At 39.9% G+C, this 72089-nt stretch overlaps 1 protein-coding gene across 1 annotated transcript; it reads right to left on the bottom strand.

Annotated features, from left to right (window-relative positions):
• Nucleotides 1-40366: 40366 nt before the first annotated feature.
• Nucleotides 40367-71356, bottom strand: LOC139454942 (A disintegrin and metalloproteinase with thrombospondin motifs adt-1-like). The gene is made up of 17 exons (XM_071236539.1): nt 71284-71356; nt 69117-69346; nt 67881-67974; nt 66413-66580; nt 60279-60443; nt 58528-58698; nt 57479-57649; nt 56430-56600; nt 55380-55550; nt 54331-54501; nt 53281-53451; nt 52231-52401; nt 51181-51351; nt 50112-50301; nt 49133-49355; nt 41731-41828; nt 40367-40451 (listed from the first exon to the last, which is right to left on the bottom strand). The coding sequence occupies exons 1-17, from the start codon at nt 71354-71356 to the stop codon at nt 40367-40369; spliced, it is 2694 nt and encodes an 897-aa protein (XP_071092640.1).
• Between the last annotated feature and the right edge of the window lie 733 nt (nt 71357-72089).

Raw genomic sequence — 72089 nt, 5'->3', positions numbered from 1 at the left:
ATTTAATTGTTTAAGAGAGAGCCACCGGGGAAAGGGGAGTTTACAATCAACATTGATAAACTAATACCAATATTTCCTGTTGTAAATCAATTGTATTGTTCTTTGTTTGTTATTTAACACTGCACTCAGCAAAATTCCAGGTATAAGACGGCGGTCTGTAAATAATCGAGTCTGGTTCACACAATCCAGTGATTGACATCATGAGCATTGATCTACGCTATTAGGATACGATGACATTTATCAAACAAGTCAGCGATCTTCTCGGATCGGATCTTCACGGATCTTGAGGGGTCGACAGGCACCCAACAAAGAAATATGTGCACAAGACGATATTAATACATAGTCCAAAGTGACAATGTTTTGTATGCTTATCCGAGGAAAATATGCATTTTGTAGCTAAATTTATGAGAGAATCGATCAGATGTCAACGTAATTTGTAGGCCACATTTTCGATCAATGATAATAGTTAGGTGTAGGAAGTATGGAAACCGTATATACACACTTTGGAAGTATTCTAAGTGGTAGTTTTAGAGATAGTGGGGGGAAGAGTTGGAACAATAATCGAGTTTTATCAGGACCTGCAGTTTGATTTAGAAGGAACTACGAAGTGAGAATCGTTTCAAACAGTCACCACTTTGGCGGAACCAACGACCGCGATTATGGTGCTGTCAAACCTAGAAACATAATCAGATCAAACCAGGATTCGAGCCCATGATCATAGGTTTCTAGCGTGCCCTAATAGGTACACAACTCGTAGTCTCAGCGAGCTTGACCACCTTATCCAATTAGTCGCCTCTTACGACAAGCAGAGTCGCTTTTTACAGCAAACATGGGTTGCTGAAGACCTATTCTACCCTGGATCTTCACTGGTACAAGATGAAGTGATAGTTTGTTTGTTTGTTGTTTAACACCGCACTCATCAATCTTCCAGCTGTATGACGCGTGTCGGTAAATAATCGAGTCGGGAGCAGGAAATCTAATGATTGACATCATGAGCATCGACCCAGGCAATTGGGATACGATGACATGCATCAACCAAGTCAGCGAGCCTGACCACCAGATCCCGTTAGTCGCCTCTTACGACAAGCATATGTGGCTGACGACCTATTCTACTCCAGATGTTCACGAGTCTCATGTCATATCTCGCAGCCATGTGGCTTGACACATCACACAACACCCGGCTAGACATAGACATAGACATATGCAGAAGGTATATCATCTTCAGTTCAAACTAGGGAGGAGTGTTCAATGATGTGATCAAGTCCAGGATAGAGCTGCAACTGAATGCCTTGAGTTGCCCGGCCCTGTGGTTTATAGCAATAACAAAACGGGTGTACTGCTTCGGTAAACAGTTCTAAGAATCGTCTTTCTTCCATGTTAGTGGCCACCATGTAGAGCGAAAACAATGACGATGATGAATGATGTCGCTGGTACCCCACTTCTTTATAAGAGAGTCAAACAGCAGCATGATGACGTCACTCTATGATGTGTCTCCACAGGGACACCTTGAGGGTCGTACTGAACTCGGTCTTTGGTGTAGACCAGGCAATAGACTTTGACAGTGTCCTTGCAAACGAGTACATTCATTGCTTTGGCGCAGAACCATGCCGTGAGGACAGGGAACAGGAATAGTGTGCTGGTCCTCCTGGTAGATGAGGTTCTTCACTGTGTCACAATTCACATGTTGATTGGTCTGGTACTTGGGGGTAAATCTACCGACTTTGCAAATGATCTTGGTGTCATCAGATTAAAGGTGAAATAGTTCTTGGGATCTGCAGAGACAAAGGTGCGGATGTCCTTCAGCACAAGTGAAACACAGTGGGAAAAACAACTTGTCCTGGACGCGGCAAGGCAGAACAGGGTGGCAGAGGTCAGTGGATGTCAATACCCAGCACCAGCATCAGGCCATGAAGTTCAAACAGCGCAGTCACTGGAGGATGATCTCTGATGACGGGATGTCCCATGGGGAAGGTACCGAACTTGCAAATGTAAGGATAGAGAGAACAGACATCTTCATATTGAATCTGGTTTGACTTTGGAGAACAACTTCGTGACACTCGTTCATTCTCAAAAGAAGGCCTCTCTGGGATCCAACGCCTCAGGCCTCTAAAAATGTAGGCCTTGCAGTGCAGTCAGGATTGCATGCTGTCAGGTCAGCCTGGTCCGTCTGTTCTTGCCGAAAATCACATGCCCACTGGATCACCACTTGGCTGATGTAAAAATGTTGCCGTAATACAGCCAGATGGTACAGGGTATGATGGCACTTTTCCCATGCGTTGTACCCAAGGTTTCGTGATTTTCACATTGGTCTTTCTTGTAACAGCGAGGACACCCATGCCAGAAGCAGCCAAGAATTCATATACACTGTGTGTCGTGGAGTCGTAGCCGTCTACCATGTACCGACTGCCATCAGCCCAGTTAAAGCCAACCTGCAGTATATGCAGGTCATGGAGTTGATGCATGATTCAGGTGAGCAAATACAGTGAGTGAGTGAGTTGGGTTTAACGCCGCTTTTAACATTGTTCCAGTTAAATAACGGCGTGTCAGCTTAATGCGGGAGGAAAGCTCGAAGTTATGCAGGTCTCAGACGTTTACCACTTCGGTGAAACCGACGAGCACGGGTATAGTGTTGACAAACCTAGAAACGTAATCGGGGCGAACCGGAATTCGAACCAACAATCATAGGTTTCTGTCGTGCCTAAGGGACGCAACTCTGCACAGCGAATCGCGGCGCCACCCGTGCCCCCGAGCCAAGACAGAAACTGAAGGGAGAAGCGAGACTGCAGTGGGTAGCCTTGAGTGGGTCTGATTGCAATGGTCTTTGCTTCCAAAAACTGTTTTCGAAAAGGCCTGCATGCAGGCAATGGGTATAGTAACTGCTTCATGAAAAGGGTCCACATTGTTCTCTTGGATGAAAACATTGCAAAATGCAGCACACCCTCGATGCAAAATGTCCACATCACGCTAACAGTAGGCCAACAATTCCTCATTCAGATCAAAGACAGTCCCTTCAGCAACATGTGCTTCATACCAGGTCAAGAAAGCTTTACGTTCAGCAGGAAAGATGCCATCTAGATCATAAGCAGATATCACCATAACCTTTGTGAGTTTCCGTGTTGAAGATGTGGGGTAAGTAGCCTTTCTTGAGTTTAGTCAGTTGATATTACAGATGCCAACAGAAACAAGCAGCAAAGAACAACGGCAAAAGGCATGATAACAGTCCCTGTTACAACTGTCAAAACAACGACTGCCAAGTCTCGCTAAATACAATGTTTATTCCCAAACATATATCATAATTGGCAATATAGCATCACACTACCCAAAATCTCATTGCTTTGGACCACGGGAGAGTTATGATAAGCCTGCTTTATGGATAACAACTTCTGGTTCATTGTTTTTAGTGACGTTTCAATGTAGATTCTTACACCATTATGAAGCGGGAGTGTGAACGGTGAATATGTATTATGAATTGACTTTCGAATGAAAGCGACAAATCTTTGGGGAATCTCATTAAAATCCTTAATTATTTAGTATTTAAACATAACAATATTCATAGTTTCTGTATTAATATGCCAGGATAGTTTTAAATCTTCTCAATGATATTATTGATGGGACCATAAACTATAGTCAATAATATTATTGAGTCAAATTAAAAACTATACATTTTTAAAAGTAATCCCATATATGATATACAACGGACAAATGTATCAGAGAAGGTAATTTTTAATCATAAATGTCCAAAGAAGGATTTTATTTAACAGTGGTAACCATAATTTGTTCCAAGCACCTACGGTATTCGGTAATAACATCAACAGTTTAAATCATAAGTCCCAAGCACGAGAATCTGATGGCACATAGGTTCAGTAGCGAGTAGGGCCACCATGTGCGTTGCCAACTGCCACACAACGCCTTTGAATGGACCTTGTGATACTTGTGAACACATGATTGGGAAGACGACGCCATTGTTGCTGCAAAACGGTGCCAAGATCTTGCAAATTCTGTGGTTGGTTCTGGAGAGTGCACAGACTTCTGCCAAGAGCATCCCAGACGTGTTCGATGGGATTGAGGTCGGGAGACCTTGACGGCCAGTCCATGACGTTGACTCCCGCATTCTGAAGGAAATTCCTTGTCAGAATTGCTGAGTGGGGTCAGGCATTGTCGTGTTGGTAGATCAAACCGGGTCCATGTGCTGCCATAAAAGGCAGAGGTTCTGGTGCTAGTACCTGGTCGCGGTAAGCAGCAGAATTGAGGTTGCCACGGATGACAAGAAGTCTGGAATGTGCATTGCCACAGAAAGCACCCCACACCATGACACTTCGGCCTCGAAATCTGTCAACTTCCTGTACACAACACTTGGCGTAACGTTCATGACGGCGCCTGGACACCCTCGCCCTACCATCAGCAAATCGAAGATTAAATCGGGATTCATCACTGAAGACGACTTGATTCCAATTCCTCTGAGTCCATCGTAAGTGTCGCTGTGCCCACAATTGACGTTGACGTCTGTGTAATTGAGTCAGAATCGGCCCGCAGTATGGCCGTCGTGCTTGAAGGTGAGCAGTTCTCAGACGGTTTCTAACAGTTTTGCGCACTCAGACTACCCCTAAACAGTTCATTTCTGGTTTATGTAGCCGTCAAAAATCGTTTACGGAGGTGACGTAAGACAATCTGACGATCCTCTGCATGTGACGTCACACGTGGTCGACCTGGCCGAGGGCGATCAGCGGTGGTACCCGTTTGCTGTAGACGCGTCTGTAAATCATAAACAGTCCGTCGACTACAACCCATCGTGCTTGCGACTTCAGCTACGGACGTTCCCGTCTGCAACATGCCGATGGCACGTTCACGTTGCACATTTGAAAGGCGTGACATGACAAATGACCGTAAAGACTTTTGTTTTCTTGTGGTTTTCATTTTTTGTTAATGACTGCTAACAAGTATGGCTGAAAACACATGCGGTATTATGGCCACGTGACCAGTTGCACGTTGAAAAAACACTTTTGCAACTATAGTGCTGTGCACATGATTTTGATCGATTCACCTGCACAAAAACGGGTGTTATCTGAAGACAATACGTGGCCATTACTGTTTAAATACACAATTAGGGTCCACAATGATAACTGGTCTAAATGTTAAAATGTTAGGATTGTGAAGTTTTTAATTTGGTTCCGTATATATATTCACAACCGGAAATGATTGCATGACCATTTCTTACCCAGTCTAAATAATCCAATACGTACTCTTAACGGCAACAGTAGCAGCATGCTATAGTTCATAATGCTAAACATATACGAACAATGCAAAGGCACTATGTTATCAATCCCTCTCAAATAAAAGCATGACAATCCCTAGTCCACTGTTTGGTGATCGAAAACTGAACTCACAATGTTGCGGAATGCAGTGAGGCTCTGCACATCATCTGTAGGAGTATGTATGCCACTGAGAAAACATGTACACGGATTGCTTAGAGTTTCAGAAAGCTTCGTTTTGAATTGTTCAGTTTTACTGCTATTTATTTCATGCTTTACCCTTCACAAGCTAAGTTGACCATTTTAGTTGAGTTTTTCATTCTTAGATGAATCGTTAGCCATCACCGTTCTGTATATCAAACGACATAAAAATCAATTCAAAGACCAAGGCAATTCTTCTACAAAAATGTGCATATAGTTAAACAAAAATATTATCCGTTTTGTAATATATTCAGTTTCAGTAAAATGAAACGGCTACTCATTAACCTGCTCATATGAAATTACAATATTGACTATTACACTCAAAAGAAATACGTACGTAGTTTCGCGTTAATGTCTCAAAAGTGGCGTTAGTGCCACAATAGTGGCGAGAACATTTCGCGAAAATAGGGGAAGTTACTTATGAAATGTAGTGTACAGAAGAAGATTGCGATTCCCTTCTTTGGATACGGCCTATGGCGGTGTTCCGATCGACAGCGCTGTCTCGGCATTTTCAAACTTGAAAAATGTTGACAATGGGCGTTCGTGTTTCCCAAAACATTCTAAACGATTCTAGGGTTACCGGCGACGTTTTGGAATGATCATTGGTGATTCGATAAAAGAAACCCGTTATCACTTATATATGCTATTTTTGAAATCATTTCTCCGAATATATATCCGAAATTATGATTTCAAAACATGCTGTAAATAACTACGTGAAAGGAGATTTAGTAACGTGAAAACATGGCGATACTTACGATGTTCCTAATTCAAGAGGTCATTTTGAGTAATTTTGCTTTACTAAAAATGACAGTGAATGATATCACAGAACAGGGAATTTCCCACTGAACTTTATTCGACTTCAAAGTAAGGATTGAAGAGGAGGGACATGTATGTCCCTCTTGCATCCGGGGGATTAAACACTATAGTGCTGTGTCGCGTCATCTCCAAAAAAACAGAGCACCCTTTGGTAGAAGCTGTCAATTATGAGTAGCGTCCCTTGAATAAATTTTCCGAAAAGTTACCCGACGTTGTAACAACGCTGGGCCAACGTAAGAAATCCGACCGCGACATTACCAGCCACTGCCAACGTCTGAATGCTAACTGGGTTTTCTATGTTAAGGACAATGTGTAAACGTGTGATGAAAACATAAACATTAATGGTGCCTGACGCAAACTAGTGATAAGTCTACTAGTAATGTTGACAACGATAATTACATTAATGAAAACAGTAGTACAAATTAAACGAAAGCAGCGATGATTAGACCCAGCTAAGTTGATACTGAAATGACTCGCACTCGAAATGCATCACTATTCCAACGATGACTTACAGTGTTTTATTTGACATTAGAAGCAAATATTTATTACAGCAATCTGTCATCGAATACATCGGATTTGGCTTTCGTTATTTCATGTGTTCTTTTAAAAAGTAAAGGAAAAGAAAAGATGCTTCATCATTAGATACAGTGGAAGATGTTGACAAATCAGACTTATTTTCAGCATGTTACAAAGTGCTCCTCACGAACAAACACATGAACTATATTTAATAAAGCCCATGCGTTATTTATGTTCTTTCTTGAGACATGTTTTTGGGATGAGGCCTTAAAGGTTCAAGACATTCATGTCAGTGTGTCCTGATAAGGGAAACATTAATAATATTACACATGACTTAAAGTTGGTTGATTGGTTGGTTTGTTGTTCAAACTAGAGAGGAGTGTTCAATGATGTGCTCAAGTCCAGGATAGAGCTGCAACTGAATGCCTTGACTGCCCGGACCTGTGTTTTATAGCAATAACAAAACGGGTGTACTGCTTTGGTAAACAGTTCTAAGAATCGTCTTTCTTCCATGTTAGTGGCCACCATGTATAGCGAAAACAATGACGATGATGAATGATGTCGCTGGTACCCCACTTCTTTATAGGAGTGTTAAACAGCAGCATGATGACGTCACTCTATGATGCCATAGTATGTGTTTCAACAGGGACACCCTGAGGGTCGTACTGAACTCGGTCTTTGGTGTAGATTTGGTTGGTTGGTTGGTTGGTTTGTTGTTTAACGCCGCACTCAGCAATATTCCAGCTATATATGACGGCGGTCTGTAAATAATCGAGTCTGGGCCAGACAATCCAGTGATTCATATCATGAACATCGATCCACGCAATTGGGATCGATGACATGTATCAACCAACAGTCGCCTTTTGCGACAAGCATAGTCGCCTTTTACGGCAAGCATGGGTTGCTGAAGACCTATTCTACCCAGGAATCTTCACGGGTCCTTGGCTTAAAGACCCATATGCAAGAAAATGACTCTAGTTCAAAACGTGATCTATTATCTGAACCATTAGTCGCAACTCACTCCCCTGCCAAACTGGCATTTTCATGACACTAACACATGTACATGACATCACAGTTAAGAAGATCATACATACACACCGTAGCTAAGGATACATGATCATACATTCTACAATGTGTGTGGGCGGTCGGGTAGCCTAGTGGTTAAAACGTTTGCTCGTCACGCCGAAGACCCGGGTTCGATTCCCGACATGGGTAATGTGTGAAGGCCATTTCTGGTGTCCCCCGCCGTCATATTGCTAAAAGCGGCGTAAAACCAAACTCACTCACTCACTCTACAATGTGTGAGACATAAGAAACTGTCTGTTCACAAAGGGGCATAACTCGTGCAGCCTTTCTTGCATAGCACCAATAATAGGGTAACCTCATAACATTACCTCCTGTAAAAATATGCCCTTAAATTTATTCATCATTTAAACATTAAGCTCATCACAAACTGAAAACATGTTACACATATATAGAATACTAAACTCGCTCGCGTGTAATACCACAACTATTCACGAGTCTCATAAAATTGGTTTTACACGGGAGCGAGTTTAATATTTTATTTATTACTTGCCATTTATAACGTTTTTAGAATTATACTGTTGAGTATGAATAGGCTGACACCTACACGATCCACGGCATAGTCCTATTGAGTTTAACAGAATAATACTTCAAACACGTCAAAAGTTGAAACGTATGAATATAATACCATACAACGGTCCACCTTTAGAATTCACAAAATTATCGTAGGGCTAAGACTATCGCAACTCACACACTTTAATTTAGACTAACGACTGTTGTTGCGCTAGATCCATCGGCGTCACCCTAGCAACAAGGTTGCTGGGGTCATCGAGTGAGCATAAGCTCCTCTCCACACGCAATGTCGCTGAATAAGCCAAGGGATGTTGAGAGCTTTTAATATTTGTTCGTGAAACGTGTTCCGAGAGTACATAAGCACGCGTTTTGGTATTACACAATGTGTGCAACAGCTGTATGTTTATTAAACGGGTGGATTCTTCACGGGCAAGTAATACATTCCATTACAACATAGTTCCATTCTTCACTACGATGAACACTTCAGATGTATCTATTTCCATTACACATTAGCACCGTTCAGGTCATAATGAAATCTTTTGTCCATGCCGCTTTCCCCTTACACGTTTTGGGGAAGATACTTGGACAACTTTCCCCTCTTCGGCTGGCGGATAAACGCACATCGTCTCAATATTATCATCATCTCAACAAAAAATATAACCTCCCATGTCAAACCCATCATTCGAATCATATTGAACTGTAACTGGTTTAGTCTGTTCTTTATTGATTAGGCTTTCCAGTCGAAGTTATTCTGCTTTGTTCGACCGAATTTCTAAATGTTAGTTTGACCCTGTACCTCCTTGTATGTATTTTTCTTTAAAGAAGTCTTCATCCCTCCTTCACCTAGGCACCGTTTTGGTCTGCTGTAGTGAACAACTTTATTGTTCTTAGAATAAGCTATATTAATCCTGTAGACACATTTAGTGAGTTCCTTCTTTACAATTTTTGGTCCATCCTATGGTAGATGTAACTTGTTCCTTTTTATGACTAGGCTGGTGCAACCAGACCCGATCACCTACATGTATCTTGTAAGGGCCACCAAGAACTGATTTGTCGTATCTGTCGTATTAGCAATATCCAGAATCTTTCTAGTCTTATCAAAGGCATCCTGTAATCTGGCCTTGACATTGTCTTCAAAGTGTTGTAGATCAAAGTTGTCATCAGTTGTTGGTTCCAGCAGGTTGATGTCATGGCTCTTTGTCAACATTGTAGGGGTTAACTTTGTTGCCTCGTTAACACTTGACCGATATGCCATCATCACTTTGGGCAACTGCACATCCCAGTCTTGTTTATCCTCTGCCACATACTTACTGAATGTATACTGAACAACAAAAGTTCCCGTGACATTGAATAAGATTTGATGCAAAGTTATGTTTTTTACCAAATCTGAAACAATTTCGGTTTGCAACAGATAAAAGACTCCTGTTCTAATGGTTTAATTTGCCATACTGACTTCAGAAAATGCTTGATTTCATAAAAACATGAACATGCCAAAATGTCAATTTACAAATCAATAGCGTGTGTGTCCACCTCTGGTTTCGATGCAAGCAACACATCTTTGTCTCATGGAATGGACCAGGCGTCGCACAAAGTCCTGTGGGATATCTGTCAATAATTGCTGGAGCATGTTTTAAAGTTCCTGGAGTGTCTGTGGAACACGTGGTTGACGTCGAAGGCGCCGATCCATCTCATCCCACATGTGCTCGATTGGTAAGAGATCAGGGGAGCGAGCCCACCAGGGGATGACATTCACGTAGTTTTGTTGAAGAGAATCCTGAACAAGTCGAGCAATAAGAGGCCGGGCGTTGTCATGTTGAAAGGTAATGCCTGGGCCATGACGACACAAAAACGGTAGTGGCTGAGGTGAAAACGAGACTCGTCAGTGAATACAACTTGTCCCCACTGCATGGCCGTCCAGCGTAGACGCTGTCTGCACCACTGCAGACGTGCTTGACGGTGGTTTCCTGTCAAAATGGGACGTCTGGTGGGTCTTCTGGGTTCAATCCCTGCACATCTTGGTCGACTACGTATGGTTTGTGAAGATATTCGTCGAAGGCCAGGGATGCTTCTTGCAGTCACTGTTCCTGGCGGGCATCGATTTCGTAGGTGAGTTGTTCGAATCCAGTTGTCTTGTCGATTAATGGTTACGCGTGGCCTGCCTCTCCGTGGATGGTCTCTGACTGGATCCGCCTGTTGCCAACGTTGCCTTAAACACCAAATGGGTTTTGTGGACGTTAAATTGTCTTGCAACATCATATTGACTCGAGCCTGCTTCAAGCATACCGATGGATCGCAGACGCTCATTTTCCGACAGGCGTGGCATTTCGTAATGTTGAATAATTGCGTAATTTTATTTGTTTTTTCTGAGTGGTTGTTATCAGCACGATGCTAAACAATGCATATGGAATTCCGTTAACACACATGTTTTTATACCCATTCTTGGGTAGTGAAATGCATGGGGCTTGCATCAAAGTCAACTTTTGCATGGTTTCTGTAGCAGTTGCGTTTTTGTGACTTGATTCCATACATGTACTACAATATTGAAACCCAAACTTAGAGTGATCTCCATTCAACGTGTTCAATATATTGAGTTCAGATGTCACGGAAAAGTCATCATCATTTTCTAATGTTCCTACAGTAGAATTCTTGACATTGAGTGGCGGTCTTGAGGTATTTACCAAACGCACTGGCATTTCATTACCGTTTGACGAAACTTAACTATGTTCAACAAGAATATCATTTTGGAAACTTTAAGTTTTGTTAAAAAATGCCTCTTCCCTTGAGAGCTAGTGACCCACATAAAGTAGATTTCAGTTGTCCTGCAATAATTATCTCAGCTAAAGACACCCTCAACACAGTCTTCTTTGTAGATTTTGTCTTAATGCCTTTCATCTTCTAGTCCTCAATCCCAAATTGTCTATATTAATGCCGATTTGTAATTGTGACAGTAGATCAGCAACAATCTTGAGCTAAGTTCTGAATCAATTCACAGGTTTGATCTGATGATATTTTCTTCCAAATGTCTTAAAGCAACAACATAAATGCTGATCCATTATCTATTATCCCCTTTATATCTGTCCAGTTTGTAGAAGAACAATCACCTGGACCAGCTTCACCATAAGATTCATTGCGGTCCTTAACCACGTAGACTATCGGGCCCGTTCCACCCACACATTCAGCTCAGGTATGACCCTTTACCTAGCCTCATCACCTTCTAGTTTAAATTTTACACAGTTGATCTTTCAAAACATGTATTGCTTATGTCCATATTTCCAACACTTAACGCGTTCTGGCAATTTTCTCTATGGGCACACCCACCTCGTTTGCCACTATATATACATATAGTAACGAAGGATAAATGATCATAGGTTCTACTGTGTGACATGTAACAAATTTTGTTTACATAACTCTTGTAGTCCTTTTTGCATGCCACAAATAACATAGTAACCTCATAAAAATAGATGTGTAAATAAATGGGATTGATTTTCCTGATTGGAGGAAAATAACAGATAATTAGATCTGCAATGTTTGGGACAATCTGAAATCCCATGTGGTAGGAGATTGCTCAATGAATGTTTTTTCGGGCTCGCATTATTGCAAAGAATGTTTGGCCTCTCTAACCGACAGATAACAGACTCCTCTTAGAGGCTTACAAAGGAACCCAGAAATACAATATACACATGTCGTGTCAGTTCAATCAATAAATCTTTACTCAATAACGCATAAAACCCTTTCCATATCCAATAGAAAGCAGGGTCGTTTGAACGATTCCGACTATATCATGAGCATGTGTTTATGAATAACAATCAAATAGTAATGTTACCAGGTGTTCGCGAAAAGGCGAGCGTATCCTGCCGCGCTCTGGTGGCACCCGTCACAAACACATGCAAAGACAAGTCAATTGTTCACAAGAAAAAACACGTGAACGTATCGTAAAAGTCAACATAGGAAATTGCATCGGACATCATTCATCAAGCACTTAAGAGGCCATGGGCCTAAAGTACATATGACAGAGGTGTTGGAAACAATTTTAACTATTATTTTCAAATTTGGTTCTGTATAACCGTGCGTGGAATATATACATGACTAAGTTTTGCATTATTAATTTATCTAGACTGTTTAACAACTGTTGGAATTTCACAATATTTTGATCATTATAATAGTATACAGGAATATTATATTTTTCTCACAGTGGAGTACAATGGACATACAAGTAAAAAGTGATGTTCATCCCCTATATGTTGACTATTAAACATTTTACATAATCGTTCCGAGCTTGGTTTTTTTGTATATCTCCCATTCTCGATGCATAGATCATGGGATGAACATCGAAATCTTGCCAGTGCATTACGGTATTACTTTATATTTACATAAAACAGATACTGGTCAGTGTATGAGAGCTTTCAACATTATATAATATCAAAATTTGTTCGAACATTCACCGAAAATGACCACGATTGCGGATAAATATCTTTTAGCCTCCGTAGAAAAGAATTGATAAATACTTTTTCAGATTTTACAGATTGTTCATACCAAACTTATTGAGAATGTCCTCTGTAATATCTTTCCTGAAATCATCATTGGTACAGTCATCTTGTCCGGCACAGCTGATGTTTGCTCCCCAGCAAATAAATGTACAATAAAGTCAGCAATCTTAATATTATTTTGAACCTAATGCTTACAATTCAAACTTTTAATCACAGACCAGGAATTCTTTGAGCTCTTAATGTTATACTCCATATATTGCTTTTTGTGCTGCAGATGCAATCATATAATCTATTACACTTGCCCCATTTGGCCCAGTGAATGTATAATCCCCAATTTCAAGGTAAGCCAGTGTAGATTCTTATGGTAAAATCTCAGCTAAAAGCAGAGTCGATGTGTACGCCGAAAATGGCAGAATCAGTGTTTTGTCAAGGCATGTGTTGGGCGTGAAGACAAAATCAGTGTTGAACAGTGACATGTGCTTCCCTCCTCTATGCTCAGGACACGATGCATTTCAGGATATTGTGGCATTTGATATAAAGCTCATGCACGCATCAAAAAGGGACAAGTTTTCACTTGATCAAATAAATAAAAGCATAGAAAATGCGAGCAGATTGGCGATCATACAGTACACAATTGGGTGTTTCAGCGACTGTTGCAAAGGTTTGTTGGTAAGGACATTACCTATGTCGATGATGAAATGTGTAATATCAACTTAAACCTGTGACTAATAGTTGAAATCATTTCTGGTAATTTGATGGAGCACAGATTGCATTATTGCATGTATGTATGCAGGATTATTTGTTAAAAAGGAAAACCTTGGTTTTCATTTTCGAAGCTATTTTGCCCTTAACGTCAAATCTGTATCTATTTCGGTGTGTAATCTGGACTGGTTCTTCTCTTTCAATGAAAATTTATATTTTCTGAATGCCAATGTGAGACCCAGGGAACACTTTTTGACACCTTACCCAGAATTTATATTAGCTTATGGTCCCTTATCAGACTTTGTGCCATGTGATGTGAAAGTACACTCTTCAAGCAGTGTAATCATGATCATATTGATATTGATATGCACAAAGGCATCAGATGTGCCAGTGCTACCCCTACACAGTCTCATTAATTTCAAACAGCACCGAACTTCACGATGAAGTTCCATTTGATCCTACTATTTGTAGGATATATGTAAGCTAATTGTTGTCCCTGCTGCGGGTGTTTGTTGTATACATCTCGTGCAGGTTGTGTCTTCACCTCTTCTCTTATCTGCTCGACAGTGTCGAGGGGTAGAACTCAGCAGTATATTCAGAGGTAAGCAATGTGAAAAATTAGACGGTATTCGAGATTCAATGGAGGAGGGGGTTGGCACCCTCATTAACGGCACTTTATCATAATTAATATAAAAACAAGAACCCGGACACTCCAACCAGATGTTCCCCGACGTTGCCCGGAAGCTCCCTGGTGTTGCCTACATGGACGCTATTACAGTGCATGTATTTTATTATATTTTTTAATATTTTTCACAAATTAAACTTAACCTTGGAAATTCTAAAATTCGCTGGACCAGTATTTCTCGTTTTTATCGCCAGTGGTCGGCCATGATGGCTGCTCCTAGACAACAGTAAATTACGTAATCATAGATAAAGTAGGCAGGTACGTCCGCATCAGCCTTGCTTTTCTTGATAATGATTTGTTACCAGCTGGCGCAGATTTGACCGTCATCTAAAACTATAATTAAAATCAATTCTTATTAGGCAATACTGATACTATTCTATTACCACCTGCTTTTGTGTAGTCAACTTTGACAGCCTATGGAAGATACCAAAGACCGAAAAGACTCCTTGGGTGTTGGTCCTCAGCACACTTGCTTGAATGAACCCTAAGGACCCCACAGCCCTCTTTTCTCTTGTTTCAAGGTAAGAAACATTTAGATATTCCCATTTTATGACTAAACTTCTCATTTTATTGTTAATATCATCTAAAACATGTTAGTGTTAAGTTGAATCAGTACTGCCGTATTGTAACGCTCAATCTACTATGGGGGCGGTTGGGTAGCCTAGTGGTTAAAGCATTCGCTGGTCATGCTGAAGACCCGGGTTCGATTCCCGACATGGGTACAATGTGTGAAGCCCATTTCTGGTGTTCCCCGCCATGATGTTGCTGGAATATTACTAAAAGCGGCGTAAAACCATACTCACTCAATCAATCAGGCAACTATGTACTCGTTCTAAATGAGTACTCATTATATAGTATTTATCGTTTAATACTCAGGCACTGTCCAGTAATGTTTTAAGTGTAATGCGTCGTGGGCTCCTCCAGTTTATGTGTCATTTATGTGCAAAACCAATATTTCGACATCCATGATTCTAGTCGCCTTCTATGTCTATCATTATCAGTTCAACATGCCAGATGCATATACAGTTTATTATGTTTTCATGCAGTAGCGTAGCGTACATGTAGCTTAGTCACAAAAAATGGTTCCTAGAGTTAACACAACCGTTTCAGGCAAGATTTATTTTATACGTAGGTCAGTTATTCTATTCTTTCCAACAGTCCACCGATCAAAGGTTATATGAGCAGCTTTACCTTCCATGCACTCTTACAGAATAGGTTAAAACGACGCATTCCATATTTCTTAGGTTTTATCCTCGTGAAGTAATTATTTGAATATATTGTAACTAGACCCGTTCCTGATACAGTTGTATACGGTACAACACAGCCTATACAACAATTTCATTACCGTAGTCATTTAAATATAGTTATAGCCATTCTTTATACTACATAATAACATGCATTCAAACGCGCTTCGTTTAAGTATCGTTTAAGTACACAATTACCGTATTCACTCAATTAGCTCTTACCTAGCTCCCTTATATATTTAGGAAATGCGCGTAGTCAATAGCAACATATCCGCAGTGATTCATTACCATAGTCACCAAAATATTCACTACTAAAACTAATAATTACACTTACTAAAACCGAGCTATATCTTCTACCGCGTACATTCGTAACTTTATATGGATCAAGTATTTACTTTCCGTATTTACCGAAATTATTATGGTGTGATAATTATTACTGAACCTACAAATATTAATGTTTACCGTCTTTTCATAAGGAAATGTCATGTTCCTCATCTAAACAGTTGGCGCAGTCTACCGTATAAGCTCTACGTAATTATCTTCATTTGATGTTAACAGCCATAAATGGTTTACCGTAGTTACCCACAACGCGCGACATACCACACATAGAATTGACATGTAGGTTTTACCGTACATGCTCTATTAAAATGTTACGACTACTCGATTTAGCTGTTAAGAAATGTTATTTGGCATTACCGTTATTACTCTACTAAATATTGCATCCGTTGTATAATGTTACCGTACATACTCCAATACAAAATCCATTGCTTTTTTCAGATTTAGATTGAAACTGTTAGGATATTATTATCATTATCATCATTGTACTTCACTATTATATATTAATTAATGCAACTTGAATGATATAACACCCTTGCTTGAATAAACCCTAAGGATTTCACAGCTCCCTTCACTCTTGTTTCAAGGCTAGTTCCCAATAGCTAATTCCCCAAATCGAGGCCTGACAGTTATTTGAATCACCCCTCAAAGCTGTCTTAGACGCTATAGTACCGGACGTTTTACACTCCATGAACCATCTGGGGCCATGCATGAACTTTTGAAAACGTCAGTGTAATTTTTTTTCTAACTATATGTTATCTTTTATAATTAATACAAAGAGACAGTTATATATTATACACTTTATTATTTAGTATCATTCTCCCTGGCGTTCCCACCATATGCTCCCCGACGTTACAGGCCGCTATAGTACCGGACGTTTTACACTCCGTGAACTATCTGGGGCCACGCATGAACTTTTGAAAACGTCTGTCTTTCAATATTACTTATGAAATAGTATACAGAATTTGACACTATAAATGTACATTATTTTTGGTCCATAAGCAAATTTACATTTACAAAGTTACGGCCCCCACGTCAGTCCGAATAAAATAAGATTGTATTTGCTTCGCCAATTTACCATTTAAAAAGAATAGTGGTGTATGTATTTTTTTTCTACTTGTATGTTGTTTTTTTTAATTAATAAAGAAACACAATTATAAAGAATATTTGTCTGGAACGATCCTCGTGATGTCAATCACACGGAAGCTGTGCCCATTTTCTTAAGAGTGCTTTTGACATTTCCTCTTTTTGTATCCCATGTGATTTTGGGATGATGCGGATACTTTATTAACACATTTTCAAGATGCAATCCTGATACAATACACATGGTATTTGTTAAATGGCATACTATTTTGGTAAAATGTAACCTTTGAGAAAGTACTTTGATACTTAGTTGTTGATTTACTTTGAGTGACTATGTGAGATTAATTTTATAGTCAAGACCAATCATATATATTGTCTTCATTCTAAACGATATCCGTTACTGCTGTGTCCTGTTTTGTGCTGACAAAGCTAATGTCAAACTGTCTCCATGGGAACGTTTATTGCACTATTTACGAAATGAGATGATAACATTCACACTCGAATTACTGAGAATAATGACTATCTTGTACTTGAGAGTTGCCAAAATACATATACAGCGAACAAAAACATTTCCTAAGCTATCAAAAGTCAGTCTACTGCCAGATGTCAAACAGCAACAAGGGTTTGCGAAAACCGAAATGTTTACTTTTATATTCATTGTTTTATCTGTGCCAAAGAAATTAATTTTGTTAAGGGGCATCGTTATCCTTTGCAATCCTCTGCTGTATTTAGTATGTTAGCAATATAATATTAGTCACTCTGACGTCACCTCACGAGACAGCAAGGCTCCATTTTTTAGCAGTCGTTCTCACGCCAAATAAAATGCGCGCCAAGTGTTTGACTGTAATATTGCTTAAGACACTTTGTGACAAAACAGCGACTAACAAAAAATGTGGAATTTTATCTTTCTCATGTAACATTTATTTTTATTAGACATTTAGTATGCATGTTACTTCGTAAATAGATCTCTATGTTTAAATAAAATAAAACTAAGAGATGGTAGATCTGCAAGTGGTTTCCTAAACATTACTTACAAAAACTTTCAGTGATGTCCAGTTAATTTGCAACGTTGTGACATTGTGGAATGTAACGTTATAATAACGTTATCATAGAGAGACGCAATTACGTTCTGGAGGTTTTAATATTAAGAGATGAAAAACAAAATGCCAAATATATAAGAAAGTACTGCGTTACTGCCTTGGTATTCTGATGAAATCAAGTTCATTTTGATGAAGCAGTTCTATTCCTAAATGACTATCAAGAAGCAAACCATATAACGTTTCACCTAAATTTCAGAAACGTAGTTCCAAAACGTTGTGTGATGTAACAGCGTTGCAACACGCCGTACCAATTGTCAACCTTACCACAACGTTCTGACAATGTAGTGTGTTAGCTGGGTATATCTTAGAATCGGCACTGTCACTCTTATGTCAGCTCTTTCTTAACATGATGACAGCATGGGAAATTTGATACTGTTTAACAGTCAAGAATTGGACAGGGTTTCAGAGTAGATAACTACCATCGAAAAACGTCTCAAGGGCGAGATCAACATGTTAAACCACAAACTCTTCAAAACTGGTGTACTCATGACGACGAAATCTAGTAAAATAGGGCATCACAAACGACAAGACTGATCTACTTGGCGAAATACGAACACTGTTCAAAACTACCTTAGGATTCGAGTCTACAGTGTCATTGATGAGATGCTAGAGCCCAAATGGCATCAGTTTGCATTGATAAAGTATATGTGCCATGCTCAGTCAGTAGAATCTGCCAATACCCCTTCAATAGGTCAAACTAGCTGACGTACATGTACTTTGCTTGACCAATTATTGATTCTTAATATTTGGTAAAAGTCTGTTTTAAAAATAGCGTTCACACGTTTCATGCCTGTACAGCATCTGTAACTACCATCAGGCCTCGGCACAAGAATGCAAGGTGAAGCCCCGTCACTATGACTTGGTTCAATAAAGTCATTGTCCAGCATTGTATTGCATTTCCTACTTCAGAAGTTCAAGCTTGATTTTGATTCAACACGTAGGGATGTTGGCTTACAAGCACATTGTCATCTACTTCTGCATCATGACACGCTAAATTTGTACGACCAGAGACATCCGTGAACAAGTGAGCAAACCCTTGAATAAACACTGACACTTAAACCCTTTTGCTCAGTTGACAAATGACTTAGCATCCAAGTTAGCTAAAACTTCATTATTTTTTTAGCTTCGGGCAAGCATAGTCAACAATGCTATCAATCTTGACAAAGTCACAATTCTCATCAGTATCATAATCTGATACAATATTCACAGGAGGAACAGTGGCAACACACTGAGTAGGTACATTGTCATTTCTTTCCTGATACTTTCTAATCATGTTGTCATGACATATTCACAGGAGGAACAGTGGCAACACACTGAGTAGGTACATTGTCATTTCTTTCCTGATACTTTCTAATCATGTTGTCATGACATACCTGTTTCTTTGTACGACAGCCTGGCGTTTGCGTAACATAGTTAGCATCACAGACTTTTCTTTCAATAACATGCGGATCGTGGCACATAATGGATGACCAGGGCCAAAACACTGATGCTTTAACGCCAGGAACGAAAGATCTCTCTTTTAGTCACAATGTACTTTCAGTTTGACATGGGAATCTTTCCAGTTATGCCTAGAAACTTCACACGCTTTTGAAAGCCTATTCCGAAATGATGAGCCATACTCAATCAAGCTCCTTTCTGGAAACCTAGTTCTATGGTAGCAGGAAAGTGCTGATTTCCATACTTAGTTTAAGGCAAAAAAATAGCACAATCAATGATGACCCTGCTGAAAGGTTCTACAAAATCTGGAATGTGTTTCAATGAGCAGCTGGGATTTTCTGATTAGGTTTGACAACCATTTGACACATATGGATGGAAGGAGGAATGGTTTGTTGTTTAACTCCGCACTCAGCAATATGACGGCGGTCTGTAAATAATCGAGTCTTGACCAGACAATCCAGTGATTAATATCATGAGCATCGATCCACGCAATTGTGATCGATGACATGCATCAACCTAGTGAGGGAGCCTGACCACCCGATCCCGTTAGTCGCCTTTTACTACAAGCATTGTCGCCTTTTACGGCAAGCATGTGTTGCTGAAAACCTATTCTACCCCGGAATCTTCACGGGTCGACACACATGGTATGTTTTGCAAAATTCAGCCACGTCATGCCTCAAAATAAAATAATCTATCAGTCAACATCATCAATATGTACTACCTTTTGTGTCTATCAGCCATCATGTTTTACCATTCGTCATTATCATTTTGTCAGTGGAAGTGAAATCTGATTTAGCAATAGGTTCAGTCAATTGTAGGGGCCTTATTGACTATTATAAACGGAAGCATATATTTGATTTTTAAGGACAAAAATATATTCAGCCTCATTATTGATTTATGAAATCAAAGAGAGCTTAGCATCCTAATTGAATAGGGAGGAGATTTTGTCTTCAATCAATCCATCAATCACTCAATTCATCATTTTGTTCAGTAGTTTGTTTGTTTGTTGTTTAACGCCGTACTCAGCAATATTGCATCAATATGACGGTGGTCTGTTGGTAATCGAGTCTGGACCAGACCAGTGTTTGAAAACATGAGCATCAATTCACGCAATTTGGATCGATGACATTCATCTATCAACTAAGTCAGCGAGGCTGACCACCCGACCATGTTAGTCGCGTCTTACGACAAGCATGGTCGCTTTTTTCATGGCAAGCATGGGTTGCTGAAGACCTATTCTGATCTGTTCAGTAGTAAGGCCTTAGACCCACGTACATAATATTTTTTTGAAAATACAAAAACAAGAGCTGCAGAAAAATAACAATGTTACTGTAGAAAGGAACTGCATATTAAGGCATTCATAATATAATCTGAGTAAGACAATAAACGAGACAGATAAATACATTGTAAGAAATGAATTAGGAAGTCATTGTTTATGTGCGAAGGAAGATTTTGAAAATGTTTTTGACGAAGATCATGATATAGTGGACATTAATAAAGAAAGTGAAATTCTTCGTCTGCGTTGTTTAAATTACATAATTGATAAAAACGACCATTATATGGAATACCATCACATCTACCGATATTTAAGTAAATGCGTAGTAGATGCGTAATGTTAACAAAGTAATTCAACGCCATGCATCTCTTGAATTTATGTTTAACAGATATGTTTCAGAACGATTGTTTAACTTAGTATCAGATATCACATTTGGTGCAAAAGGAATGTCTCTTATCAATCTATGTGGTCCAAAGAATGAGGATCCTGATTGTTATGTCTTGATCGAAGACAAGATTTGGTCTCATTTGGTAATGAACCTTATATCATTGCTTGTGATTTTAATCTCATTTTACATCTGATACACTTAACTATCAGCATTTTAATAATCCCACTGCCAGAAAACAGGTCAGATATAGTTATGATTGTGGAACTTGATTTTATCGATGTATCAAGTGATCAGAATCCAAACCGTAAAATTGTCTGGTCCAGACTTGATTATTTACAGACCGCCGTCAGAAAGCTGGAATATTGCTAAAAGCGGCGTTAAACAACAAACCAACCAACAAACCAAACCGTAAAAGTTTTACTTAGAGAAGGAGGTCTCCAATAAAGCAGACAAGACTGGACCTTTTCCATATATATAAATCTAAGTTTGGAGTTTATGCTCTTTCATCTGTAATCCTAGTATCCCTGGAGGTTATGAGAGTGACCACTCACACATTGATTTAAAGTTTAAATTCAACGTTAGAAAGCTTATTAGAAACTCAATTCTTTATTAAAAGAAAAAAATTATGTGTGAAAGAAGTTATAAAAACTTCTGTCTAGATTCTGTATACATGGCGTTGGTATTGCTAACTTCTGTCTAGATTCTGTATACCTGGCGTTGGTATTGCTAACTTCTGTCAAGACTCTGTATACATGGCGTTGGTATTGCTAACTTCTGTCTAGATTCTGTATACACGGCTATTCTACCCCGGAATCAAATAGTGATAACACCACGTGTTCATCAGTACGGGGGCCATATGGCACAAGTTAAAATAGGGCATTGCACCGGATATAATTCTTGTCAGTGATGCGTCAACTCTGTTCAGGAAATGTCCTCTGTATGTCTACCATAAAAAAACTTTGCTGAGTCCAATAAAGTTGCAACCCTGATCCAAAAATGTGCAGTGGTCGTATGACGACCCTGAAATTTTTTTAGAAAGAGAATGCTCGAAAGTACCTCAAAAGGTGCGCAGTGTAAACCCAAAAGGCTGAATCTGCTGGATACCTGATAGAAAATCCGTGGTGGATTTGGGATAGAACTGGTCCCACACAAACTATACTGGCCAAAACAGGAGACTACATGGCTCGGTGGTGAATTGATGGTTGATAGTGTGTCATCGTACCCCGACAGTGTAGATTGTTCCTCACAACATCAGTCACTGGATGTTCTGGTCCTGGCTTGGTTTCCTTCACAGGCTGCCGTCACATATCAGGAATATTTCGGAGTGCGGCGTTAAACAAGTAAGAAATGAACTAATACAACCTGAAGTTACCGTGGGGGATTGTAAAACGTTTACATGTACCTTGTGTGAAAAGTCGCCCTTGCTGTCTTCTGGATCTCTAAAAACAACAGGGCAAGACAATCTTTAATTTGCCATGCATTGTTATGATTTAGGGCGTTAGCAAATGCAACAAATATTGATTGTTAAATGTGTTTAAGCTTCGTTAGGGTGTGGCAAGTTATCTTAATCCAGAAGATTTGTTAACAGGTGTTAATTGATGCAACAAATTGCATGATCTGTCTGTATAAATGGAATAATCGTGTTGAAAAGAAATAAATATTTACTGAGCATTATCTATACTCAATAATGTTGATCTATAAACTAATTTATTGTCGAGGGTGGTTTTGATATGATCAAAACGATATTTAATGGCGTACATCTGTTTTCTTTCTTTGTACTTTAACGCCGCACTCCACGTAATTGGGATACGATGACATGCATCAACCAAGTCAGCGAGCCTGACCACCCGATCAAGTTAGTCGCCTTTTACGACAAGCATAGTCAACTTTTACGGCAAGCTTGGGTTGCTGAAGACCTATTCTACCCCGGAATCTTCACGAGTCTCGATCAACGCAATTGGGATGAATCAACGAAGTCAGAGAGCCTGACCACCCGATCCTATACGTTGCTGAAGACCCCTTCTAACCCGGACCATCACGGGTGAATAAAAAATGTACACAAAATGTCATAAAAAAACTGCAGACGTGCTGGATTCGATAGGACGTGTGTCGCCACTTGCATTCATGGACCCCTACTAACGTTTAATGTGCTGAATTTCTCATTAACGATGACATTAATATACTCATTGAAACAAACCAACTTGGTCCTGAATCCACTTTAAACACCATGTGGTCGAACAATGCCACTCATGTTGGGTTCCGCAGTGTCAAACCCCACACTGTCATGAAATGGGGGGATGTTTCACTTAAAATTGAGTCAGATGGTAGGGATTTGTTTTTAATTCAGAGAGAGGCAGTTGAACATATGTCAAGGAAATAATGTTTTGGGTATCCGTAACATACAATATGATGGACCCGTGGAGACACGGGGTACCGCCTGACTGGTCGCATGATTGATGGTTTGTTGTTTAACGCCGCACTCAGCAATATTTTCAGCTATATGACGGCGGTCTGTAAATAATCGAGTCTGGACCAGAGAACCTAGTGAATGACATCATGAGCATCGATGCACGCAATTTGGATCGATGACATGCATCAACCAAATCAGCGAGCCTAACCACCCGATCCCGTTAGTCGCATCTTACAAGAGTCGCCTTTTATGGCAAGCACGGGTTACCTTAACTATGACCTTGAACTTATAAGCATACTATTAGGTAACTTACGACCTTTTCAGATCTGGGCCCCTCATCAAGGATGGCAGATTCCATGTTTCATTTTCGGTCACTAAATCCTGCATGATTTTGGAATGAAGTTGTTTAAGTTGTGACATTGACCCATGACCCTATCAATGTCCTAAAATTATTTTCCAGGACAAAGGCGATACATATGTTATTGATATCCCTGAAATATCAAAGCACCATGCAGCTTCATAAAGGAAATCGCATTTGGCGCACATTGAAAGTACATTTCCTAGAGGCATTTAAAGGTGTCTCCTCAAATCAAGCACTTAAAAGTGTCTCATCAAATCATCCCATAATCCTTGACATTTTAAAACTTTTTAATGATCTTTCTACTGGCCCATGTGACATCGTCTGTTGCTGGTTACCAAGTCATGTATGCATAACAGGTAACTCAAAGGCCGAGTCTGCAGCTGAAGCAGCTCTTGACAAACCGTTATCTCCACTACTGATCCCGTACAGTGATTTCAAACCAACCATCAAGAGTTATACTCGGGATCTCATCAAAATAGCCGGGACACCCAGGAAGGAAGCAATAAACTTCACGAATTAAAACCAACAATCGGTCATACCTACTTGGGTTGTCAGTCAAGACAATGACGAGGTCGTTTTACGATGATGTGACTTGGTTGATGCATGTCATCGATCCCAATTGCGTGGATCGATGATCGTGATATCAAGCAATGAATTGTCTGGTCCAGACTCGATTATTTACAGACCGTCGTCATATAGCTGGAATATTGCTGGCTGGGGCGTTAAACAACAAACCAACCAATCGTATTGGCCACAATCAGTTTACCCTCGAATATCTGCTTAAGACAGATGTGGACGAACCTCCTAAGTGTATCCCTTGTGATGAAAGGTTCACCGTCAAGCATATATTGCTTTTCTATGTGGACATTGCAATCGCAAGGGATTCACATTATCAAAGTGTAAATCTGAAAGATCTCTTTTCCCGTGTCAGCGGGTATATCATTATCAGCTTCTTGAAAGAAATTGGTCTGTATAATAAATTTGAAATGTGTATGTGGAAAATTAAAGGATTGTTTTTAAATTTGGTGAGATGCTATTATCAACTGACATTATTGAAGGCTCTGTCCAGGGGGTTAAAGTATCGTAAAAAAAATGTCCCCGCTGTGTGACACGTAATCCTATCATAATCGATGTAACTATCACCAACCAGTGAAAAAGCCAACTCATTGCTGAGTATTTTTTAATATTCACTTTCATTGTGCAAAACCACCAGTAGCTAAAGGGATGACGTAAATACTGCTGGGATATCATGCAGGAAGCAGAGGTACTGTAAGTCCCCATGGTCCCCAGCGAGGTGGCCTGCTTTGGTTACTGGTGGCCTTTTTTACAAAATTCGAATAGAATGTAATTTTAAACACTTCTTTCTGAGAGAAATTGGACAGTTTTTTTAATATGCCATTTCGTTTTTTGAAAAGAGAAGATCAATGAAAGCAGGGACATGAGTACTTGACAGATAGCGATCTAGGCCCGGTTGCTCAGAACTTGGTTAACTCTTAACCAGCCGTTAAGTCAGTGTTTACTCGCCGTTAAATATAACCAAATGGTTATGTTGTTTCTCAAAGCATGGTTATCTTTAACGACTGGTTAAACCCCCATTAAAGTTAACACACCTCCCGACCTCCGTTAAATACTTAACACCTTGGTTATCTTTGAAACAAAACTGGCGTTCATGGTTAGGCCTAGAGCCGCTTTCATGGTTCCAGAGGTTAATGCGAGACAACAGAAGCGATTCCGAGCTGTTAATTTTGCATTAATGTTTGTTTGTTTGTTTGTTGTTTAACGCCGCCGCAATCCAGTGATTAACATCATGAGCATCGATCCACGCAATCGGGATACGATGACATGCATCAACCAAGTCAGCGAGCCTGGCCACCCGATCCCGTTAGTCACCTCTGACGACAAGCATAGTCACCTTTTACGGTAAGCATGGGTTGCTGATAATCTATTCTACCCCGGATCTTCTTTCCATCAATGAACTACAGACAGGTTCAATAAATAACGTTTGCTATCAGATGAATTTGTGAAATACACTCTTCAAAAACAGAAACGCATAGTTAAAAAAGAAGGATATTTATTCAGCGGATGTAAAAGTATCTACACAGACTATCCATGAACACAATCAAATGAAAATGGACACAGTGATCGACAGTGATACACTCTTCAAAAACAGAAACGCATAGTTAAAAAATAAGGATATTTATTCAGCGGATGTAAAAGTATCTACACAGAAAATCCATGAACACAATCAAATGAAATTAGACACAGTGATCGACAGTGATCGACACAGTGATCGCCGTCACTGCTCGACACCTCCTTGGCACAGATTGCACAAGTCGTCGGATTTTTTCGTGGGGAATTCTTCGCCATTCCTCCTTTAAAGCGTTGGCGAGTTGTGCCAGTGTGTGGGGAGGCTGGTGACGTTGATGGACGCGTCGATCAAGTTCGTCCCACAAATGTTCAATCGGGTTGAGATCAGGCGATTTGGACGGCTATGGAAGAACATTGATGTTCTCATTAACAAGGAAATTAACTGTTGCACGCGCTGTGTGGGGCCAAGCGTTGTCATGTTGGAACACTTCCCTCTGGTGGTCCAAAGTTGGGAGGAGGTGTGGACGCAGAATTTGGTCTATGTGTAGGTTTGCTGTAAGATTGCCCTGGACAACCACTAACTGTCATCTACCCGTGTAAGATATGGCTTCCCACATCATGACACTCCCTCCACCAAATCGGTCCACCTGTCGAACGCAGTTCGGCGCAAAACGTTCATGTCGACGTCGGTATACACGTTGTATCCCGGCGTTGAAGAAGAAAACGTGACTCATCGCTGAAACAAACGCGTCGCCAGTTCCTGAGATGCCGTGCCTGTACTCTGCTACACCACCACATTTGGTATTTGAAGACATAAGTTTATTTAGTACAGGGGGCACGGGTGGCCCAGTTGTCTAAGGCGCCGCGATTGGGTGTGCAGAGTTGCGTCCCTTGGGCGCACCAGAAACCCATGACTGTGGGTTCGAATCCCAGTTCGCCCCGATTATGTTTCTAGGTTTGTCAGCACCATACACGTGCTCGTGGGTTTCACTGAGGCGGTAAACGTCTGAGACCTGCATCACATCGGGTTTTCCTCCCACATTAAGCTGACACGCCGTGATATAACTGGAATACTGTTTCACTCACTATTTAGTACAATTTCCCATGTGGACTAGCAATTCTTAAAGAGTGCCATAGTTTTAAAACGATCAATGGAGTTTAAAGCTTTTAAAATCGACAAAGGCTACATACAGTTTGTGTTTAAGACGTGATTGACAAAAAAGTTTTATTATTGCACATATTGTAAATACATGTCCTGACCTTGAATATTCTTTTCAAACACCAGCCTCGGGAATCTTATCTAGTACTGATGTAAAAATCTCCCCAATAATACTAAATACTTACGAAAGATATTCCCCTATAGTTGTCTGGTTTGTTAAAAGCTTCTTTCTTAATTAGGGCGTGTCCCAGGTTAACAACAAGCGTACAGGATCGATTGATCCAAAACCAGGCTCCACGAAATCGAGCTCAAACAACGTTTCCAATTGCTTTTACTACAAGTTACGAGTTACTGCTTTCCTCATATTGCCGACATACGGCGAAGGTAGTAAACAGCGTCGATAGAGTATAGGAGGAGGCGTAACATCAGTAAACAGCAAGTTGCGAAGAAACAAATGAAGAATCAGTTTTCATCAATGATGCCACAGCTCACTTTGATACAGGTTCCACAGTGTCAATTGTTTCATACAGTCGTTATACAAAGTTTGTTTTTGATCTTCCCATTAAACCTTTTGATTTTTTACAGACTGATTGTGCACATTTAAGTTGCAATTCCCTGCCTCTTTTAGTCCCTTTACTTGCTGACGATGGTTAAAGTCTGATTTCTGTACTAAGCATGGGTCTAGCTTTCAGTGGTCGAACCTTGTCGCCTGATATCTTAAACTTGACAGTTTTATCGTTTCTTTTCGACGTTTTATTGTTTGTTTGTTTTGTTGTTTTCCTACACAATGTTAAGTTTTAATTAAAAAACTACATCACCGTTTCCTTAGAAGCCATCGATTTTTCTCTTTCTACTTCTAGTACACCATGACAGAGAGGATTATCACGTCGAAAGAAGGATTCCAGTTTGTCCATATTGTCACCATTCTAGGATGGATGCGCCAAGAGAGTGTCATTTTTTTTCTGAAACAGCATCAATATCGTCATAATCTTTCAAGTCGTGATTATCAGCTTTGATTATGGTTACTGTTACGTCAAGTTGACCACATTAAGAGCTGATTACGTTCACGTTACTTTTTGAAGTTGTAATTTGTTAGCTTAATTCCGATTTGACGTCGCGTTGCTCATCCAAGATAGCATATCTTACTTCTTGAGAAATAGGTCCTGGGTTAGTTTCAACGTCGTTTGAACACATCAGGACATGTGTGATAATCCCCATGGGCAGAATGTCGACACCGACAAGACACCTTTGACGTGCAAGCCATGGGGTCAGAGTCCTGCGCACTGACATCACATTATACACAGAAGGATCTATTTTCATGCTTTCGAAATGATTGAGTACGGCGAATGATACAGAAAGATGTATTGCAATAGTGCAAATGAGCAGTATAACATGTCCCAGACATGAAGGGCGAGTACTCTCTGTGCAGCGCCACTTGTCGTGTTCCCGTCGGGTGGTTAAACACACATCCAATGTATCTCCAGGGCTCGCATTTTGGTAAACCTACACTAACCCCTGGATCCATTTGTTCGCTGGACTCAGAAGCGTAGCAATCAAATTAGCTAATTCAAATAGTTGGAAATTTGATATCGTGGCCATGGGACCACAGGAATAGATCCAGAGGGTAGTGTAGGTTTACCGAAAAGTTTGATTAGCAGGATGATGAACAAGCCGAGTCTGACGTAACCCAGTAACGTCGAGGGTCTAAATTATAATTAAACTTCCGCCAGTTCGCAAAGAATAACTTTATTACAACCTAAATGCCCTTTGTGTAAATGAGGCCATCAAGACAGCGATGCAACATGTTTATAATATACATTAAATGTTCAACATAATAATTAATTATACAATTTGAAAAATACAAAACAGTACACTAGCATGACTCAAAAGTAAATGAGTTATCTCCCTTTGACTTGTGACTACAGTTTAATGCTTTCAACTTTGCAAAGGATAACTTTATTATAACACAAATACCCTTAATAAAGACATTTACGGTACTGCTGTCAAAATGGTAAAATTACAATGGTAGTACATTGTATGTATTATAAGAAATACAACTTGGATGAAATATAAACCAAGCGTCCCCTAACGTTTTATATTTCCCTTTAGCACCTGATTTGACTATTTTCTATATTTCTGCATCTACAAATATCCACTGTCCGGTTAGAACAAATACAATTTTCTGGTTGAGAATTAATTTCGAACAAAACACCAGATATGCAACATATGTACTAGACAGACTGAACGCCATTTTGTGCACCTGTAGGTAGTGCGTATGATGTTACGCTGCCTTTAGCAATATTCCAGCAATAACACGGCAGGGAAAACCAGATGTTTTGTAGCTGCAGCTGTAAAACCAGATATTTCTTAAATAAAAATCCCAGTGTCAAAACCCCATCCATCCCCTTCAACACCTCGCACTCCAAATTATTAAATGATCATCACAGGACATTCAGAATTGACGGGAGTATTTTGAGGCAGGGTTATGGTGTTGTATACAGACCTTTTATGTCCGTTTCACCGCATCTCCCGTTCTCGCATTGCACCCTTGCAAACATGGCGGACACAATATGAAGTTACCATAAGAAAAAGGCTATGACAGGTGATTAGAATATTTTCTTACAATTTTAATCAACACGGCTGCAATGTGTATGTGATCCACTGGGGAATTTGGTGTACATTTATATAATTAGGAACGTATTGAATTTGTTAGTCTAATTGGATTTGGATGGGCGGGTGTCATACAACTAGGCTATTGTATTTGCAAGGTAGAATCTTAGTAGCGCCAACAACTGTACCTACTTGCATTATTTCACATACAGCTGGGAACTTCGGTCGAGATAAAACTATGACATTTATGTTAATGGCCAGGAATGTCTGAAGACATTAAACAATGGTTAAAATCTTGTGACTTCACACAGATTCACGATGATCAGAGGAGAGAGTTCCAGTCCCATTTATTTACGGAAATTTGCCGTTTGCGTTTGCCAGAACTACCCGTGTAACCTCGGGGATAAAGTTGTAAAGATAGTTTAGTTGAACGGTCTAATAGGACCTAAAAGCAGATACCTTGCATTTACTCTCATCAGGAACAGTAAGATGGAGATGATCATCTACCATACTTACACATGGCTTACACAGATTCTGAGCACAAGCGCATTCACTGCTCTCCTAACCTAATGATGTTATGTCGAGAAGTTTCTTTCTATAGATCTCATGGTGGTACAACTGATTTTGACCGTTGCCAAATGGTATGTTAAATGGTTGAGGAAGGCATTTATCAACAAGGTAGAGCTGCTAAACTAAAACAGAAAAACTAAATGGCTATATGCAGGGCCAGATCTTTTGAAGCAGGCTCTTTGTTTGGAGGTGGTATCTGCCAAAGTCAACCAGAAATTAGTATTGTGGTAGTTGGGCTAAAAATAGATCGTAATTTATCGGGTAGTATGGCAACAAGTTTAATTTTCATGTACGGTAAGGGTTGTAAATTATAGGGCTTTGTAGTGCTTCAGCAGGGCTGGTGGAAGTCGTTATCTTGTAGTCAATTAATCTATTTATTACTCACGTTTGGCAGTAAAATTCCATTGGAATTCCCTGTGACGGTTGCGAGGTCCGCATGTCTTCCTGCCGTAGCGTGTTTCCGGTTCTATAGGTGTCGCCGAGCACGCTATGTTAGGAATTATCATTTGACCAATGGGAAGTTTAGAAGCTTGTATGACCCGTGACCTATGAATATGGTTAGCTCCGTGGGTATAAAAGCCTGATACGACCGAGATTAGTCGTCTGAAGTTTCGGGTATCCCGACAAGTAAGTCCACAACACCCACTACGGGGGAACATCCCTCTAGGCAATAAGGTTTTCTTTACAACTAGTTTTAGGTGTAGGTTTAGTTTATGTGGTAGTCGGGTGGGGGAAAAGTAGTTGTAGGAAAAACATGTAGAAATAAGGATTTAGATAGATTGGAGAGTAAGAAATAAGTTAAAATGTAGGTTTTGTAAGGTATTTATTTAGTATAGTTATTGGAATAGTGGTGTGGGGGAGAAGTAGGTGTAGGAGAAAATAGGCAGTAAATTAGGCAGTTAACCATAAAGACATGTAGGCTAATAGTAAAAGTTTAACTGTGTGTGAGTGCTTTCTTTTTGTATTTTTCTGATTTACTGTTTATTTGTACATTTTGTTAAGTTTAATAAATCATTTAATTTATGATTTTGTCTTAGTTTTGTTTTAGCAAAGTTGAGAACCTGACCAACCATAGAACCTCGAGAGAGTACACTGTTCATGACTGATCACAGTAGAACACAACGCAAAGACCGAAATAATATGAACAGGGTTCGAACTTAGTACTCTCCGATAACAATCCTGTCACTGGGCAGCCCGCCAGAGGGCACCTATTACAGTATTATGGTGAAATGGATCCCACATCTGTCCCCTCGCAGGATCCAGAGGAGATAAGAGAAGCCAATCATAAGCATACATGTAGATCAGCTAAAACATTTTGAGGGTACACCATGTCCCAGGGACTGGTTGTATCAATGAGAAGATGCAGAAGTCGAAGAAGGTGAACACACTGCTGGGGAAATTCGAAGAAGGTGCACCCGCTGCTCCAGGAGTCCAAGAAGGTGAGCCCGCTGCTGCAGGAGTCCAAGAAGGTGAGCCCGCTGCTGCAGGAGTCCAAGAAGGTTCACCCGCTGCTGCAGGAGTCCAAGAAGGTGAGCCTGCTGCTGCAGGAGTCCAAGGTGAGCCCGCTGCTGCAGGAGTCCAAGAAGGTGAGCCCGCTGCTGCGGAAGTCTCAAGAAGGTGAACCCGCTGCTCCAGAAGAATAAGAAACCATGCTTATGGACACTGATTTTTCAAGGGGAGAATACAAGTGCCAGTGGCTACTCAAACCCGTGCGGGTGAGTGAATGAGTTAAGTTCAACGTCACATGGGCAATATTTCAGCCATATCACGACGAGACAAAATTTGATATTAAGAATATATATTTAAACTGTATTGAATTCTGTCATTGAAGGCCAGTATAATAATAAGAATACCACAGATTTAGGTAAAACTAGTCTGAGAGCATGTGGAAATAAATTACAATTCAACAACACAATATAAACACAGGCTATAGATCGCCAGCTACTGAAGGTAGATCCCCAGACTAGGGACCATGGATACTTACAGTACTATTGCTACCTGCATGGACCCCAGCAGGATTTACATCATCCCTTCAGATATTTACGATGGCTGACACATTTAGCCAAACATTAAAATAACACATATGCTACGGTTAAAAACATAGTAGAAATGAATATACTTTGAAAGACGTGGTTTTACATACCATCTCAGGAGGACAATAATTTTACACTACTTTAACCCCCTTCGAGGATATAGCCACTAACAATCTCAGTTACTGATTCATACTACCAATAGTAAAAGGTTTATTTATTTATTTATTTATTTATTTATTTATTTATTTATTTACAGAATATAGCAATCAAAATTTATAAATCAATTCAATTTTCTTTTTAAAAAAACACAAGGATTTAATGCGAACTTACCTGATTAAAAGATGGATGAAGCTTTGAAATACTTATCCCTTGAAAAATGAATACAGTCAAGCAAGACATGGTTGACCACGATTCTTTCATCACAAGTCCATAAAACCATTAGTAAGGTTTAGTCCGGGTTAGATAGGAGGGGGGTGGTATAATTAAAGATAAATAAAAAAATTGTACATAGAGCCTTCATGTTTCATTTTTGTCGCTCTGGGAAGATTACCCCTTTTGTAACATGTTTTTGCTTTCAGGTGGCGTTTCAAATGCATGCAGACGAACAGGAAATGGCAGGTTTTTTCAGTCAGAGGGACCTATATGGCCCGAAGAGGACCTGAAGAGGACATGCACTATAAAGAGACTCGAGAGACACATAGACCTAGGCACAATCTCTTGTTATGTTCCGTCTGCATGAAAGTAGTCCAGAGAAAGCCTGACTCGGAGAGGCATGTGGCCACTCATCCTTTGCAGGCATTTATTACTATTATACAGAGGAGGAACCGGCGTGACTCCTTACACAGAGAGACCCTGTTTCAGTAACCCGTGAAGATCTGAGTTAGATCAGCAACCTATTCTTGCCGTAAAAGGCGCTGTGCTTGTCGCAAGAGGCGACTAACGGGAGTAATCAGACTCGCTCACTTGGCTGATGCATGTCATCCTATCCCAATTGCGTGGATTGATGCTCATAATGTCAGTGACTGGATTATCTGGTCCAGCGCCTAAGTCGGGAGGCTAAAGCATGTCTGTCATGTGCCTCGCATTTTCGTATTTTGTCTGGGCTTTAATCCTTATATAATATTATTATATATCATTATTTAATTAGAAACGAAGGTGAGTTAGTTTCAGGGGGTTTGGAGGGGCAGCTGACGTTGTACCTGCCGCTGTACCGACCTATTGTAGAAGTTTCTGCACACTTCGGCATAGTGGCTGGGAAGACATAATGATGTCACTCTCCTTGCATGCTCGGCTAGGCGGCAGCCATCTTTGAGAGGGCCGAGATGTAAGGTGCATGGTCCTTGGTTGTGTCCATTTTCCTTCTCACATTGTCCGCTTGCTGGTTATATAGGCCTATGGTGTGCAGGGAATCGTCATTCATCCTTTCTCAAGCATCTAACAAAGATTAGATCACTCAGGCGTCGTGTATCAAGACCTTTTATTATAATTTGAGATTTGTAACACTACCGAGGAGACAGGAAATATTTACACACACACACACACACACACACACACACACACACACATCCCTGTTGAAAATCGGGTGTGGGTCATTGTTTACATTGTTGACGACGATTTTCGTGTTTCAAAACAGCTTGAATAAAGTTGCCATGACTGTTGGCCGAATTGAGGTGGGGTATCAAAGACAAGATGTCAATGTAATGGACAAAGTTCAATGACACGCCACAGTAATAGCAGGACCACTTCAAGACACGCCAAAGCTCTCTGGCCGCACAGAAAAGATCAGTCGTGTGATGACGCCACGTTAGATACATCACCAATTTTCTTGGAGCGCCTGGATCAGTTCTTGGCGGATGTGTCCCTGTCGAACATGACGATCCATTGCATCTGGTGTTCTATAGGGGCCTCATCTGGAAAGCGTGCAGGCCACTGCAACACACTGATGTTGTTGCCTGCTAGGAGGTTTTGTATGATGTGGGCTGTATGGGATCTGGCATTGTCATACTGACAAAGGACATTTTGTGACAGCTGTGGTAGAAATGGTAGGACAATCTGACTGTCAAATTTCCGTTATTGATAATAATACTGCAACAAAACCTGTTCCATATCCGACAGAAATATCTGCATAAAGCTGAGTTGATTGTACGATTCCGACTATATTATGGGCATGTGTTTATGAATCACTTCCAAATAGTAACGATACCAGGTGTTCGCGAAAAGGTGAGCATCAATCAGATCTTAGTTCTCACTTCTGCCAAACAAAGATCTCAGACCGACCTTGCGCGAACTTTGACCGACCAATGGATTGACTGACAAGAAGTCGGCATGAACCAATCAGAAGGCAGCTTTCTCATGCTTGACGGCACTAATTTCAAATTGGCGACTACGCTTTGAAACAAATTTTGACAAATTCTTGATTACAAATTTGAAACCTGAACAAAAGAACATTCTGGAATGGCTAATAGATGGTCTAGATTGTATGGATTCAGTGGTTAAGCCCGTAACTATTTTCGGAATACCCCGTGTTTTCGAGGTTGCATGATCAGAAATCACATTCCGACTGTCACTTTCGTGACCCCTAAATGGGATGTCCGCAGATCTTTGTTTAGCGGTAGCATGAACTAAGATCTGATTTTAATGAGATTGGGTGAGCGTATCCTGTTCCCCGATGGCACCCGTCACAAACACATACAAAGGCAAGTAAATTGTTCACCTGAAAAAATTATGGGAACATATGATACCAGTCAAAATAGGGAATTGCATGTTCGATTGTATCTCAAAAGTTGTGAAATGAAAACTCCAAAGGATGGAGCTGCTGGAACATTGCTCGAAATGAAGGGAAAGGTGACTATTGAAAAGTTGGAGTCATCCCTCTGGTCATACAGTCTGGTGGAGAGAGTTTTGTCACTCTGAATCTTTATGCATAGATCTAGAAATGAAACAGATAAGGCGGTCTCATTTATTTCTAGATCAGGTGGGTAAATCAGTTGAAGGGAATTGATTGTTATTGAACGATGTCAGATTATCGATAAACCTGAAGCTTAAGTTTAACTTCTTTGTCAAATTACATTGTTTTTACTTTGCCAATCCGAACAGAAATTCCGATTCATATGCATAATGAAACAGGTCCGCAAGATGGGGCGCACATCTGGCCACCATGGGGATGCCTACTTCTTCCCGAAATGTCTAACCCGCATCTACGTAAATCAATGAGGAAGTCCAGCATTTCACATATTGTTTTCTCAGTAAATTTCTGATGGCATTTGGTTTCATTTTTTGTCCTGAATCTTTGAATATAGATACGTAACTGTACCTGTGTTCACCACGTTTAGTAACAAAAGACCCATGGATCAAGGAAAGAAGTTTTTCCTTAAGTGCATCATGTGGGATAGTCGTGTACGAAGGTGAAAAATCAAAAGTTTTGTCAGAATGGAACTTGGTTCTTTTCTTAGATTGCAAAGCGTCAAGCAAATCATATGAGTTTTTGAGATTCCACATGGTATTTATTCCATCTGTCTCAAATACTTTCTGTGTATATAAAGAGAGTCCATCCAAATAACAAATTCCTCCCAACACTATAACACCCCCTCCACCATATGGAAAGACCTCCTGAACACAACATGTCACCGTTCATTCTCCCCTTGGGCAGTTAACACGCTGTCTTCCATCAGCTCTGAAAAAAACAGAACCGGAGTCATAAGTGAAGACGACCCTCTGCCAATTACGTCGCTGCCAACGACGTACAGTCGGGGCCCATCCCAATATCTAACGATGATGTTGCGCTGTCAATAACTTTCCGCTGTAAGGTCTGTAAGCCCACATTCCTTGAGCCCCGGCTCGCCTAGCCACTGTCTGTCAACTATGCCATTTGTCACTGATGACGTTACTTTCAAGAATCGATTCCGGAGATGCAAATTTCAGTAAACTACGGTTATGACGAACTCAAAGAGACCACTAATTTTAGTTCGTTATAACCGTAGTTCCTTTAAGCATATAAACAGCATTTATACAACAAATGGTCGGGACTAAAATAGAAGTTCGTTATATCGTTCAGTTCGTTACAGGTGTGTTCGTTATGAACGTAGTTTACTGTATGCAAGTACCAGTCTTCATTGGGCATAGTTACCAGTAGTTATGGGTCTGCTTGTTCTTGGTGGGTTCCATCTGTATCAAACACAAGGCCTGTTCGTGTTGATCAGTTGTCAGTAGTGGCATGTTTGTGGTGTTATTTTTCATCTATGTGAGTGCCTGACATGCCGTCCGTATCACTTTTATACACTCATTGCACGTGTATCACTCTTTGCAAGGAGGATTGTTGTATTTGGATGATGAGTTTTGCATTGATTTTGTTTGTATGTTTTTAAAGTGGTAAACTTTATTTTGGTCGTCATTTTTACATGTCGGTCATGTTTGTTTGCTAGTTGAGGTCGCCTTTGTGTAGTCACTGCCTAGGTCATTGATGCACCTGCGCAGCATAGCCATGGTGCCACGTTGCTGGTCGCCATTGCAAATTATCAAACTCCAATTCAATAACCTGATACCTTCTGTTCGTATTTATTTTAAAGTCTTTCAGTTCACAACAAATATCTTCAATAGCATGTAATAATTCTGATTGCTGCACTGCTGTGAATTCATTGCTTGTCTCTTCTCGACAATAGACCCATCCAGTCCCGACCTATAAGTCCCGCCCCCAAGCTTCCGCTTTCGGTTTTAACGTTAGAGGGGACAACCACTCACTGATCGCCCTGGCGTCACAACCCGCGAAACTTGATTGCGTGAGTGATGATTTTGGCTTGGATTATTTCGTGACCAGTCGCTTTTCAAAAGGATCTAAAGAGAGGGGTAAAACAGATTTTGTTTTGGGTTATATTTTTATGTCAAATTGTATGTGGAAATGGAAATGAGGTAAATGTACGATGTAAATCATACCGGTCAATGTGGTCAACATCACTATAGAGGAGGCTGCGAACAGCATCACAGCGAACCACTCTACATGTCAGGCAGGGTAACTTTTTCATTTTGTCTTGACCTTTTGAATTTACTTTCCATTGAAATTTTCTCGGAACAATAAACACAAGCACAAGGGCAATTTGTATATTTTTGACAAGTCAAGGTCGTTTGGTGGTCTAAAAATAGATTGTCATTATAAACTGCTTCAACAAGGCCTACGTTTGATAGCAGTGATTTTGCAGGATACCAAGGACAAAAGTGCATTTTGATCAATTTATCCACTTTTAATAAGACACTCTTCAATGTCATAACCAAAAATGAAACATGTCTTTTGGATGAATATCAGTTAGTGCAAATGAAAATGCACCTGTCTGTGCAGGCATTGATTCAAACCTATAATCTGCACATATATTTCTTTAATTAATGAAAATGACACAATCGTTAATATAACGAATGCAGTTAATTATTTTTCCTCTCTGTTACAGTTTCATTCATATTGACATAACAACCTATTATGTTTCAGAAGGTCTTCTGGAACATGTGCCCATGTGATTGGGTTTGTTCACACCGTGTCACGTTTCAAGAAGATTGGTCTTTATGTGGTGCCTTCAGATGTGTCTGTGACAAACCAACAGACCCGTGAAGATCCGGTGTAGAATAGGTTTTCAGCAATCCATGCTTGCCGTAAAAGGCGACTATGCTTGTCGTTAAAGGCGACTATGCTTGTCGTAAAAGGCGACTAAAGGGATCGGGTGACAGGCTCGCTGTTGGGGTTGATGCATGTCATCGATCCCAAGTGCGTGTATCGATGCTCATGATATTAATCACTGGATTGTCCGGTCAAGACTCGCTTATTTACAGTCCGCAGTCATGTAGCTGGAATATTGCTGAGTACGACGTTAAACAAAAAACTAAACCAAAACCAAACAGTGGCAAAAGTCAAGAGGACCAAAGATAGAGCCCTCACCTGTAGTTTCCATGGTTATGGCTAAACCATAAACCATCCGATCCATCGGTGAGAAAAAGGAAACCTGTGATGGCAGATCTATCGTTAAAAAGGTTCTGATCTCTGTCCTTGGCAACCTTAATTGAAAATTAAATATTTCACAAAGAGTAACTCAATTTTATTTTTGATAAAAATTATTTGAATTTCATAAGGCCAAGATTTTCGAGATGGTTCACACTCAGAAACAGCTGTACTTCATTTGTACATTCCATGATGAACAAAAATACATTGCAATCTTTTTTATTGAAATATCATTTGCAGCTCACAAAAATAACACACAATTTATTTCTAGTTGGTCATTTGTAATATTTCTCAGGAATATATGTTTTCCTCACATCCTGCAAAACATTCATGCACAATTTCAGACTCCCACCAACTGACCCAGGATCCATAAAAAGTCTACAGACATTAACAAGTATACCAATGCCTTACATCTTGACAGACAAAGCACCCGAGGAAATTACCACTCTTGGTCCGGTTCAGATAGGATCTTCTTTAACATATCATGTGACAGAGAGATGGTTCACACAATGATTACATGGAGAGAGAGACACACAGAGAGCGAAATTAAATAATATTTTTATAAAAAAAATTAATGAATTTCATAAGGCAGAGGATTTTAGAGATGGTTCACACTCAGAAACAGCTGTACTTCATTTGTACATTCGATGATGAACAAACATATATCGGAATCTCTTGTATTGAAATCTCATTTGCAGATCACAACATAATACACAATTTATTTCTAGTTGGGTATTTGTAATGTGTTTTCCTCTTATAACAAATGAGTGATTGCAAATGAACATTAAGTGATATTAATCTTCAATGCAGGACAAGTTACAAAGTTCTTAACACCACTGGTTTGTTATGGTATCTACCCCTTCAATTCCTAAAGACTGTGTGACTCAGATCACTAATCGTGCCAAACCATTCCTAAATTTGGCAATGTTGATAAATTTAAGATATAGCTCACAGCAGAATGAAAGTTTTAATAGAGAATATGTATTTGTTTTTTTAACAAGTAACCAAAAACCTATGTCAACAGTTGTAATAATATTACCGGTATATTGGTAACAGCAATACCCCTATAAATTTATTGCTTGGAGATCATACAGTGCACGTAATATCTAATTCACACGCGCCTATATAGTATGTCTTCATTCACAACATTCATATATCCTTATAACTTATAACTTATAACTTTCTAAAAAAAACTGTTTAGCTGACATTCCTTACATCAGGTTGAAGTCATCAATTCTTAACTTTTTTACATTGAAATCTTTACATTTCTAGGGGCATTAATATCTTTAGTATTTGCTCATAAACCTCTCAAAAAATCAGTAAGGTACTTTTCATTTCTTCACTAGTATTGGCAGAAAGTTTGGTGAGCATTGCTCAAACAAACCAAATTTCATTGACCTCATGAAACAAACTGACACATATTCTTCTACTGGCAAGTTTAAAGTTCTTAATTCTATTGATAGCTCTTTCTCCACATGTATTATATGTTAGCAATCCGTCTAAGTCTGCAACATCAAGGATAAATTGCTACAAAACATGTTAAGGTTGTATTTGTTTTATACTGTGAATAGCACGTGGACTGTGCCTCAAAGGTTGATGGTTTCTGTGTCTTAATTTCTATACAGTCAATTATGGCTATTGAAGTAGGAAAATCTCTTACGTAATCAGCTGGCATCTGTTCTATTATGGCACTCTTGTGGGACCAGAAAGATAAATATGCAAATCTTAAATAAATATGATGCAACACTGTTGAACATGACACTTTCAGACTGAACTGACAATGGAAACCTACAAGCAATAACTTTCAAATGAAAACCATTTCACAGTCTACAGAGCACGAGGAATAATTGCGTCTGGAGCCAGAATTCCTTTATGTCTTTCCTTTTCTCAGTGTAGTGAACAGGGTTGGCATCTGTGGGAAACATACATGTAAGAAGCACTAGAAAGGTTGTAAACGATAACCAAGCATAATATCTAAACACATTCTTTATCTTTGACGTTCACAATATCTGGCGTGAATCGTTCTTTTGGTGCCTTGATGTTCAATCTCGGTTTTCCGTCTTTGTTTGTCCTCCTCCTCCCGCAGGCATCTTGATAGATCTGTCATCATTATCAAACAGGAATACACTGAAACAGCATTTCACATTCGTTAAAACATAAATAAATACACGTGAAGTGAATTGCTGATAAATTTCTAGATAAAACATCTATACTATTTTTTAATATATCCTTCAGTGTTATCTTTTGCCAAAACATTTTGATTATGTCCTGTTGATTTTATCCGTAATAATGATTAAAATTATTTCAATTAAATGTATACTGCTAAAGATGCTGAAATTATAAACATGTTTCTGAATAATTTCAGGTGGACAAATACAAGATACATGAAACTCCAGCAGATGAGTAAATCCATTCTATGAATGGCAGAAAATTATGTATGGTCAAAATATAGGTGCTCAGTTCATGTACGTTAGAAACTTTGACTACATCTTTGAAACTGTAACTGAATAAAGGTGAATGTGTTTTGCACTGATGGTATGATAATTATGTATTGCTTCTCTATGAATTAAAAAGTGAATTTTCAACATTTTTAGCAGGGCCTAAGCTCTTGTTTGACCAAAATATGACGGCATGTAAGACTTGTAAGTTTAGGTTGTCCACTGCATTACTATTACTGACACTCAAGACAAACAGTTCAATCAAGTACTATTGAATGTTCGACCCGTGATGATTCCGGGATAGAATAGGTCTTCAGCAACTCATGCTTGCCGTAAAAGGTGACTAACGGGATCGGGTGGTCAGGCTCGCTGACTTGGTTGATGCATGTCATCGATCCCAATTTGGTGGATCGATGCTCATGATATGAATCACTGGATTGTCTGGTCAAGACTCGATTATTTACAGACCGCCGTCATATAGCTGGAATATTGCTGAGTGCAGTGTTAAACAACAAACCAACCAACTAACTATTGAATGTTCACGCTGTTGTTTCTATATTGTTGAACGTATTCATTGTACATATTAATAGCATCAAAAGGAAGTTCACAGTAACATGACCAGTTTCCTGAGTCTGAGTGGAAATGGCACTTGTTGCAGCTGGTTCACACTGAGTAGAAGTACTGCAGAGAGACCCTCTTGAGTCGTGGACAGGCAGAATGTTGTGAGCTGGGACAGAGACCTCTACACTTGCAACAGTGGCATCTAACGCCTTATACTGAAATTCAAGAAAGAAAACAGATAGAGCCAGGGGGATGGTGTAAAGTTTCCGGGTGAATTGCTTGACACATTGGCTGTAATCAGAGACCATATACCAATATATTGCCTGTGCTTTATTTAATACTTACCACATGCATCTGCAAAGCTCTTATTTAAATGTCAAAATATCCTGGCAATCTACTATTCTTACGTAGTATTCCTCGTCTTCCTTGCCTTGAAGGGGATGCTTCCATCCACCGCAAGTTGGTCAGGGAATTCATCAGTGCCCCCCGTCTCTTCATAGAAATGCTGAAATATTCAAGGCGTGGTTGAACGAGAACTTCTTTCAGATACACTGAAAGATTTTGCATGAAAGAAAACCTTGACGATGACTACATTCCCTTGGATACATGTGTAGTTCGCGAGTTCATAGGCCAAGGCATGTTGGGAATTTTTATGACTTGAAACTATGTATGTATAACCATATTCACCTGAAGGTTTACAAAATTAATAATATTCTAGAAATCGAAGAACACTGTTGACAAATGTCCACTTAATTGTACCAGAATTTAGATAATGGGACAAGTTCGATCTGCACTGACCGAATTCATGTCTTTTATGTTTGTTTTCAATACGTCACCAACTGGTCCCGGACAACTCGCTTTTCCTGCTTCATTACCAGATATGCTACTAACTCAAAGCCCGATATTGGCACATACACGTTATTCAGGAATAATTTTGTTGTTTAGTCACAATCCTTGTTAATAACTGATACGAAATCTTAACTTGCTACTTGTTGTTATGCCCTTGTATAGAATAATTTATATGTTCAAAAGTGCGGGAAATCGTGCAAATTCTCACCTTCCAGCAGACGTTAGTTTCGTGGAAGATTGTGTTGACATTAAGCAGATAAGGAGGCCTGCCGCACGCCTTGATCCATCGCAAACAATTTTCTCACGACTGTTTTGGTTTGGGGAATGGAATAAATCGAACCCCAGCGATACACAACGGATATCTGGAGCCAGAGTTGCACAAACCGTGTGCACAGCGCTTCACCGGCATTGTTGATCCCGAAAAAAAAAGTCTGAAAAAAACGCAACGAGCGCTCGGCCTTCGGATTGGCTCAAACTGACGCATGCGCCAATTTTGATTCACAGACTGGATCGGTCTTTCACTATCCTGCCAATGAGAGCACACCTGGCAAGAGTTGAAAGTAAATGAAAGTTATCTCCCTTTCATATGTGACTAAAAACTTTGTCACACATTGTCAATCAGTGACATTCATGTACCTCTGCAGTCATATGTAGTATTCTCATCACCAGATGTTTTTCTTTGTTTGCTTGTTTGTTGCTTAACGCCGCACTCAGCAATATTCCAGATATATACCGGCGGTCTGTAAATAATCGAATCCGGACTAGGCAATCCAGTGATTGACATCATGAGCATCGATCCACACAATTTGGATACGATGACATGCATCAACCAAGTCAGCGAGCCTGACAACCCGATCCTGTTAGTCGCCTTTTACGACAAGCATACTCGCTTTCTACGGCAAGCATGGGTTGCTGAAGACCTATTCTACCCCGGATCTTCACGGGATCATCACCAGATGTGAATAGTGGACAAATATTACTTTTTTGATATTCAATAACTTCAATGATTTCAGGACAAGTGACTTGGGTTTTTGGGTTCAGTTGATCCTGAATTGTTTTCCTTTCATGTCACACTCATCTGAAGCGGCATGAGATGAAGGGCGCATATCTTTACAGAATATGGCCTGCCCACTCTTTGCAGGTTACTCGGTTTACCCTTGACCAATTATTGTCTCTGTTGTTTCTTATATAAATATCTTTTCTGTGATAACATTTTCTATTTTCTTAACTCTTGAGCATTACAGTCTAAAGACCTGAAACTCTGATCCATCATCTCTATGTACTCTTAAAGCCTTATAACTTTGGAATCTTTGGGGCTTCAAGCTCGGCTTGAATTCAGGGAGGAAATGCACGATAGGATATCTCACATCAGCCGTTTGTTAGTTAAGTAGAGATAAACCATAGTCACATCAACTGGTCTCAAATGAACTATTTCACCCTTATCTTGTGCAAATGATGCATTGAATATATCAATTAAGAGCTACTTATTATCTTCATTCAACACATACGTAAACCAGCATCTAGTATTGTCTTTTCATTTGGTTTTGGTACAACAGATACATCCTTTTCTGAAAACAACTGGTCCTCAACACACAATGTTGACCTGTTAGGATCATTTGTGTCCATGTTAAAAGTGAAATAGATTATGAAAAGATTGGATTCATCTCCAGTACCCACACCAACATCAGAAATAGGAGGATAATATGACGAAGAAGCAATCATCTAGTCCACTACACTGGCTCCATAATGTGTTACAAAGGTGAATTTCCCTTGCTTGTGATAGAGACTTACTTGACTGTCATTGAAAGATTTCAGATCATTGATATACATAAAGCTAAAGTTCTTCTTCTTCTTGGCCAAACTCCGTTGTTTTGATTTTGCCAGTCCGATCAGAAATTCCGATTAATGCGAATCAAGAAACACATCCGCAAGAGGAGGATCACAATTGATGTCCACAGGGATGCTTATATCATACCTGTATATCTAATTCCTACATTCCACAGAGATGTTAAAAATTCCATCATTTCACATATTGTTGTTCAGAGTTAGGTCCCTTGGGTACGCCGCAAACCTATTTAAACCCGATTATTTTTCTAGGTGTGTCAGCACCACACTCGTGCTCAAGTGGTAAACGTCTGATACCTGCATCACATCAAGGTTTCCTCCCACATTCGGCAGACACGCCCTGACAGAACTTTTAGCAACCCTAAACTGAACTCATCCACTCATTAAACTTTCAGTGACATTTGCTTTTATAGTTTTCATTTTCATTTCATTTCTACTGAACTGTTGAAGATAAAGACTATATCTATGATCAGTCCTGGTTGATGTCAAATGTCCCATAGAAAATTTGCCGTGTAGGATAGTGATGTACACAGTTGAAAAATAAAATGTCTAATATTTTGTTTGTGCATCCATAGCAGTCGAATCAAATATTCCTTTCTCTGGACCTGCTATAGGTATTTAGTTTGACACGACAGGTCTATAAAAGGGTTTGTGCACAATGTTACATCTGTAAAGTTAAGATTTAAATTCAAGATTTGATCAAATGTATTGCCTGTTGCCACGTGTGTGATGATTGCACTCCATTATCTGACAAATAATCACTGTCTGACGAATTCATGGACCAAGATATTAATATAACATATTTAAAAGTGGCTTTGATTGTTTGTTTATTTATTTGTTGTTCAACGACGCACTCAGCAATATTCAGCTATATGACGGCTGTCTGTAAATAATCAAGTCTGGACGAAACAATCCAGTGATTGACATCGTGAGCATCGATACACGCAATGGGATCGAAGACATGCATCAACCAAGTCAGCGAACCTGACCACCCGATCCCGTTATTCGCCTCTTACGACAAGCATAGTCGCCTTTTATGGAAAATGGGTTGCTGAAGAACTAATCCCTAAACAACAGGTTGATAACTTTGAAAAGGATGTAACTATTGAAGAAATTTCAAAAGCTGTAAGATCAATGAAAACAATAAAAGCCCGGGAATATATTGATACCCAATAGAAATCTTCATTTTTTTCTGGAACGACTTAGGCAAATGGATTCAGAGATATATCAAAGAAATTAACTTCAACAATGAATGGGGATATTATAACATGCAATCCTAAACCCTATATTCAAGGAAAGTATCATCGAAACCCGAATTCAAAACAAAAGTCTTCATCAACAGATTTTTTTATACTATTATGTCATCTTCCCAAGGTAAGGGAATGAACTTAAAAGTCCAGTTTTCACACTTGCCTATCTATGCTGGACTTTCTGGGCACTTACATTCGCTTCAAACAAAATGGCGGCGGCCAGTCAAGACGAGCTGATCAATAATCAAAATCTATATTGTGATAAAACGGGTTCAGTTTATTTTGAATCATGGGAACGACACTGATTGCATCGACGCTGGTCTTTCCGGTGTCTTGGAATTACAGCTGAATATCATTCCATAAAAACATTTGAATTGTTGTTGAACTTCGTAGCTCTCAGTGTAATTTAGTCATTAATAATTTTACGACGCTTCAGGGAATGATAACTCTCAATGATTGGATGTGGAATGTTTTATGAAGTCCATGCTGTCTGTAATGTTTACAGTCAAGTTCTGAGGTTGTATTCGTTTGGAAAACTTTACCTAACTCAAAATAAAAGCATATACCCCCACCTGGTGTCGTCGCTGATTTTTGTTTATCTATTCATATAATGTTCACCGCTATTTTGCTTTTACCCCAAATGTCATATGTTTCAGCACATTGGCGTTTATATGCGTTTTAAATTAGGAGCTAATTATCCTTATTGAGTGATTGAAGGGCATTGCAACATGAAGCAATTTTTCAGTTGCTAAAATACCAAGCTGTCAGTATGTTCATATATTGTAGCCACGAAGGACAAACGCCTGATACCTGTGTCCCCCGGAATATCGGCGGGGATCCTTCAGTCTCAGGGAAAGATCATCATATATTGATGTGAAGGTCTAATGCATCTCATGGTCGCTGTTTGACCCTGTTAAGAGACCCTTCGATGGCTCCGGCTCATAACTTATCTCTAGCAGCCTGTGTGTCATACAAGGTGGCTACATAGATCAGTGAATGCCCTTGAGTGTTAAGGTACCCAGTTAACGTTGCACATAATGCCTATAAGACAATAGAGCCTATGATCAATGGGACACGATTTCTTTTCACTGTCACGTGAAACGATCTGCATACTAGTTGTATTCTGAATTTACACCCGTGAGGGTTCCTTGTTAGAATCGGTCCGATGCAGCCTATGTTAGTCGTAGGAAGTGACCTGATGGAGCGGGTGGTCAGGCTTGGTCGATCGTAATCTGATGACGTGGCTCCTGGGTCACAATATGAGACTCCACTACACTGGCTCTGGCGTTTAACACACACACACACACACACACACACACACACACACACACACACACACACACACACACACCGTTAAACACACACACACACACAGTGTTTAATCCAAAAGAAGTGGTTGTGTCCTAAACATCCTAAACAATTCCTTCAGACAAAGAAGATACAAGATTAAAGAAGATACAGCCCCTCAATTTGCGTGACTTTTCAGGTGAAAAATTGATTTGCCTTTGTATGTGTTTGTGAAGGTTTATATGGGGGGAGGGCAGGGTGCAGGTTACGTTCTCGTTTTCGCGAACACCCGATTTCATCCCTGTTTGAAGTTTAGGATACCGTCAGAATCGTTTACTCGACTCTGATTTGAGCAGATATTTCTTGTGGCCATGAAAAGTGTTTTGTTATTTATATTTCAATTGTTAAAAATGTTGCCCTTCCCAATCGCGTTAGTGGCACTCACAGGGTCCTCCACACAGTCATGGCACTAAGTTTATTCACCAAGGGTTATACAGCCATTGGTACTTGCACGTTGGTATTGGCTACCTACATGACAATTGGTTTGTATCCATTTAGGTCTAGCAAAGATTTACAACCGCTATGCGAACACTTGATCGTCATAAAGATTCATAAACACATGCTTATGATATCGTATAATAGACTCTGGTTTCAGTGGAGATTTCTTCACTAAATGAAAGTTGTCGCTTACATTTAAGGGTAGCCAGACATTCTAGTTCGCCCGGGTATCCATTTTACAAATAGATGAACTGAGACGGTTAAGGTTCAAGAACACAACACGAAAAAACATCAAATTCGATGCCGTTTTCCAAGTGTCAAGGGCCACTGTCAACCATACCGCCCTCACGCGTTTGGTGTTGGAGAATATTAATAACATGACACTTAGTAAGTTGCACCTTTTATTTGGATCGCTTGAGTGGGTTTTACACGTGTGTCAGAATTGTTGCTTCTGCATGGTTGTACCTAGCCACCTGCAAAAGATAAGAGTTTGTTTGTATTGTAAAAATGACAACGTAATAACACACAAAAATGTCAATGCACACACCATCGTTGTTGTTTTTGTCAAGGTGAATATGACAACCAGACACGATAACATACAACTTTAAGGTAGGCATGTGGACAATATAAGGATTATTATCAGGGTATCATTATTATGTGGTACTCGAGAGCCCTTTCATCGTTATTTCGTTAAAGCTGCAATAATATTATCATGCAATGTGCTACACATCCGTAAAGAGTAAGTCCAGCGCTTGACCGCTGCATAGTCAACTTGCAAGGTCCAACAATTATCCAAGTGTCAGGATTTTACAAGCGTAAGTGATGATGCAACCATGTTTCACAAAAGCCTGTACACTGACCCTGATTTTTTACTTCTTGTCTGTTGCTTATCACATCACTCGGTACTATTCTAGATATATAACAAGGGCGTGAAAATATTCGTGTCTCGACCAGACAACCTAGAGATCGATGAGCAACGATCCACGACGTCAGAGCATGATGACACACAATCAACCAAGTCACCGAACCTGACCAATCGATCCACTTGGTCGCCTCTTACGACCAGCATAGTCTGCTAGAGACCTATCATAACATTGAATCCACTTACTTTAATAATAAATGCATGGACAGTATTTGACAAAGTGTAACAATAAACGATTTTGTGGTTATTTTTCTTGTCTCATGACAACCTTTGACCTCACATCATGTGGCAAAAGAATTCCCCAGGTGAAGTGCAGGATATTCTTCAGTGCCATATTCAACAGATGTATAAGAGGGATCGGGTGGTCAGGCGCGCTGAGTCGGTTGATGCATGTCATCGTATCTAAATTGCGTGGATCGATGCTCATGATATCAATCCCTGGATTGTCTGGTCCAGACTCGATTACAAACAGACTGTAGTCATATAGCTGGAATATTTCTAAGTGCGGCGTTAAACAACAAACAAACAAACAAAACATATGTATTTCACAACGATCTGAACGTAGACATTGACCTTTACCATAATTGCAACTGACAAGTTCATTACATAAGGTGACCTTAATCGTTGTACCCAGGGACAATCATGCGACCATGAAAGATTAACATCTTAGGTCGGCATCTTAGTGTAGTAGGCTGTAGCAAAATCACCGGGGCCGCAGCAGTCAAATTCCAACAAAAGTTTAAAGTAGTCTCGTTTCACGCGGCTGCAAATTATGGCTCAAACATAGATATGCATGCCCGATGATTAACGCCGCATCGAGGTGACCTCCGGTGGACACCCGTGATTGACAACCAAGTCCGCGAGCCTGACTACCGATCCATTTAGTCGTTTTTCACAACAAATACATGTTACTGGGGTCCTTTGCTTTTACCTTAGATCCCGACGGGTCGAAATGTATGAGAAATTATATCCCTTGATGTCAATGTCCTCATCATGACAATCATCAATTATTGTACCCTCATCATCGTCACTTACTTTAATGAACATTGCATTTGTGCAGGTGGTAGCACAAAAGAACGGGCCGAGTATAGTTCAGTCGTTAAATATCATATTATCTACTTACGATAAAATCTCCACCTATTTCGTCTTGATCCTGACCGTCTGTTCCATGTCGACGCTCCTGACCATCTGTTCCATGTCGACGCTCCTGACCATCTGTTCCATGTCGACGCTCCTGACCATCTGTTCCATGTCGACGCTCCTGACCACCTGTTCCATGTCGACGGTCCTGACCATCTGTTCCATGTCGTCGAACCTGACCATCTGTTCCATGTCGTCGAACCTGATCCAGACCATCTGTTCCATGTCGTCCACGCAGTAGCTGCAATAGACAAGGTTTGTTGTTCAACGCCGCAACCATCAATATCATTCCCGTCTGGACCAGACAATTCAGTGATTGACATGATGAGCACAGATACAATCAATTTTAATGCGATTCGTTGACAGGCAATTAACTATGTCATACATTACCCATCCTGACCACCGATTCATTTAGTCGTCGCTTACGTAAAGCACAGGTTGCTGGGGATCCAAGGGTTTGATTCTAAATGTCTTTGTACAGATACGTAATTGTTGTTCATTATACTCAGAATGTCATACACTCATACACATACACATTTTCTTGCCGACAATCGCGACATGACCTTGCATGGTCGAAGATGCAACCTTCATAAATCGCGTTCACATTGTGATGTCCGTTACAACCCCGTATTTTCTTGAGTTTTTTAAAACTATTTAAAAGTTGTTATCGCTATTGTTCTATCTATACACGGATCTCACATAATGTTATTACTACAAATGCAGGTAGAAACAGCCCGGGAGCCGTTCAATATGTGTTTCAACAGTTGCCGACATTTTGATAAGGTGCAAGCATGCGCTAGATTTCTAGGTCTGTTTTTGTAGATGTTTTCCTCTGCTGTATAGATTAATCTCCCTGACACCAATGAAATAGGTAGTCCATGGTGGAAAGCACACGGACAGTTCTCGCCTCGTTGGTTATTGGTTTATCATCAACACGTTTATACAATGTGTCTTAGTTGCATTAAACATGGTACATGTTTTACTTATCACTTATCACAAAGGCTTTTTCTGCATACCTGGACAGGTACAAATCTGACAATCGACTGTTCTCGTCTCAACTAATGTCAAGTCAGCCGGGCAACAGTTGGAACTGGTACAAGCCCGGGTCCTCATCTGCGTATTTGTCCCCGGCCCACAGGACGTTGAGCAAGCGCTATTATCAGCCCATTCGGACCACATGCTGATAACTGCAAAGGAGATCAAGGTCGTAATGAAATCACACATCGATGTAGTGTATGAAAATAGAAAGCAATAGAGGGTTCACGCACTGAGAATAGGAATATGTGTTCGGTTGATGACACATGTTCTGTCGATGACTTGGAGGCAGTCTGTATTCTAGTTCTGTAGTCGATATTGTAGATCAAGATTTCATCATGACATCTAACATTTAAGAAAAGAACAGAAACAGAAATGTCACGCAGATAATATAAGACTTTATGCCTTTCTTGCAATGGAATGGGAAGTGTCGTGAGTCCATATTTTTCGTCAGAAACAAACTAAAAGTCATGTTCTTTCTGCTTTGTGCGTTAGCAATCATTACGAAACTTTGCAGTCACCTGCGAGACGTATTTCCTTTAATACAGTGGGTGGGTATCAAGAATGGCATTAATAAGGTATATTTGCAATTGTGTGCCCAAATGGTCAGTTATACACATATCATTGATGTTTGCCTCAGCGTTTCAGTTTTTTCAAGGACACCACAGCAGAAATTTCCCATTCTGACACTTCTTAATAATTCTTGTTCACGACTTTGCAGTACAACTGAGTTGTCTACACCATTAATAAAGTATATTTGCGATTGTGTGCCTAAATGGTCATTCATATAGATATCTTTGATGTTTGCCTCAGTTCTTTAGTTTGATTTTGTCAAGGAAAACACAGTAGAAATGTATTATCTCCTCTCACTTAACAAGGGTGTTATGTTCGTTTTTGTTTAGAAACAAACTAAATAGGAAGTTTTGTCCACTTTGTACATTTGTCCTATAATTCGACATGTTGGAATAATTTACATTACAAACTATACATGATTTTCCTTTATTTTTTATTATAAAGGATTTTGTACTTACCTGGACAGGTACAAATCTGACAATCGACTGTTCTCGTCTCAACTAATGTCAAGTCAGCCGGGCAACAGTTGGAATTGGTACAAGCCCGGGTCCTCATCTGCGTATTTGTCCCCGGCCCACAGGACGTTGAGCAAGCGCTATTATCAGCCCATTCGGACCACATGCTGATAACTGCAAAGGAGATCAAGGTCGTAATGAAATCACACATCGATGTAGTGTATGAAAATAGAAAGCAATAGAGGGTTCACGCACTGAGAATAGGAATATGTGTTCGGTTGATGACACATGTTCTGTCGATGACTTGGAGGCAGTCTGTATTCTAGTTCTGTAGTCGATATTGTAGATCAAGATTTCATCATGACATCTAACATTTAAGAAAAGAACAGAAACAGAAATGTCACGCAGATAATATAAGACTTTATGCCTTTCTTGCAATGGAATGGGAAGTGTCGTGAGTCCATATTTTTCGTCAGAAACAAACTAAAAGTCATGTTCTTTCTGCTTTGTGCGTTAGCAATCATTACGAAACTTTGCAGTCACCTGCGAGACGTATTTCCTTTAATACAGTGGGTGGGTATCAAGAATGGCATTAATAAGGTATATTTGCAATTGTGTGCCCAAATGGTCAGTTATACACATATCATTGATGTTTGCCTCAGCGTTTCAGTTTTTTCAAGGACACCACAGCAGAAATTTCCCATTCTGACACTTCTTAATAATTCTTGTTCACGACTTTGCAGTACAACTGAGTTGTCTACACCATTAATAAAGTATATTTGCGATTGTGTGCCTAAATGGTCATTCATATAGATATCGTTGATGTTTGCCTCAGTTCTTTAGTTTGATTTTGTCAAGGAAAACACAGTAGAAATGTATTATCTCCTCTCACTTAACAAGGGTGTTATGTACGTTTTTGTTTAGAAACAAACTAAATAGGAAGTTTTGTCCACTTTGTACATTTGTCCTATAATTCGACATGTTGGAATAATTTACATTACAAACTATACATGATTTTCCTTTATTTTTTATTATAAAGGATTTTGTACTTACCTGGACAGGTACAAATCTGACAATCGACTGTTCTCGTCTCAACTAATGTCAAGTCAGCCGGGCAACAGTTGGAATTGGTACAAGCCCGGGTCCTCATCTGCGTATTTGTCCCCGGCCCACAGGACGTTGAGCAAGCGCTATTATCAGCCCATTCGGACCACATGCTGATAACTGCAAAGGAGATCAAGGTCGTAATGAAATCACACATCGATGTAGTGTATGAAAATAGAAAGCAATAGAGGGTTCACGCACTGAGAATAGGAATATGTGTTCGGTTGATGACACATGTTCTGTCGATGACTTGGAGGCAGTCTGTATTCTAGTTCTGTAGTCGATATTGTAGATCAAGATTTCATCATGACATCTAACATTTAAGAAAAGAACAGAAACAGAAATGTCACGCAGATAATATAAGACTTTATGCCTTTCTTGCAATGGAATGGGAAGTGTCGTGAGTCCATATTTTTCGTCAGAAACAAACTAAAAGTCATGTTCTTTCTGCTTTGTGCGTTAGCAATCATTACGAAACTTTGCAGTCACCTGCGAGACGTATTTCCTTTAATACAGTGGGTGGGTATCAAGAATGGCATTAATAAGGTATATTTGCAATTGTGTGCCCAAATGGTCAGTTATACACATATCATTGATGTTTGCCTCAGCGTTTCAGTTTTTTCAAGGACACCACAGCAGAAATTTCCCATTCTGACACTTCTTAATAATTCTTGTTCACGACTTTGCAGTACAACTGAGTTGTCTACACCATTAATAAAGTATATTTGCGATTGTGTGCCTAAATGGTCATTCATATAGATATCGTTGATGTTTGCCTCAGTTCTTTAGTTTGATTTTGTCAAGGAAAACACAGTAGAAATGTATTATCTCCTCTCACTTAACAAGGGTGTTATGTACGTTTTTGTTTAGAAACAAACTAAATAGGAAGTTTTGTCCACTTTGTACATTTGTCCTATAATTCGACATGTTGGAATAATTTACATTACAAACTATACATGATTTTCCTTTATTTTTTATTATAAAGGATTTTGTACTTACCTGGACAGGTACAAATCTGACAATCGACTGTTCTCGTCTCAACTAATGTCAAGTCAGCCGGGCAACAGTTGGAATTGGTACAAGCCCGGGTCCTCATCTGCGTATTTGTCCCCGGCCCACAGGACGTTGAGCAAGCGCTATTATCAGCCCATTCGGACCACATGCTGATAACTGCAAAGGAGATCAAGGTCGTAATGAAATCACACATCGATGTAGTGTATGAAAATAGAAAGCAATAGAGGGTTCACGCACTGAGAATAGGAATATGTGTTCGGTTGATGACACATGTTCTGTCGATGACTTGGAGGCAGTCTGTATTCTAGTTCTGTAGTCGATATTGTAGATCAAGATTTCATCATGACATCTAACATTTAAGAAAAGAACAGAAACAGAAATGTCACGCAGATAATATAAGACTTTATGCCTTTCTTGCAATGGAATGGGAAGTGTCGTGAGTCCATATTTTTCGTCAGAAACAAACTAAAAGTCATGTTCTTTCTGCTTTGTGCGTTAGCAATCATTACGAAACTTTGCAGTCACCTGCGAGACGTATTTCCTTTAATACAGTGGGTGGGTATCAAGAATGGCATTAATAAGGTATATTTGCAAGTGTGTGCCCAAATGGTCAGTTATACACATATCATTGATGTTTGCCTCAGCGTTTCAGTTTTTTCAAGGACACCACAGCAGAAATTTCCCATTCTGACACTTCTTAATAATTCTTGTTCACGACTTTGCAGTACAACTGAGTTGTCTACACCATTAATAAAGTATATTTGCGATTGTGTGCCTAAATGGTCATTCATATAGATATCGTTGATTTTTGCCTCAGTTCTTTAGTTTGATTTTGTCAAGGAAAACACAGTAGAAATGTATTATCTCCTCTCACTTAACAAGGGTGTTATGTACGTTTTTGTTTAGAAACAAACTAAATAGGAAGTTTTGTCCACTTTGTACATTTGTCCTATAATTCGACATGTTGGAATAATTTACATTACAAACTATACATGATTTTCCTTTATTTTTTATTATAAAGGATTTTGTACTTACCTGGACAGGTACAAATCTGACAATCGACTGTTCTCGTCTCAACTAATGTCAAGTCAGCCGGGCAACAGTTGGAATTGGTACAAGCCCGGGTCCTCATCTGCGTATTTGTCCCCGGCCCACAGGACGTTGAGCAAGCGCTATTATCAGCCCATTCGGACCACATGCTGATAACTGCAAAGGAGATCAAGGTCGTAATGAAATCACACATCGATGTAGTGTATGAAAATAGAAAGCAATAGAGGGTTCACGCACTGAGAATAGGAATATGTGTTCGGTTGATGACACATGTTCTGTCGATGACTTGGAGGCAGTCTGTATTCTAGTTCTGTAGTCGATATTGTAGATCAAGATTTCATCATGACATCTAACGTTTAAGAAAAGAACAGAAACAGAAATGTCACGCAGATAATATAAGACTTTATGCCTTTCTTGCAATGGAATGGGAAGTGTCGTGAGTCCATATTTTTCGTCAGAAACAAACTAAAAGTCATGTTCTTTCTGCTTTGTGCGTTAGCAATCATTACGAAACTTTGCAGTCACCTGCGAGACGTATTTCCTTTAATACAGTGGGTGGGTGTCAAGAATGGCATTAATAAGGTATATTTGCAATTGTGTGCCCAAATGGTCAGTTATACACATATCATTGATGTTTGCCTCAGCGTTTCATTTTTTCAAGGACACCACAGCAGAAATTTCCCATTCTGACACTTCTTAATAATTCTTGTTCACGACTTTGCAGTACAACTGAGTTGTCTACACCATTAATAAAGTATATTTGCGATTGTGTGCCTAAATGGTCATTCATATAGATATCTTTGATGTTTGCCTCAGTTCTTTAGTTTGATTTTGTCAAGGAAAACACAGTAGAAATGAATTATTTCCTCTCACTTAACAAGGGTGTTATGTTCGTTTTTGTTTAGAAACAAACTAAATAGGAAGTTTTGTCCACTTTGTACATTTGTCCTATAATTCGACATGTTGGAATAATTTACATTACAAACTATACATGATTTTCCTTTATTTTTTATTATAAAGGAATTTGTACTTACCTGGACAGGTACAAATCTGACAATCGACTGTTCTCGTCTCAACTAATGTCAAGTCAGCCGGGCAACAGTTGGAATTGGTACAAGCCCGGGTCCTCATCTGCGTATTTGTCCCCGGCCCACAGGACGTTGAGCAAGCGCTATTATCAGCCCATTCGGACCACATGCTGATAACTGCAAAGGAGATCAAGGTCGTAATGAAATCACACATCGATGTAGTGTATGAAAATAGAAAGCAATAGAGGGTTCACGCACTGAGAATAGGAATATGTGTTCGGTTGATGACACATGTTCTGTCGATGACTTGGAGGCAGTCTGTATTCTAGTTCTGTAGTCGATATTGTAGATCAAGATTTCATCATGACATCTAACATTTAAGAAAAGAACAGAAACAGAAATGTCACGCAGATAATATAAGACTTTATGCCTTTCTTGCAATGGAATGGGAAGTGTCGTGAGTCCATATTTTTCGTCAGAAACAAACTAAAAGTCATGTTCTTTCTGCTTTGTGCGTTAGCAATCATTACGAAACTTTGCAGTCACCTGCGAGACGTATTTCCTTTAATACAGTGGGTGGGTGTCAAGAATGGCATTAATAAGGCATATTTGCAATTGTGTGCCCAAATGGTCAGTTATACACATATCATTGATGTTTGCCTCAGCGTTTCAGTTTTTTCAAGGACACCACAGCAGAAATTTCCCATTCTGACACTTCTTAATAATTCTTGTTCACGACTTTGCAGTACAACTGAGTTGTCTACACCATTAATAAAGTATATTTGCGATTGTGTGCCTAAATGGTCATTCATATAGATATCTTTGATGTTTGCCTCAGTTCTTTAGTTTGATTTTGTCAAGGAAAACACAGTAGAAATGTATTATTTCCTCTCACTTAACAAGGGTGTTATGTTCGTTTTTGTTTTGAAACAAACTAAATAGGAAGTTTTGTCCACTTTGTACATTTGTCCTATAATTCGACATGTTGGAATAATTTACATTACAAACTATACATGATTTTCCTTTATTTTTTATTATAAAGGAATTTGTACTTACCTGGACAGGTACAAATCTGACAATCGACTGATCTCGTCTCAACTAATGTCAAGTCAGCCGGGCAACAGTTGGAATTGGTACAAGCCCGGGTCCTCATCTGCGTATTTGTCCCCGGCCCACAGGACGTTGAGCAAGCGCTATTATCAGCCCATTCGGACCACATGCTGATAACTGCAAAGGAGATCAAGGTCGTAATGAAATCACACATCGATGTAGTGTATGAAAATAGAAAGCAATAGAGGGTTCACGCACTGAGAATAGGAATATGTGTTCGGTTGATGACACATGTTCTGTCGATGACTTGGAGGCAGTCTGTATTCTAGTTCTGTAGTCGATATTGTAGATCAAGATTTCATCATGACATCTAACATTTAAGAAAAGAACAGAAACAGAAATGTCACGCAGATAATATAAGACTTTATGCCTTTCTTGCAATGGAATGGGAAGTGTCGTGAGTCCATATTTTTCGTCAGAAACAAACTAAAAGTCATGTTCTTTCTGCTTTGTGCGTTAGCAATCATTACGAAACTTTGCAGTCACCTGCGAGACGTATTTCCTTTAATACAGTGGGTGGGTGTCAAGAATGGCATTAATAAGGTATATTTGCAATTGTGTGCCCAAATGGTCAGTTATACACATATCATTGATGTTTGCCTCAGCGTTTCAGTTTTTCAAGGACACCACAGCAGAAATTTCCCATTCTGACACTTCTTAATAATTCTTGTTCACGACTTTGCAGTACAACTGAGTTGTCTACACCATTAATAAAGTATATTTGCGATTGTGTGCCTAAATGGTCATTCATATAGATATCTTTGATGTTTGCCTCAGTTCTTTAGTTTGATTTTGTCAAGGAAAACACAGTAGAAATGTATTATTTCCTCTCACTTAACAAGGGTGTTATGTACGTTTTTGTTTAGAAACAAACTAAATAGGAAGTTTTGTCCACTTTGTACATTTGTCCTATAATTCGACATGTTGGAATAATTTACATTACAAACTATACATGATTTTCCTTTATTTTTTATTATAAAGGAATTTGTACTTACCTGGACAGGTACAAATCTGACAATCGACTGTTCTCGTCTCAACTAATGTCAAGTCAGCCGGGCAACAGTTGGAATTGGTACAAGCCCGGGTCCTCATCTGCGTATTTGTCCCCGGCCCACAGGACGTTGAGCAAGCGCTATTATCAGCCCATTCGGACCACATGCTGATAACTGCAAAGGAGATCAAGGTCGTAATGAAATCACACATCGATGTAGTGTATGAAAATAGAAAGCAATAGAGGGTTCACGCACTGAGAATAGGAATATGTGTTCGGTTGATGACACATGTTCTGTCGATGACTTGGAGGCAGTCTGTATTCTAGTTCTGTAGTCGATATTGTAGATCAAGATTTCATCATGACATCTAACATTTAAGAAAAGAACAGAAACAGAAATGTCACGCAGATAATATAAGACTTTATGCCTTTCTTGCAATGGAATGGGAAGTGTCGTGAGTCCATATTTTTCGTCAGAAACAAACTAAAAGTCATGTTCTTTCTGCTTTGTGCGTTAGCAATCATTACGAAACTTTGCAGTCACCTGCGAGACGTATTTCCTTTAATACAGTGGGTGGGTGTCAAGAATGGCATTAATAAGGTATATTTGCAATTGTGTGCCCAAATGGTCAGTTATACACATATCATTGATGTTTGCCTCAGCGTTTCAGTTTTTCAAGGACACCACAGCAGAAATTTCCCATTCTGACACTTCTTAATAATTCTTGTTCACGACTTTGCAGTACAACTGAGTTGTCTACACCATTAATAAAGTATATTTGCGATTGTGTGCCTAAATGGTCATTCATATAGATATCTTTGATGTTTGCCTCAGTTCTTTAGTTTGATTTTGTCAAGGAAAACACAGTAGAAATGTATTATTTCCTCTCACTTAACAAGGGTGTTATGTACGTTTTTGTTTAGAAACAAACTAAATAGGAAGTTTTGTCCACTTTGTACATTTGTCCTATAATTCGACATGTTGGAATAATTTACATTACAAACTATACATGATTTTCCTTTATTTTTTATTATAAAGGAATTTGTACTTACCTGGACAGGTACAAATCTGACAATCGACTGTTCTCGTCTCAACTAATGTCAAGTCAGCCGGGCAACAGTTGGAATTGGTACAAGCCCGGGTCCTCATCTGCGTATTTGTCCCCGGCCCACAGGACGTTGAGCAAGCGCTATTATCAGCCCATTCGGACCACATGCTGATAACTGCAAAGGAGATCAAGGTCGTAATGAAATCACACATCGATGTAGTGTATGAAAATAGAAAGCAATAGAGGGTTCACGCACTGAGAATAGGAATATGTGTTCGGTTGATGACACATGTTCTGTCGATGACTTGGAGGCAGTCTGTATTCTAGTTCTGTAGTCGATATTGTAGATCAAGATTTCATCATGACATCTAACATTTAAGAAAAGAACAGAAACAGAAATGTCACGCAGATAATATAAGACTTTATGCCTTTCTTGCAATGGAATGGGAAGTGTCGTGAGTCCATATTTTTCGTCAGAAACAAACTAAAAGTCATGTTCTTTCTGCTTTGTGCGTTAGCAATCATTACGAAACTTTGCAGTCACCTGCGAGACGTATTTCCTTTAATACAGTGGGTGGGTGTCAAGAATGGCATTAATAAGGTATATTTGCAAGTGTGTGCCAAAATGGTCAGTTATACACATATCATTGATGTTTGCCTCAGCGTTTCAGTTTTTTCAAGGACACCACAGCAGAAATTTCCCATTCTGACACTTCTTAATAATTCTTGTTCAGGACTTTGCAGTACGTTTCTGTTAAAACTATAAACAGCTGTGTAACATAAAACTACTTGAAGTTGGTGTCGATTGTGAGGTTCCATGGAGTATCAATATAAACGATTTTCCTGGTATATACAGACAAAACAGGCTCCATGCAGGGGTATTCTCTTGTGTCCGACATACAAGTCTGGTGGGTGCAACGAGTTTCAAACCGAAAGTAAGCCATGCTACCACTGTCACTGCAAGGGTGTATTGTTTCCAAAGACAAAGGTCAGTCTAATAATCTAATCTAATTAACAGTCTTTACCAAAATAGGTAAACCCACTCCTTCAATACAAATATCAAACTAGCTATGAAGTGTATATAAACAACTTTCAGGCTACAAATGTAGGCACAAGGCAGGAACAAATTGTGATGATGCAAGGAAATAATTAAAATACACTTGTCCTTTGTGGGCTGCATTTAGTACTGATTCTAATTCATGTGATCAGCAGATTTGAGTGTTTACAACATAACTTCTAATCCTGTGGAAAACCCTTGCAAAGTGTTGTTGTTTTTAACTTGATACTGATTGTAAATTAAAATCTCAAACAAGTGGACACAAAACGGAATTATCTCAGTTGCCGTATGTCCATGTTTTGGTGAGAAACAAATTAAAATTTGTGCGTTAACAATCATCGCAAAACTGTACATTTTATTCCGTCGCTAGACGTAATTCCTTTAATACAGTGGGTGAGTTGTCTACACCATTAATATAGTATATTTGCAATTGTGTGCCTAAATGGTCATTTATATGGATATCTTTGATGTTTGCCTCAGTTTTTTAGTTTGATTTTGTCAAGGAAACCACAGCAGAAATGTATTATTTCCTCTCACTTAACAAGGGTGTTATGTACGTTTTTGTTTAGAAACAAACTAAATAGGAAGTTTTGTCCACTTTATACATTTGTCCTATAATTCGACATGTTGGAATAATTTACATTACAAACTATACATGATTTTCCTTTATTTTTTATTATAAAGGATTTTGTACTTACCTGGACATGTACAAATCTGACAATCGACAGTTCTTGTCTCAACTGATGTGAAGTCAGTCGGGCAATTAGCGGTACAGGTTCGGTTCCGAAACTGCATCCGTGTGCCAGGGCCACAGGTCGTTGAGCAAGTTCCATTATCAGTCCATTCGGACCAAAGAGTGATAACTGCGAAATATATGATTTTGTAGTATATAGTATTTGAAATTGCAAAGCTTATAATGTGAAAGTGATTTTAATTTTATTTTGCAACATAATCTCCATGCTTTTTCAATATCGATAGTGAAGCTTTTCAACTGCAGTCAGGAAGAAGTTTTCTGAAGCCGCCCTGAAAAACCCATTCAAAGCAGCTTTGAGGTGAACGTTGTCGTCATAACGCTTTCAACGGAAGTGTTCTTTCAGCTTAGGAAACAGGTGGAAATCACTTGGTGCAAGGTATGGCGAGTATTGAGAGTCAGGAAGCTCTTCGAACCCACATTGTTGCACAGTAGCTGTTACAAGTTGAAAGGTATGAGAAGAGGCATTGTCATGAAAAAATAGAACAATGTACTTCATTGACTAGTTTACTTTGTTATGGCCCATAGTTGAAAGTTAGTCACGCTTACATTTTTTGGACCAGTCCTCGTATGTTCTGTTTTTGGCACCTTCTGGCGATGACATGGAGGAAGTATGTACATCAATTTGATATGTCGTTTAACAGAGCAATATCACCTCATTTATATGGCAGCGGCCTGTAAATAATAGAATCTGGACCGAACTATCCAGTTTTGAAATATTTTAATCAATGTCAACGTCAATTATCCGGTTCACCATGAACTGGTGTTCAATTACCTTTTTTAAATAAATATTAAAAAAAAATTAACCTTAATCTTAAGAACGTTGTGCGTCGGGTTTTTTTTTTGGTGAGTTCCACCCACCTCAGCATTTAGTCCTGCTTGCAGACGTATTTGAAGGTGTTCTTTTGCTGGATGTGAGCTTGCAATATAGGAACTCCTTCATTATTTCATTCTCCATGACAAATGTGGCGGAGCCAGCGAAGTCAATGCTGAAGTTCCAGCTAATGACCAGGACATGCCGCAAGCTGCTCTTGTGGAAGGCGTTGAACTTCTTTTCTTGTCTCGCGAAAAGGAAAGTCCAAGAGTAGCTGCCAAAGACGCAGACTGCAGACAACAAACTTGGTGTATCTTGTCACCTTGCTGATCTCCCACACTCACGTCGTCAGTCTGGCGGGGGTGGTGGATGCTATGCCTATCTGTCTGTCTCAGCATCCAAAGACAGGTTGTCTGTGATGGTGGAGCCGAACTGTTTTACCACCTCCACCTCATAGACGTTGATGAAGATCACTGTAGGCTGCTCGATGCCATGGTCCAACATGTTTGCCTTTGTTGACTAGGTTGCAAGATCCGACTATCAGCAAAGAGCTTTAGCTTTAGCTTTCCCATCAGATATAGTTCGGAAGTAGATGGTCGCGGCTTCAAAGTGTGCTTCAGTATGACTGTGAAGAAGATTAAAAAAAGGATGGTTCTAGTATGCTCCACTGTGGATGTAGAAAGCCTCAGAGGGATGAGCGGTCAAACTGTACCTTTCATGTCAGTTTGTAGTGACTGGATCATATTGAGGAGCCAATCTAGGCACACAATGTCGAACGGCTTTAGTGGGGTTGATAAATGCGACAGATTTGAGGCTTCTGCTGATGTCCATTGAGAAGATTCGAGATACACCCTGTCAGCAAGTTTCTGTAGCGGGAGCTTTCTTGTGATGCTTTGCATGTTCTTGTACAAGGTGCCGATGCTGAAGTCTCTCATGTGCTTGGGTACCACACCCTCATCCAAACACTGACACAGAAGTTCATACAGGTGGCCTTGCAAGATCCCCTTTCTGCAGTTGACAGCCCCTGGAGGGATCCCATCTATTCCGAGCACGCTAAATGGCTTCCAGTGCAGAGCCAGATATGTTATTTTCCCTTTGGTCGAGTGATTCACCCATCTCTCCATCTGCTCTGTTTTTGTCTCTGTCTCTTATTGTTTTGTCCGTTGCAGATTTCAGGGGCAATGTCTTGTTTTGAGTTGGAATGATGTCTTTCTTGATGCTGTGGTACACATTATCAGTCAATAATTGAATTCCCTTGCCGACATGCAGCAAGTAGTCATTCGCGGATGTTATTGCTGTTTTCGCTGTTTTGTTTCTGACAGCTCGTAGGGTTTTCTTGTGAAGGTAGCATTCTATTAGAGCTGCACCCGTTTTCTCAGTGATAGGGATGGGCTCGCAGGAGTAGGCTTCCTGCCAACCGTGAGTTTTCCCCAAAATCTTCCCAGAGGCTGAATATGAAACAGCATACAGACTGTCTCTCTAATGAACTGTCCTTTGCTTGGCATCTCCCTGTGGAGGTTCTGTCCAATCTTCAGTCCAATGGTTGTGCGCGGCTTTGCGTACAATGATACGACTCTCTTCCTTCCAGCTTTGTGTGGTGCATCTCTTTGGCAGGAATCTCATTCTTTCAGGGGAGCAAGGAATGGTCGGCACTTAGATACACAAATGTGACAAACTCATTGCTGGGGTGGCGTGGTATTGTCCAGGGGTTTACCAGGACTCCTTGTGGTTGGTTGGTTGGTTGGTTGGTTTGTTGCCGGAGACTACAAGGAGTGTTTACTGTACGAGTAGCAACAAATGCAACAAATGTCCAATACTACTTGGTATAGAGATGGCGGAAAAGCTTCCTGGAGGGATTTGAAGACAAGAGGATACTGTCTTAGCAACTGAGACCCCTTTTCCCAAAGCATCTGGTTTTGAGGTACCAGATTGCCACTTAAACAGTCTTGGTCAGGTCACAGTTTCATAAAAAAAAGTAATGAATTAAAATTTGATTACTTAAAGTTCACACATTGTCTGCAAGATACATTTTTTTCCGAAAATGCGAGGCATATGTACTTTTTTCAGCAAAACAGGGACCAAAATACCAAATAACCTGACTCGCTGTAATCAATATTCATTAACACTCAAATCTCAAATTAACATTGTAACACGAAAGTCAATATGATTGGTTCTCTATCCCAAATATCGCGAGAGGTCTGGAAAATTACTTGTAAGCTTTTAATTCATTTTGCAAGACAGAGAAACATTTCATGTTTCCATGCATTGAGTACTTGATGCCTGAAAATTGTAACATTTAAAACCTCAGTCTTAGGCCGAGTGCAGTGGTAACAACAAACGCATATGACGGCAAATGGTAAATAATTCTCCAGGTCATCCAACATTAATTGACTTTGGAAAAGAAATCTCGCCCCACCAGCATTTCTTCAGGAAAACCACATTTTACATTTTGCTCGTAATTGTGCAAAATGTTCATTAATCATAAAATATATCAGAAATTGTTCCACAATATTTTATAATTAGATGTTATTGTTAATTGATGATTCGCAAGTGCATAGCTTTTATGCCGCAAGTGACATATTCATGATGTTTTTATAAGTATGTTTGTATTCATTGCTCTGTACTATCCAATAATGGTTTAATTAAAATGAAATTGGAAATATGACGTAGCTCAAAAAGGGTAGGCATTTACTGCATATATATAATTGTAGCTTGTTTAAACGAAGGAAAAATACTACAAAAAGTGATGAAATAATGACATTCTCAACAAATCAAATGCAAATAAAAAGAACAAGATCTTACAAGAGCCTCCTCCTTGTATCAGACTGAATTACGAGATCACCATTTGTCAAAAGAGATATATAGAAGAAGAAACTGTCGTGATATAAACTGTTTTCTTCAAGTAAAGATCAATTGCATTTATAATATATATCTGAATGCGATGGTAACTGAGCAATACTCATGCTATATTGTTTTCACTGACTAAAATATTTAATCGAATGTTACATCACCATGTATGTTATATAATAACTATAACTTCACTACCGGATATATTAATTTAGTTTTGGATCATTACATTGATATTTGCTTTGGAAATTTAATACTATTATAATTTAGAAGAAATATTGTTTCCCTTCTAATTTCAAGCTAACATCCAGTATGGGGAAGATCTAGCATCATCCTCTTATGTTCAGTATATCTGAAATCCAGAGACGGGAGAATCCGGCCAATCTCCAGCTACTGTCAGTTCAACTTTGAAGCTGGTGAACATCTAGAAGTGTAGCACAACAGAAGAGTCGTTCAGGGTTATAACGGTTTTTCTTTAATAACTGTTAACAAATACTTTACAGTACAATACGTTTTTACCAGGGCGAACGTGGCAGAGACTTGTGAGAGGAGACTGTGGTGATTGTTCAGGCACGACCAGACGCGACAAGAGCTTGTCCCTATGTGTTGTTCTGGTGGGAGCTAGGTTGACAGGTGGTTGTTAGTCGTGGCGGCTGTTAGAGACCTGGGGCTGCTCTCCGGGACTGCTCTGTCGATCTGGTCTTGGTTGGTGTTGCTGGTTCTGTGCCTTCTTGCCTCTCTCTGCGTCCCTCTGCGTCTCCTCCGTACTTCACTGACGGACCGGCTTATATGTGGATAGCCTGGCTGGCTGAACGTGACCCAACACGCGCTTGCACCACGATTTCGTCAGCCTGAATCACGATTCATCAGTCAGCCGACGACAATTGTCGGTCAGTACATGACAGTTCGGGACCATTGGGTCACAAAACAGGTCAGACCTTGATATATCCCCTGATGTGTAGAGGGTGTCCCTCCACATTAACACAGTTCCTGACCACTAGGTTACTGGAGAATCAAAGCACCACTTTGTCTAACACGGTCGTCAATCAGCCGGAGGCAATTTGTCAGCCAGTAACTGTCTCATCTTGACCATTAGGTCACCTGGACAGGAAAACTCTCCAGTATAGCCGGCGGCAACATACAGCCTCTGCCCACACTGAATAGTGTTACAGAAGGGGTGTTGAGATCTGGCCCAGGATATTTCTTTCTCAGGGAAGGTATAGCCTAAGTTATTTCGTGCCCGGTGAAGAACTGGCCTAGGTCAAACCTTTCCCGTGGAAGAACTGGCCAGGGGTACACCTAGCCTGGTACTCGCGTACAAGCTAACCCGTATTTGCAGATTACCTCATGTGTTGTATTCGACTGGTATTGGTTCAGTGTCGTTTATATCATGTTATAATGAGACGTTCTGGCCCAATTATGCAAAATTGGTTTGCAGGATCAGTTGACTCGCTTACTCAGACGGTCAAACAATAAATATAAAAGATATATTTGGCTTTCTTGTCTAAAAAACGTGTCTATCTCATTGAGTGACCTGCCAAGTTGTTATCTTAATGAAAGGTGCAAACACTTTGTGGGCCAGTCGATGAGAGAAACATGTTAATTGACAAGAAAAGTTAAATGGTCGATTTATTATGTGTTTCCTTGCAGTATTTTCATGATCTTACCCTGAAAACTATAATGTCATTGATGTAGACCAAGGTAGTTATTTCACACTGTTGTTGAATCTTTACTCACTTACTCATGTCTTTATGACAGCGTGTATTGCCCCAAAATGTGATTTCAGGCAATATTGTGCCGCCCCCTACCCCTTGAATAAAAGTAATAAAACCCTTCCCATAAAACATGTTACTTGAATCACAAGTATTGTATGTGCCTTATCTTGATGCCCTATTCATTACAAAGGAAGCATATAAATAGTGCCAATGAAAGCACCTGAGCCCCTTTAGACCGGAAACCCTGCTTCCAGAACAATCGCTGTTAAAAGCATTTAAATTTATTTTGTGTGAAAGGTCCGTTATAACAAAGTAAGGCTTCCTTCATCATGCATATTGTTAAGACAATTCAGTTGGAATGATACCGGCGGAACTGAAGGGGTTTCCCTGTAATTTGCAATAGAAATAGTATTTATGTTGTTGTTTGCTGTTTAACGCCGCACTCAGCAATATTCCAGCTATATAACGGCGGCCTGAAAAATAATCGAGTCTGGACCAGACAATCCAGTGATTGATATCATGAACATTGATCCACGCAATTAGGATACGATGACGTGCATGAACCAAATCAGCGAGTCTGACCACCCGATCCCGTTAGTCGCCTCTTACGACAAGCGTAGTCGTCTTTTACGGCAAGCATGGATTGCTGTAGACCTGTTCTACACCGGATCTTCACGGGCAGAAATGGTAGATAAAGAGGCTTACTGGGGCAGTCTGGTAGGTTACAATCCACAGTTCGGTTCTCAGTGAGTGACTCCATACAAAATGGGGGAACAACTGCAATACAAGTCCTATTCCTCGTTTCTGTCTTGTTCGCTGGACCACACGTCACAGTGCCACTGCAGTCACCGACCCATTCTCCCCAAGAGGAATCTGAAAAGCAACAAAGAGATAGGAATTAGCCAGCAATCGATCACCTTCATTACACGCTTTATGGTTTGTTTTTGCACAAAAAAACACAGAAGAGTTTTGCCACCTTAGGAACACTTGGTGGAACAGAATATCACACATATTCATTAAACTGAATCTTGTGGTCAGGGTAGGTGACTTAGTTGATTGCGTGTAGTTCTCTCCCGACAGTCCATACTTTCACCCACCATTGCTGATCCGTGAAGATTCCGGGGTAGAATAGGTCTTCAGCAACCAATGACTTGCCGTAATAGGTGACTATGCTTGTCGTAAAAGGCGACTAACGGGATCGGGTGGTCAGGCTCGCTGACTCAGTGAATTAACGTCATCGTATCCCAATTGCGTGGATCGATGTTCATGATGTCAATCACTGGATTGTCTTGTCCAGACTCGATTATTTACAGACCGCCTTCATATAGCTGGAATTTTGCTGAGTGCGGCAAATTCAGTATTTGTGATTTTCTCTTGTGTTCTTATTGTAAGGGTATGAAAGTAGAAATATCTTGTCAGTTAACCAATATTAATGGGGTTTTAGTATAGTTGAACGCTCTTTATTTTGAAAGCCGTAAATACTATGAAATGATTTTCTTATCTTGTTCCAAATTATCGTAGGAGACGACACGGAATTGGGTGGTCAGGCTCACTGACAAGGTTGATGCATGTCATCGAATACCAGTTGCGTCGATCAATATTCATAATGTAAATCACTGGATTGTCTGGTCCAGATTCGATCATTTACAGACCGCCGTCATAAGCTGGGATATTGCTGAGTGCGGCGTTAAACAACAAACAAACAAACAGATACTTTGTGCTATCTAATTATCAACACTGTAGCTAGATATAACGTTTCATGTTCCTAACAAGATATTCATCAAAAAGAGAAATTGATGGCAAAAATCGATTATCAGACAGAGTCTACGAGACAATTTACTAATGAGACATTTTGATCGGCTTTTTCGGTTGAGAATTAGTCCGCTTGGGGCGACGTAATATCGGATCTGTTTGTCAGATTCGATGAGTTTGTTGGTTGCCTGTCTGTGTATTGCGTTGTATGTGGCTCATAATAAAATTTGTGTGGCCCAGACTCGGTTATTTACTCATGCTGTTGCCATCATTGCGGACAAAAGAAATGTACCCTATGTACCGTTCTCTGTGTACACATGTATTCTGCATACCTCTCTTTATGCACAAGTGTACCCGGGCTTGATAATATTAACGGTGCTGAAGTAAGGTTTGTAGGTTATAAAGATATCAGCTCACTCACAAAAATCATTATCAACGATGATGGCAGTCGCTATCGTTTCGGGGCCTGTTCCACCAGTCAGTGTAATGGAGAACTGTTCGCTGTCTTCAGGAATCTGCAAACAGAGAAAAAAGAGGAACCTATATATGACGCGGGAGACACGCAGGAGAGATGTTTTTTTTATGTTCGATGTGTTTGCTCGTGTTGTATATGACGGCGGCCTATAAGCATATTCAGATATCTTCTGCACAAGTTCCGAGGTTGGATGGTTGGTTGTTGTTTTACGCCGCACGGCGGTCTGTAAATAATCGAGTCTGGACCAGACAATCCAGTGATTGACATCATGAACATCGTTCCACGCAATTTGGATACGATGACATACATCAACCATTTCAGCGAGCCTGACCACCCGATCCCGTTAGTCGCCTTTTACGAAAAGCATAGTCGCCTTTCACGGCAAGCATGGGTTGCTGAGGGCCTATTCTAACCCTGATCTTTACGGGTCTAAAATATCTAGGACCGTAATAAATGTGTTGTGTCCCAGCACTAAATGTAACTTATCTTATTAAGCCAAATGCATTACATTTAAACAGACCCGTGAAGATCCGGGTCTCCAGCAACCGTTAGAGACGACTAACGGGATTGGGTGGTTAAGGCTCGCTGACTTGGTTGATGCATGTCATCGTATCCCAATTGCGTAGATCGATGCTCATGATATCAGTCACTAGAGTGTCCGGTCCAGACTCGATTATTTACAGACTGTCGTCATATAACTTGTATATTGCCGAGTACGGCGTTAAATAACAAACAACTAAACACAAAAATCGGCATCAAATAATCATGAGAAATGTCAGCCTTATTGCACAAACGGTTTCTATAGAGAAGGACGCCGGACGCCCCACCGATTTGTTATGAATATGGAAGGATTTGGGCGCTTTTATCTATTAAGAGTGATTGAGTTGGTTTTAACGCCGCTTTTAACAGTATTCCAGTTATATCACGGCGTGTCAGCTTAATGTGGGAAAAAAGCCCGAAGTTATGCAGTTCTCAGACGTTTACCAATTCGGTGAAACCCACGAGCACGGATATGGTGCTGACAAACCTAGAAAAATAATCGGGGCGAACCGGAATTCGAACCCACAGTCATAGGTTTCTGGCATGCCTAAGGGACGCTACTCTGCACAGCGAATCGCGGCGCCTCAGACGACTTGGCCATCTGTGCCCCCTATCTATTAAAAATAAGCCTTAAATCTTTACCTTATCGTCATTGATTTCAACTGAAAGATTCTTCGCCGTCTCGCCATCTCGGAATATGATTGTTCCGTTCCTTGATCCATTGATGTCTCCAGGTTCCGTTGTCACGTCTGTTAAGTTGTAACTGACACTGATGGTTCCATTTGAGCCTTGTTTTCGAACGAACTGGAATATGACTGGACCCTTGTCCTCATCAACGTTGTTCTTCATTTGATCGACGCATACTTGACCAGCTGAAGAAGACGAAGAAGATTCTGTTTTCTGTCTCAGACATATCTTTTTCTTTCAGGAATATATCAACAAACGGTAAATATAAAAGTAGTTAGAAGTAGATTACGTGGGTGAAAGGTTGTGCAAAGGATAAGACAATTCTCTTTTTCTGTCGCAGACACCTGTTTCATTTTAGTCGCTGTGAAATTGAAGCCTTCAAACAATACGTTAATTGATTGTTCTGAAATGGTACACTTAAAGGGAACTTGAAAACAAATGAATACTATCACCAATTCAGCAATGTTAGGCTCCAATCAGCCTCCCCATTATTGTTTATTATCCAGTACTAACAGAAAAGGTAACTGTGCTTCATATAAAGTTCAATAAAAACAAGTATCTTCTGAAATTAAATAATGCGTCTTTCAATACATATTCGTGAAGTCGACTCGTGCATGTTAATGCACGGCCTAGAATGTCGATGTTTTCGTGTTTGTCAGGAGCATGATACTCACACACGTTTTTTGTTTTGTTTTATAATGAAGAGCGCACAATGCTTGTTCAGCTATCAGGTCTCATAAAAACACTTTTGTCTAACCGTAAATAACGCGTACGCAATGCCATGACTAGCTGGAAGTCAATGTCTATGCGGCTTGGGTATTCTGCAAACAGGAATGGCGTAAAAACGTGTTGTTACATTCTTTTTGAGACAGCATGGCATTGCTGAACTGCCATGGATTGCTTTGTCTCCTGACATCTCAGGACATCCCCTCAGAACACGTCACGGATGAGGTGGAGTGACACATACGACAGGACCAAAACCAATCGGTAACGCCGGCTCATCCCCAAGCTGTTCTTAACCACCTAATGTTTTCAATGTGCCGCCGCTGTATCAAAGCAGAAGGTGGTCACACCGGATACTGACATTGTTAATTTAGTTGTTACACCACCCTCTTCTATGGCATGTCGGCCTGTCTCCTGTAACTCGGTATGGGTTTCGTCAATGAATTCGTTATGATAAAACATTGATGAGTTGGTTGGTTGTTTAACGCGGCACTCCAGCTATATTCCATGCTTGTCGTAAGAGGCGGCTAACAGAATCGGGTGGTCAGGCTCGGAGACTTGGTTGATGCATGTCATTGTATCACAATTGAGCAGGTTGATGCTCACGATGTCAATAACTGGATTGTCTGGTGCAGACTCGATTATTTACAGACCACCGTCATATAGCTGAAGTATTTCTGAGCGCGGCGTTAAACAACAAACGAACAAATCATTGTGTGTAATATTGCCACAGCTTGCACGCGAAATAAGTAAATAAGAAGTAATAAAAGGCGACAATGCTTGTCGTAAAAGGCGACTAACAGGATCGGGTGGTCAGGCTCGAAGGACTTGAAGGATTTATTTTACCGGTTAAGAACGGTGTGGCCTCACGGTGGTCGAAATGGTAGCCCGAATGGGGTGTATCAAACTGTACAACGATCAAATCAAGGATTGTACGACTGCTCCTGTCATCCATCAGATTTTCCCGAACAGTCAAAATATTCTGCTTGCAGAAATGGGAAAGGCAACCTCACCAAAGTAAAGGGGATTGTGGGGCGTGTATGCCGTGTCAGCAAATGATGAGGTGGGGTTTAACATCGCGTTTAAGATAATTGCACCTATACAGTGACGTGCATGCACGTGTGTGTGTATGTGGCTGCTTCCACTAGTCCGGACTAATGCCGATTTAATAGTGCCAGCCCACTGAGATACCATGCCACAGTTTAACATGAATACCCCACTCAGACACAGTGTACTGACTCCGAGCCGACCAGTCCTTGTTTTTGCCCTTAATGCCGAGCGCCATGCAGGGTAAGAACGGATGCGGTCTGTCGGGGAAATGGAATTTTTTCCCAGTGTAGTGTGGTGTGGTGTGGTGTGGTGTGGTGTGGTGTGGTGTAGTGTAGTGTCGCTCACTTACCTTGTGCTTCCGTCTGTGGCACGCAGGTAATTAGAAGTAAAGCAAAGACTGACAGAAGAGTTGCAGCTGACATCTCTGAATTGTAAAAAGAAATGATACTTTTATAACATGTTACCAATATCTGTATTTGTTGTTTAAAGCGCACTCGGCATTGTTCATTTTTGTGAAATGCAAAAAATAAAATGCGTATATTCCAAGAAACTACTGTGTTTCCCACATTACACAAATGGGCACGCCAGAAACCTATGATTTTGGGTTCGAATCTCGGTTCGCCCCGATTATGTTTCTAGGTTTCTCAGCACCATACCCGTGCTCGTGGGTTTTTCACCGAAATGGTAAACGTCTGAGACCTGCATCACTTCGAGCTTTCCTCCCACATTAAGCTGACACGCCGCGATATAACTGGAATACTGTCAAAAGCGGCGTTGAAACCAACTCACTCACTCATTTTGCAAGTACAAGTTAGCAAAATTATGACTAAGTTGAAAATGCGATGTAATTAACATACACAAAGGCCGATGTAGTGTATACAAGTCCTCTCCCGTTGTTACAGTTTCCCATGTATTTTACATTAAAACCCTCAACATTCTCAATATAATTTAACGAATGAAATTGTGTCCATGAATGTACAAAGATAGTGAAAACATGAAAGTGGCCGGAAGCAGGGGAAAATATAATACCGTCAGTGAGTGAGTTAATATTGCTAAAAGCCACATCAGCAGTATTGCAGCCTATTCGTGGCTATTCGTCAGTTACAGATAAAATCACAGACCAGTGAGTTTCTCCATGAGGTAATACTATGCACG

Source organism: Haliotis cracherodii, unplaced genomic scaffold, assembly GCF_022045235.1.
Source record: "Haliotis cracherodii isolate W230 unplaced genomic scaffold, xgHalCrac1.p SCAF_11, whole genome shotgun sequence".
Taxonomy (NCBI): domain Eukaryota; kingdom Metazoa; phylum Mollusca; class Gastropoda; order Lepetellida; family Haliotidae; genus Haliotis; species Haliotis cracherodii.
This window is presented reverse-complemented; position numbering and strand designations above follow the sequence as displayed.

What these genes read in the sequence shown, in the direction of transcription:
- LOC139454942 (XM_071236539.1), bottom strand. Translation starts at nt 71,356, where the DNA reads ATGTCAGCTGCAACTCTTCTGTCAGTCTTTGCTTTACTTCTAATTACC. An exon ending in TCAGATTTGTACCTGTCCAG is followed by an intron (nt 56,601 to 57,478) that starts GTAAGTACAAAT and finishes TCTCCTTTGCAG; the next exon opens with TTATCAGCATGTGGTCCGAA. An exon ending in TCAGATTTGTACCTGTCCAG is followed by an intron (nt 55,551 to 56,429) that starts GTAAGTACAAAT and finishes TCTCCTTTGCAG; the next exon opens with TTATCAGCATGTGGTCCGAA.